Source organism: Engystomops pustulosus, chromosome 10 (genome assembly GCF_040894005.1).
Source record: "Engystomops pustulosus chromosome 10, aEngPut4.maternal, whole genome shotgun sequence".
Taxonomy (NCBI): Eukaryota; Metazoa; Chordata; class Amphibia; order Anura; family Leptodactylidae; genus Engystomops; species Engystomops pustulosus.
Window position 1 is genome coordinate 93,718,530 of NC_092420.1, and position 72,089 is coordinate 93,790,618.

Genomic DNA, 72,089 nt, shown 5'->3' on the forward strand with positions numbered 1-72,089 from the left:
CACTGCTGGAGACTAGATAGGCAGGATAACACTGCTGGAGACTAGATAGGCAGGATAACACTGCTGGAGACTAGATAGGCAGGATAACACTGCTAGAGACTAGATAGGCAGGATAACACTGCTGGAGACTAGATAGGCAGGATAACACTGCTGGAGGATAGATAGGCAGGATAACACTGCTGGAGACTAGATAGGCAGGATAACACTGCTGGAGGATAGATAGGCAGGATAACACTGCTGGAGACTAGATAGGCAGGATAACACTGCTGGAGGATAGATAGGCAGGATAACACTGCTAGAGACTAGATAGGCAGGATTACACTGCTGGAGGATAGAAAGGCAGGATAACACTGCTGGAGACTAGATAGGCAGGATAACACTGCTGGAGACTAGATAGGCAGGATAACACTGCTGGAGGATAGATAGGCAGGATAACACTGCTGGAGACTAGATAGGCAGGATAACACTGCTGGAGACTAGATAGGCAGGATAACACTGCTGGAGACTAGATAGGCAGGATAACACTGCTGGAGACTAGATAGGCAGGATAACACTGCTAGAGACTAGATAGGCAGGATAACACTGCTGGAGACTAGATAGGCAGGATAACACTGCTGGAGACTAGATAGGCAGGATAACACTGCTGGAGGATAGATAGGCAGGATAACACTGCTGGAGACTAGATAGGCAGGATAACACTGCTGGAGACTAGATAGGCAGGATAACACTGCTGGAGGATAGATAGGCAGGATAACACTGCTGGAGACTAGATAGGCAGGATAACACTGCTGGAGACTAGATAGGCAGGATAACACTGCTGGAGACTAGATAGGCAGGATAACACTGCTGGAGACTAGATAGGCAGGATAACACTGCTGGAGACTAGATAGGCAGGATAACACTGCTGGAGGATAGATAGGCAGGATAACACTGCTGGAGACTAGATAGGCAGGATAACACTGCTGGAGACTAGATAGGCAGGATTACACTGCTAGAGACTAGATAGGCAGGATAACACTGGCTGCAGTCTACAGATCCCTTTAACTTTCCTTCTCTCTGCTATGACTGTGATGTAGACATTTCGTTCCGGACTCTGGGTCTCTGTTCCTCGTGTCCGCGGACTGACTGGGGACACCAGACTTTGCTTTTTGTTTACTATGATGAGTTGGATATTTTCTTTGGAGCCGCGCGGACGTCGCCCTCCCCTCTAAGGCCGGAGGCTCCGGAGGGTCTGTGGCTCCATGATACCGGGGCTCACACACCCCGAACTCCTCATTACAATCCAAACCCGTCACACAGAGGGTCAGTCACAGCATTCAGGGTCTGTCGTTACAGTGTGTCCTTCCAGCAGAACAAGGACAATCCTCTCAGATAACTCAGCGCTGCTCCTTAAAGGGAATGTCCATTTTTAAAGACAATTGTTACAGTAGGGGAGATGAATCTTTATTTTTGCTAGTTAAATTGTCTCATTTTTGTGACTTTTCACTGCGTCTTTTGCTGTGGTTTTTCATCTTTTTGGTCCGCACCTTGTGCCTTATGTATCTTTATTTTTAAGATGTTCCGTGCCACTTTCTACTTATGTATCACTTGTTTCGATTATTTTTGGGACTTTTTGGGTCCAGAGCAGGTGCAAAGGAAGGATTTTTTTCATGGACCCTGTTTTAACATGTAAATTATAATTATTTCACATTAACCTGTTTTTTTTTTTCATAAAATTCTCAAATTTTTGCATTTCCACTTTTTTTTTTTTAATTTATTGGTTACTTCTAAGAGCACGGTCAGATGGTGCGTTTTGGTTGCGTTTTGAAACACATTACAACAGCCGAGAAGAGGGGATTTGCCTAATTACATTACTGTTAACATATCCGTTTACAAAATGCAATGTAAACACAATGTTAACGCATGCATTAACCCTGCATTAAAGCATGTGTAAAGAATGCGTTAATATGCAGTTTGTTATTGTCTGTGTTAACAAAATGTTTGTGTTAAAGCAATGTTAACCCCTTAACGCTCTGCGCCGTAGCTCTACGGCGCAGAGGTATAAGGGATGTATGAAGAGGGCTCGCGGGCTGAGTCCTCTTCATACAGAGGTGGGGGTTTTTGCATTTTGCACAAAACCCCCACCGCTAATAACCGCGGTCGGTGCTTGCACCGATCGCGGCTATTAACCCCCCCGCGACTTTGCCGGCGGCGTTTAAAAGACGGGCGCCGCCATCTTTTTTTCGATCGCCACGCCCCCGAACGTCATCGGGGGGCGGCGATCGGTTGCCATGGTAGCCTCGTGTCTTCTTTTGACACGAGGCTATCTGGCAGCTGCAGATTCGTTACAATGAGCCAGTGGCTCATTGTAATGAATGTGCTGCAAAAATGCCATATATTACAATACAGAAGTATTGCAGTATATGGTAGCAGCGATCTGACCATCTAGGGTTAATGTACCCTAGATGGTCTAAAAGATAGTGAAAAAAAAAAGAAAAAAAAAAGTTTAAAAAATAAAAAAAATTAATAAAATATTAAAAGTTCAAATCACCCCCCTTTCCCTAGAACGGATATAAAACATAACAAACAGTAAAAATCACAGACATATTAGGTATCGCCGCGTCCCAAAATGCCCGATCTATCAAAATATAAAAACGGTTACGGCCGGCGGTGACCTCCGAGGCGGAAAATGGCGCCCAAATGTCCGAAATGCGACTTTTACACCTTTTTACATAACATAAAAAATGAAATAAAAAATGATCAAAATGTCGAACAGACCTCAAAATGGTAGCAATGAAAACGTCCCCTCATTTCGCAAAAAATGACCCCTCACACATCTCCGTGCGCCAAAGTATGAAAAAGTTATTAGCGTCAGAAGATGGCGAAATTTTTTTTTTCTTTTTTGTACACATTCGTTTAATTTTTGAAAATGTATTAAAACACAATAAAACCTGTATAAATTTGGTATCACCGCAATCACACCGAACCAAAGAATAAAGTAGGCGTGTTATTTGGAGCGAAGAGTGAAAGTCGTAAAAACTGAGCCCACAAGAATGTGACGCACGTGCGGTTTTTTTTCAATTTTTCCACATTTGGAATTTTTTTTCAGCTTCGCAGTACACGGCATGTTAAAATAAATAACATTACGGGAAAGTAAAATTTGTTACGCACAAAATAAGCCCTCACACAGGTCTGTACACGGAAAAATGAAAAAGTTATGGATTTTTGAAGTTGGAGAGCGAGAAATGAGGCGAAAAACCCTCCGTCCTTAAGGGGTTAATGTCGTTAATGTCGCGTTTACGTTGCGTTTTGTAAGCGCAAATGTTAACAGTAATGTGATTCGACAAATATCCTCTCCTCAGTAATGTGTTTCAAAATGCTATAAACACACAATCAAAATGCGATATGTAACCGAACCCATAACACCACGTGTGACCGCAGCCTCATATGTCGTCATCTCCCTGGGGTGTGACTGCAGTTCTTAAAAATGTAGGAAACAGCCTCAAATCCTAAATTAACAGTAGTGTCCACTCCTGTATATTACCCCCTCACGTGGCTTATGTCCATGCAACACAAAGGGGGGGATTTACTAATTGTGCCGCAAGGACGACTGTCGGCATCGGAGATCAGTCTCCGTAAAGCACAGCCCGATGTATTAAAGTGGCGCCAGTAATGAAGTGTGCGTCGAAATCTTTCATGGACTGCACCTTAATTTTCCTGTCAGACCAATTTTTTCCTGGTCTATCGTGCGTCAAAAATTGCTCCTAAAAATGCCGACAAAATACACATAAATGAGGAGGATATTATGGAAAAGTTAGGCCACGCCCACTTGCGCCAAAAAAACCTGGAGGTGTCGGGATAGTCGGAAACATCTGTTCTTTCTGGCACAAACTCATTATAAATGATCCGCAACAGTTCTGTGCCAAAAAAATCATTAAAATACCGGCATTTTTTTTGACGCAGATGCGATAATACATGTGCCCCAAAGTCTCAAGAAGAAGCCAAAATTTTCGCCTGCCAGGACAGCAAAAAATGAACATGTATCACAAGTAGAAAGACAGGATCATACATAAGACGCCAAAAAGACTTAACAAATGTCTCAATTATACACCAAAGGAAAAAAACAAACAAAAAAAAGATACATGCCCCTTATGTGTCTAAAATGAAAACTTCTATAATATCTGTGGCTCTAACTCCGTGGTCTGATCTGTTTTATAGGTCAGCAGGAAGTGTAATACAGATCAGTGCAGGCGCTGTATACAATTTGCTGAATCTTTTGTTCTTGATACATTGTAGCAAAAATATGATGTCCCCTCCATTACTCCAGCTCCTGGTCCCCAGATCTTGTCTAGAAGTAGTGACCTAACATCATGGGGCACATTTACTAAAGCCCTTGCGCCAGTTTTCTTTCGGACTTTGCAGGTTCTTTTAGATGTAAACTCTTTGCACTTGTATATAAGAAGTGTCTGCGCTGCTATTGTGTCGCACGTGACCGTTTTGCGGAGCAGCTGCGTTAGCCTCCATGCGACACAAATTAGGGGGCGTTCCGGTGCTCAGTCGGACTGTGCGCCGCATTTAACATGCAAAGTCTGTTGTACGCCCGAGGGTAAAGGTGCACCACAAAAATATTGGTGAACTTTGTCGGGCCAGTGTGGGGAGGCGCCAGATTCAGGATTTCTGGCGCACAATCTTAATGAATCTGGCATCGAGCATTATACACGGACAGAGCAGTTTTAGTGCAGTTTACGGCTTTTTTAGTAAATGTGCCCCATATGTTTATGAAGTAGCAGAAAGCTCTAAATACAGGACATAGCAGAGCTGAGTTTGACTTTGTGCAACATAATGGGGCACATTTACTTACACGTCCGGAGGAGTTCCACGAAAGTGCATTGTCCATGTACAGTATAATGCCCTGTGCCGCGATTCACTAACATCGTGCACCCGATATCCTGCATGCGTCGTTTCCCCGCTCAGGTCCCTGGAGTTCACCTTCTTCTTCCTGGTGCATGTAAGTGCATTGTCCGCGTATAATGCGCTGTGCGGGGAGTCACTAAGATCCTGCGCCCGATATCCTGCATGTGTCGCTTCCCCGCTCAGGTCCCTGGAGTTCACCTTCTTCTTCCTGGTGCATGTAAGTGCATTGTCCGTGTATAATGCCCTGTGCGGCGATTCACTAAGGATCCTGCGCCCGATATCCTGCATGTGTCGCTTCCCCGCTCAGGTCCCTGGAGTTCACCTTCTTCTTCCTGGTGCATGTAAGTGCATTGTCCGTGTATAATGTGCTGTGCGGGGAGTCACTAAGATCCTGCGCCCGATATCCTGCATGTGTCGCTTCCCCGCTCAGGTCCCCGGAGTTCACCTTCTTCTTCCTGGTGCATGTAAGTGCATTGTCCGTGTATAATGCGCTGTGCGGGGAGACACTAACATCGTGCACCCGATATCCTGCAAGTGTCGCTTCCCCGCTCAGGTCCCTGGAGTTCACCTTCTTCTTCCTGGTGCATGTAAGTGTATTGTCCGTGTATAATGCGCTGTGCGGGGAGTCACTAACATCGTGCACCCGATATCCTGCAAGTGTCGCTTCCCCGCTCAGGTCCCTGGAGTTCATCTTCTTCTTCCTGGTGCATGTAAGTGTATTGTCCGTGTATAATGCGCTGTGCGGGGAGTCACTAAGATCGTGCGCCCGATATCCTGCATGTGTCGCTTCCCCGCTCAGGTCCCCGGAGTTCACCTTCTTCTTCCTGGTGCATGTAAGTGCATTGTCCGTGTATAATGCGCAGTGCAGAGAGTCACTAAGATCCTGCGCCCGATATCCTGCATGTGTCGCTTCCCCGCTCAGGTCCCCGGAGTTCACCTTCTTCTTCCTGGTGCATGTAAGTGCATTGTCCGTGTATAATGCGCTGTGCGGGGAGTCACTAAGATCGTGCGCCCGATATCCTGCATGTGTCGCTTCCCCGCTCAGGTCCCCGGAGTTCACCTTCTTCTTCCTGGTGCATGTAAGTGCATTGTCCATGTATAATGCGCTGTGCGGGGAGTCACTAAGATCCTGCACCCGATATCCTGCATGTGTCACTTCCCCGCTCAGGTCCCCGGAGTTCACCTTCTTCTTCCTGGTGCATGTAAGTGCATTGTTCCTGTATAATGCGCTGTGCAGGGAGTCACTAAGATCGTGCGCCCGATATCCTGCATGTGTCGTTTCCCCGCTCAGGTCCCCGGAGTTCACCTTCTTCTTCCTGGTGCATGTAAGTGCATTGTCCGTGTATAATGCGCTGTGCGGGGAGTCACTAAGATCGTGCGCCCGATATCCTGCATGTGTCGCTTCCCCGCTCAGGTCCCCGGAGTTCACCTTATTCTTCCTGGTGCATGTAAGTGCATTGTCCGTGTATAATGTGCTGTGCGGGGAGTCACTAAGATCGTGCCCCGATATCCTGCATGTGTCGCTTCCCTGCTCAGGTCCCCGGAGTTCACTTTCTTCTTCCTGGTGCATGTAAGTGCTTGGTCTTGCGACACAATTTGAATATTAAATCCCGCGCTCAGTCCGAATCAGTCGGATCGTCTGACGGGCCCCCCCCCTCAATTTCTGTCACATGAAAGCAGCGCAGCTGCGCCACCATCCGTTCGCGTGCGTCACAATCCCAGCGCAAATACCCGTCAAAGTAGCGCAATCCCCGAAAACCGTGAACAGTCCGACGAAAGTGCAATCCGTGACCCTTAGTAAATAAGCCCCAATAACTCAAAATAAAACTACTGCTGATCCATTGCAGTGACCTGTTGGCTGTGCAGAATGACCAACTCAGCTCTGCTACAGGGCAAGACTGAAATGAAACCTCTACATGTGAATATAGCAGTCACATTGGTTGTCACACAGCTTTCCCAGAAACAGATATAACTGGGACACTGAAGTGCATTATGGGAAATCTCCTATTGTGTCTATATCTGTATCTTGTGATTACGAGAATCCTTGAACTTATCAGCTGAGTCTGGGAGTAGTGCGACCTTGGCTGCAGAGGTTTTCGGCCGTCCCCATCCAGAGACAGATGAAATCCTGAGGCCAGACAGACTTATCGCCATGTGTGACCCTCTCCCAGATGTCAAGGGGCAAATACGGCTGCGATGATATAAACCGATATAAAGCAGGAGTCAGGACGTCACTCTGATAGATACTGTGCTCAGTGACGTCCTAGGGCATCCGTCGTGCCGCCATAATGACACCAGCGCACCCATCCCCTGCATCTGACGGCAAACTCCACTTTTTTAGCCAGTTAAGTTGTAATTTTAACATCTGCATATAGTTATTTATACCGCCATACAGTATCCTCATTATACTAACACACAGCATCTATATATCTCTGCTATAAGTACAGCACACAATACTGTCAGGCAATTAGAGTCTGAATAATACTGCAATACAACCCCGAAATAATACCACCATGAAGAGCCCAGATTAAGCTATTATGCATTACCGCCACATATACCACCGCAATATATTGTTATTATTGTTCCAATAATACTGTCATTTAATGTAGAAATAAAACTGACATTCAGTGTCCAAAGAAAACCTTCATACAAGACCCAAATATTACACATTTAGAAGCAAAATGATGGCTATTTATTGCACATAGAATAGTTCTAGCCCTGAAAGCTGTTGTTTACCTTCCAAATAAAACCGTCATATAATGCCTAAATAATGCTGCTATATAGAAGTCATGTTATACTGTAATATGGCACTATTCAAGTACTGCTCACAGAATACTGCACCTCAAAGGGAGGAATAACTTTTATTCTGGGTACAAATAATACTGCCATATAGAAACCAAATGACGCTGCTCTCGTACTGTACCACCGCTATACATTGCTATGAAATTTAAAAAACTACCACGTAGCGTCTAAATAATACCAGCATACAATGCCTAAATAATAATAATATACAGACACTATCGAGTATCCTCAAACCACTGCTATTTATGGCTCCCACAATGCTTAGCGAATAATAATACCGCCATATGATGCCTAAATAATACCACCCTACAGAGTCCTGATACAATACTAGCATATTCTCAAATTTTGCTCACATAATAGCTGCTTTCAATGGAAGAATAAAACTGCAGTTCCGGCTTCCAATGAATACAGTGTCCAAATAATAACATATTGGGGCAGATTTATCGAGCAGTCTGAAAGTCAGAATATTTCCAGCTGCCCATGGCAACCAATCACAGCTCAGCTTTCATTTCACCAGTGCTCATGAATATTTTAAAGGGGAGCTGTGATTGGTTGCCATGGGCAACTGGAAATATTCTGACTTTCAGACTGCTTGATAAATCTGCCCCATTGAAGACGTATAGGGAAAGGCGAAAATAATGTGGTTTCTGCAAAAAAAATTAAGAATCTATCAAGTCGGATTGAGATTTAGTTGAATGGCAGCGGCAGATAATGACAGTGTCAGTCTTCACTGCAGTCCTGGCATTGTATTCATCAACCAGGAAGCCCAGGATGAACTCAGAACAGATGGGATTTGTTTCTTTGCAATTTTACGAACCAAAAATATAGAATTCTGCAGAGATCTGTGGTCGGACTTTGTATCTGCATTTCATTTAGAATTGGGAAAGACTGAGCTCCAGGAGAGATTCCAGCCTGAAAAAAAGTCAAAAACATCTGAAGCCGAACATGTCGGAGCCGTCACTGGCAATAAGCAGCAGCACAACAAGGTCCCTGTGCCGGAGCGGCTGCGATGTGTGTGGGACCGCGCTGTCCTGCCGCCAAGTCACAGTCACCGGACCCGGACCCACAGGATATTACCCCGCTCCATAAACAAGTCTAACTCCGCCGCGTCCAGCAGGGATTACTGATCCTTAGAACTTTCCAAGGGGGCGACCCCGCACCTCCAATGGTTAAAGGGATCCTGATCCCATGAAAAATGACCTTATAATATATGGAAAAAGCTTAAAAGCTAAAACCACAACATAACCGAAAGTTCAGCCGAGGGACAGAAATCCTGCAACAAACTGGACTTCAGAAACATCACAGGGCATCCAAATTCATAAAGTTCTCCAATTCATCCAAAAGAAACCAAAAAAGTTTCCCAATTCATCTGAATTCCAAAAAGTTGCCCGATTCACTTAAAAATTCCGTTTCCCAATAAAAATAATTGCCCAATACGACCAAAATATGAAAGAGTCGGCCAAAAGTATTGAACTTCAAAAAGTCGCCTAATGCAACGAAAATCCAGAAAGTCCCAATTCTTCCCAAAAATTAAAAGGTCGTTCAGTTTATCCAAATTTAAATAAAGTTGCCCAGTTGTACAAAATCAATAATTCAAGCAGGACGGAAGCCAGGACTGTACACAGAAGAAAAAAAAGTCCTACTATAGGACAACTATTAGCCCTACTTAAGGACAACCGACTTACAGATGACCCCTAGTTACAGACGGACCCCTCTGCCCCCTGTGACCTCTCTGGATGTTATTATAGTCCCAGACTGCAATGATCAGCTGTAAAGTGTCTGTAATGAAGCTTGATTTATAATTCTTGGTCCCATTACAGCAAAAAAATTTGAAACTCCAATTGTCACCGGGGCAAAAAAATTTTCTGTCTGGTTCTACAATTATAAAGTATACAGTTTCGACTTACATACAAATTCAACTTAAGAACAAACCAATGGAACCTAGATATAGATTGAAGGTGGAGTGATCAAAAAACGGGGTGTGGCTGTGAGATCAACACGGGGCCTTGTGCTGGGGCCTACGACAATGTTTTTGGGTTGCACACTAACACCTGTTTGCTATTCGGAGACACTCAGTATCCAAGTGAGATTCTCTGTTATTGTGTTCCAGGACTTTCATCTATCTTAGGGTAGCTTAGGGTCCCTCCTAGGTATTGATCTTAGTTTCCATTGGCTTAGATAAGTATCAGTGATTAATATACATAACTCCTGTGATCAGGTTTGGGAAATTGAACAAGATTTCCCAAAAGGTTTGGCCGAACTCGAATAGGTCCACTCATCCCTTGTTATGATAGGTCCTAGTAGTGTTACCCGAATATTTCCGATTTGCGCCGATTGTACCTGAATTGCCCCGGGATTTTGGCGCACGCGATCGGATTGTGGCTCATCGGCGCCGCCATGCACGCGATGGAAATTGGGGGGCGTGGCCGAGCAAAAACCCGACGGATTCGGAAAAACCGCCGCATTTAAAAAAAAATTTCACTCACCTTCATCCTGGATAGGCCGGTGTATTTCGAGGCATTCCAGCGGACTTCAGCGCAGCAGCGCCACCTGGTGGACGGCGGAGGAACTGCCATCATAAATCCCGGCCGGACCCGAATCCAGCGCAGAGAACGCGCCGCTGGATCGCGAATGGACCGGGTAAGTAAATCTGCCCAATTTTGTCAGGATCTGTGATAAATATATGTCTTACATTTTTTAAAGGGTCTTAGCCAATCTTAGTCATGATGAGGTGTCGGTGAGATGTATTATGTGTATCTGCCCAAAAATTTCCAATTTTTTTGTTCCAAATTTTTGAAAACCATCAGTCTTAAAAAATAAATACTCCCCCCACCCCCAATCCCAGGATATAACAATAGACAAGACACAAAGGGGTTAGAATAATTATCCATTATGAGCTTTTATTTAAAAAGCATCTTTGTACAGCAATTTTTGCAAAACAAAAAAAAAAAAAAAGTTGTATTCTACAAAAACATTTGAATAATATTCTTTTTTTTGTCTCGTTTTTTTTTTTCATTTCTTTACAATATGAAAACATTACAAAAATACTGACAATTTCTTTCATATTACACAATTGCCACTAGTTATTGCTTCCATTTAATAGTGAAAATTTCTACCACAGATCTAAAAAATATTTTAGTTGACTATACAAAAAAAAAAAAAAAAAATTAAATTGTTGCTTTTTAAATTTTTTTTTTTAATAAGCAGCAAAATAATAACACAGGTCGAGACACCGTTAATGATCATAGTGGATATATCTAAAAAATTATTTTGTTTTTGTTTTGTTTTTTCTCTTTTTTAAACTTTTTCAAAAATAATATTTTACATAGTTAATTCTTTACGGTTTTATACATTATTTATATAATATATAATATAAAAACAACAAAAAAAAATCAGCTTGTTGGCTATTGTTGAAATGATAGGACGGATTTAGTTTTGAGTGTTTTAGGTCATGTTGTGGTCAATTCGAAATGATTCATATAAATCCCTTTTAAGGTGTAAAGGTCACATCATTGTATATATGTATATGCCATAAAATCCTTATTTTCGATGGCTCGAAACACTTCATATTTTAGGGTCGATGATTGTTGCGTGAAATGTTGTGACTCTATCACTGAACGTCATCGAGATTGGTCAGACGACAATTGTATACCGTCCAGCGGTACCCATTAAAAAACTGCTCTACGTTGTGCACTTTGGGTATCAAACCCAAAGTCTATAGTGCTTAGAGAGTCTCAAGCAAGACAGGCCACTAATGGTTTTCCACCTTTCTAAGAGTCTTCTTGCCACGAAACGCGTTGGGTTTGTGTTGAGTAGGTTCTTGCCGTTTTTCAAGAGAGATATGGGAAGGGTGTCAACTTTGATGTTCATAGTGGGAATGCCTGACTCGGGTTTGGTTGGGTCGATGATACATTTTCTATATAACTTTTTATATATATATATATATTTTTTTTTTGTGAAAGAAGGTCCATCTGACATGGTGAAAAATGGAGACACAGATCCATCTGGAATGGTCAACGATGGAGACACTAAAACATCTGGCCTGGTCAATGTTGGAGACACTGGATTATCTGGCATGGTCAACCATGGAGACACTTAAACATCTGGCCTGGTCAACGATGGAGACACTGGTCCATCTGAAATGGTCAACCACAGAAACATCAGTCCATCTCACATGATCTGCCATGGAGACACTAATCCATCTGGAATGGTCTACCATAGACAAACTAGTAAATCTGGCATAGTTAACTATGGAGACACAATCCATCTGGAATGTTCAACCATGGAGACACTAGTCCATCTGGCATGAACAGCCATAGAGACACTAGTCCATCTGGCATGGACAGCCATTGAGACACTAGTCCATCTGGCATGGACAGCCATAGAGACACTAGTCCATCTGGCATGGACAGCCATAGAGACACTAGTCCATCTGGCATGGACAGCCATAGAGACACTAGTCCATCTGGCATGGACAGCCATAGAGACACTAGTCCATCTGGAATGGTCAACCACAGAAACATCAGTCCATCTCACATGATCTGCCATGGAGACACTAATCCATCTGGAATGGTCTACCATAGACAAACTAGTAAATCTGGCATAGTTAACTATGGAGACACAATCCATCTGGAATGTTCAACCATGGAGACACTAGTCCATCTGGCATGAACAGCCATAGAGACACTAGTCCGTCTGGCATGGACAGCCATAGAGACACTAGTCCGTCTGGCATGGACAGCCATAGAGACACTAGTCCATCTGGCATGGACAGCCATAGAGACACTAGTCCATCTGGCATGGACAGCCATAAAGACACTAGTCCATCTGGAATGGTCCACTACAGATAAACTAGTAAATCTGGAATAGTTAACCATGGAGACACAATCCATCTGTAATTTTCAACCATGGAGACACTAGTCCATCTGGAATGGTCTACCATAGACAAACTAGTAAATCTGGCATAGTTAACTATGGAGACACAATCCATCTGGAATGTTCAACCATGGAGACACTAGTCCATCTGGCATGGTCAGCCATAGAGATACTAGTCCATCTGGCAATGTGACCCGTGGATACACTAGTCCATCTGGCAATGTGACCTGTGCATATATTAGTCCATCTGGCAATGTCAACCATAGATATACCATCCCCAGCCATGAGTCCTGGATGGTCTTTCTTTCTACATATGAGTGCTATTTCTTCTATAGATCTATATAGTGCTATCGTTAATAGTCAGCTTTACTACGAGCCAAGAATATCTACGGCCAAAGACGACTCCCTTTTTGTTAAGAAAAATAAAAAGTTTTAGAGTTCATAAATTTATGAACAGTTGGTTGTTCATTAAAACATGAACAAATAAAAAAAAACCAATTGTACATCTGGAATTTCCATCTCGGTGGTTCGTCATCGCTTGGCCATCCGTTAGTCTGAACTTCCCCCACGTTATACCACGTTGCAATCAAAAAGGCCTCATAGCAGAGAATTTTTTTTTTTTTTTCCTTTTTTGAGTCTCCGTTTGGTTGGGTCAAAGAGTCTTTCTCTACATTCTACTGTCTGATGAGATTGGAAAGCAGCAGGTCAATGAATTCATTGTCAGAAGTTCTTCTGCATTCGGCTTTGCGGTGGATTTTATACAATATTCCGGTCGATTATGTCCACAGGTGACAGAGAGTCTTTCTTTACGGGAGGAGGGGTGGTGGTGGGCTTCTTCGGTGTCTTGAAGAGGTCCGATACAAAAAAGACCTGAAAACGAAGCAAAAGCAGATGGTTAATTGACTTGTTTGTGAATGTTTTTTTAGATCATTCATGACTTGAGAATGTTTTTGGATCAATGTGCAACAAGAATTGCACAAAAAGTCTATGTTATCCCCTTTGAAGGGAAACCACTGCCCCCTATTATAAGCCAAGTCAGGTTGGGATGCATAGTTCTCCTATATGTTGGAATAGTGCCTCCACGAGCCTCAATCTTCCTCTCCCCGTTGACATCTAGGTCAAAACCAATGCAAGGAAGAGATATTTGGCCACGATTTCCTGAATACCCAATAGCGGAAGCTGCCTGCAGGATGTGAAATAGACGACATTTAACATATCAGGGTAGGGATACAGTCACAATGGAACATCGGGGTGTGTGCAGGGAAATCACCGGCCAGGTCCACCTAACTTCCTACAGTGTGAAGAGTCAGCTGGGGACAGCACACAATGCAGGCGGAAAAATGTGTAGAATAACAAGGACTCCCCCCTACTCCGGGGTCATCTGTGACTGGGGCTTTACTGCTCGCTTTTACAAGATGACCTGTATTTTATTAGAGCACAGTTTATTTTTCCTGTATGTAATTAGAGGCTGGAGAGGACCATTAGCTCATTGACTGATAAGTGTGGGATGGTTATCCTCTGTGTAATGGGCAGATAATTGCATAGACCTAATTCTACAGCCTGATATTGGAGCAGTCCACGGGGTCTCGACCTCCTGAAGTTTTAGAATTTGCATCATTGTATCAGTCCACATATTTGAAGATGATCTGATGTTCCAAAGATTGGACACACACTTTGGTAGAACCGGCCAAAATGTGGATGCTATTTCAGGAGGATCAGATGTTGGGTGAGCTATCTAATATGTATGGTCACTTGAAGGATGAACGTTTGTTACAGTGTGCACCAGCAAGACCTCTTTCTGCCAGTGGGATACAAATTGAAGGAGAAACAACAAACAATGGAAATAGAACAAACACATTTTAACTGGATCAGAACTTCTCCAAAATAGCAATGAAACAAGACTCTAATGGAGAGTAGAGTTTGTTATTGGATCCTAAAGTTCTCCACTTGAGTGTCTAGATGATGGTTGACTTTCATGGTCGATATCTGTCCACTTAAAATAGGCAGTGATATGGATTTTGGGCCAAATGGACATCCTCAGCTATTACGGAACATGTAAAGGAGTAGGACTTGGGGTATTAGCCAAAAATAGTCTCACAAAATGACCCATCTGTCTGGTTTTAGCTATTCACAACTGGATGAATGTTGCATGTTTAGATAGAAGGATGGTTGGTGGGATTGATAGATTGATAGATGGATGAATGAATGGGAAGATGGATGGATGGAAAGATAAATGGATCGTTCTGCTTCATGGAAAAACATGCATGAAGAAAGCAACGAGGAAAGTCTTTCCGTAGAAGAACATCCCCTCCCCCATTGATCTTTGAGCTCCACCGTGTCTTCTTCTGCAGATGATTGTGTTGTCAGTGCAGTAGTTATGGGCTGTTCAGTGATTTACTATAAAAGTAAAATCAGCCTTTAAAAATTCCTTTCAAGCTCTACCAGGTATTTGGGAGTGACAGGCCTGGAGTTGTTCGCTCACTAATACGTTGCACTTTGTCTTTTTTTCGGCAGCTGTCGACCATTTCCCAATGGCTGGAGGTTATATAAACAACTGGCAGCGCTCATGAAATCCAACCTCGGCAAATTCTCCTCTGCGGGTCACACAATAAAGGGCGGCGAGCACAGAGCCGAGAGAGGGAAGGGGGAACAGCTTCTTGCTTTGGGTTTGGTCCACTTCCTGCAAAGTGAAGTTCTCCACCCAAAAAATAAACTCCCCAGGTCTGCACCCGGAGAGGAATGTGCTTCATTCCTAGTTGATGGGTCAAATTGTACATTTTTTTGGACCTCTACTATTTTTGTACATTTTTGTGGAAACTAAGCATCTCTGGAAACGTTGGAGACAGCGGCTTCCAGGGGGAAATAGTCGACTTGTGCAGAATTTTTGGATTCTGGAGCCAGAAGTTCGTTCAAAAACAATGGCTTATTATTATTAATCCTCTTTTGTTGTATCCATTTTTTGGAAGGCTGGGTGAAGACTTGTTGAACTGTATATTTAGTTTTTTGTGGGGTGAGAGGGTACACTGTGCAATGTGCCTCATGACAATGGGTCTCTGTGCAGCCGGTGAGATGTTGTTTTTGGAACCATATGGGATATGATAAAGGTCATGATGCGCTCACATCCTGTGAAGATGACAGCGTACATTTCCTATAGAAATATGATGATTTCATGACAGCACAAAGTGCCGGCGTTGAGATCTCATCACGCCACCATTACCCACAATCAGGAAAGACTCAGCCCAACGTCCGGGAGGGATGACCTCAGCCTGTGCCCGGAATCTGCACTGACATTTGTGTTACCCGTCTACAGGCGGCATCCAGCACAATGACTTGTCAGTGCTCGCTCCAAGTGCAAAGACCATGAACAAGGCAATGACTTCATCTTTAACCAGGCTGAGTTGATTAAGACGATAATTCCCAAATCTGTGGAGTATTGTTCAACAAATTTGGCGCAGTCAGCGCCATTTTCTGTAACATGGCAGAACAAGTGACACTGATGGCTCAGGAATCTCAGATCCTTAGTGACAGACACTTCATCGGACAGGCATTGTGTAAGGGCACAATAGTTTACGACCCCCTCTAGGACCAGCTGTTTCCTACATGGTTGTCATACGTCAGTCTATAAAAACTGCTTTGTCCCTAAACATTTTACAACACTGGGACAATCAACATGGAAACGGGAGAAGAAACATGCAATGACATGTGTAGACGTCATCTCAGTGGGCAATAATGGCAAGAAACCGTAAAAACTAGGGAGAAAGATCAATAGACTCGATTCCCATGAAGAAACCAAGCAATGTATTCAGAAGAACCACCAACATAAAAGGTGCTTTTGGGTGCAAAACATGACACAAAGGTCCAAATATGCATTGAAGGGTCTGGGTCTTCTACATATTCTAGTCATAAAAGTCAATGGCAACTTCCAAAACTTGAATCTTGTCACTAGGCTTGGGCTACCAGCTAGATCATTGAGGCGACCATAGAAATCCCTATGTAGCTCATGGTGATCCTTAAAGGGAACCTACCACCACGATTCTACCTATAAAGGTAGATTGGGTGGTAGGTGGAGAAATGGGACGTGAGGATAGACCTTTTTTTGGCTAATCCTCATGTCCCGGCTATCTTTTAGAAAACTTTAATCCTGCGATATGTAAATTTTTTTAAGCGGCTACTGGGGCGTGGAGTAGCCGGACATAAGGCTACACGTCGCTGCTACTCCTTGCCCCAGTAGTCTCTTTTCTCTGCCTACTATTTACTCTTCGGAGCTGCGCGCCCTCATCTAAGTCCCCGGGGTCGGAGCTACTGCATATGCGCAGAACGCCGCAGATGCCGGGCGACTCTACGAGGAGCTGCGCGCTGAAGATTAAATGGTAGGCGGAGAAAAGAGGCTACTGTGGCGTGGAGTAGCCACGACGTGTAGCCTCATGTCCGGCTACTCCACGCCCCAGTAGCCACTTAAAAAAATTTACATATCCCAAGATTAAAGTTTTCTAGAAGATAGCCGGGAAGTGAGGATTAGCCCAAAAAAGGGCTATCCTCACGTCCCATTAATCCACCCACCACCCGATCTACCTTTATAGGTAGAATCGTGGTGGTAGGTTCCCTTTAAATGACCTGATTTCTAAGTAGCATGGACAAAAATCAAGAAAACCTGGAGGAACTGGTTCTAGGAACAGAGTCCAAGGACCTTAATGGACTTGATGTGACTTAGCAATGGGATTCTGAAGAACCATTGGTCTCTGATGTCTCTTTTGGAGCAAAACATGACCAGTGTATAACGACCCTGACTTCTGTATGACCTGGGACTATCATAAATGTGAATGGTAACTTCCATGTGTGAACTTACAACTAGACTAGGGTTACCTGCTGGAAAAGTGAAGCCAACAAAGAAATTCTTATGAACTTGCCAATCCTTACTTGTCTCCTAATAAGTGCATATATTAGGAGTGTCTATGGTAACTAAGTGGCTATTAACAACCAACGAGTTCCTCCAAATCTCTCCCAGTAGCTTCCAAACAACTTAATGAAAAACTGTATATCCCTTGTAATCCCTCCCTTTATTCAAGGCTGAGACCTACAACTGAGAAAATTGCAGCCTTTTTCAGAGCCGGCTGTGTAATCTCAAGCATTTTTTGCCTGTGTTTGTCGTTTGTTGACCCGGAGCCTCCATCTATGATACAGTTGCAGACACAACTTGATTACATGATCGCTTTTCCACTCTGCTCCTAAATTAAGTGGTAACACATGGCACATAAAAAGGAGACGGCGGCGGTGGCCGGGGCACTGCTTGTTGTGTAAACTGCCTGAGAACAAGCAATGTGGTGGCAAGCCGCAATCATGGTCACAAGGGTTTCCTCAAATCTACACAATCAGGAGAGTTTGTTAGCAAGGAAAACAAGCTGGCAGAAATTCCCAGGGAAGGCATGGGGGGCACATACTTTGTGTAAGAATTTCGCAATTCTCAGTAGGCCACAAACATGGGAAGCTGTACTTGTTGGTGAAGCCACCACTATTTTCTCTCGAGAGGGGGGAAGAACCATGTCTACAGGCTAGATGTTACTGGTTAGATTTGTCTCCCCTTGGTCGTGGTTGAATTTGATGGATGATTGGATGTGCTCTCCCATTGATGGTTGGTTGGATTTGGTCTTTCACTGATGGTGGCATTTGGACTACCATAGATGGATGGTGGGATTCGGTTTCCCATTGGTCAATGGTTGAATTTGTTCTCTTGTTGATAAAAGAATGGGGTTGGCTTTCCCTTTAATGGATGGTGGGATTTGGTCTCCCATCGAAGGATGGTTAGATTTGTCTTCCCTTGGTTGTGGTTGAATTTGATGGTTGATTGGGTTTGCTCTCCCATTGATGGATGGTTGGATTTGGTCTTTCACTAATGGTGGTATTTGGGCTATCATAGATGGATGGTTGGATTTGGTCTCCCATTGGTCAATGGTTGAATTTTGTTCTCTTATTGATAAAAGATTGGGTTTGCTCTCCCTTTAATGGATGGTGGGATTTGGTCTCCCATCGAAGGATTTTTAGATTTGGTTTCCCATTGATTGATGGTAGGATTTGAACTCCCACTGGATGGTTGGGTTTGCTCTCCTACTGATGGATGGTTGGATTTGATCTCCCATCGATGGATGGTTGGCTTTGTTCTCCCATCGATGGATGCTTGGCTTTGGTCTCCCATCGATGGATGGTTGGCTTTGGTCTCCCATCGATGGATGGTTGGCTTTGATCTCCCATCGATGGATGGTTGGCTTTGCTCTCCCATCGATGGATGGTTGGCTTTGCTCTCCCATCGATGGATGGTTGGCTTTGGTCTCCCATCGATGGATGGTTGGCTTTGGTCTCCCATCGATGGATGGTTGGCTTTGATCTCCCATCGATGGATGGTTGGCTTTGCTCTCCCATCGATGGATGGTTGGCTTTGATCTCCCATCGATGGATGGTTGGCTTTGATCTCCCATCGATGGATGGTTGGCTTTGGTCTCCCATTTGGGATTTGGTCTCTCATTGATGGATTGTTAGATTTGGCCAATATAATGCTGTTCTTCATAAATTTCCGAGGGAGCACTGCCACCTGGATCAGCATAAAGAGAACCAGCACCCCTACAAACTACAATAGTGGGGTCTTGGCAAGGTATGATAGATCATAGGCACAGCTCATTGTCTCCTCCATCTCCTAGACTTTGGGAAGGATTCTCAAATACAAAGAATTATTCTAACCAATTGTTCAATGTCTTCTACTTACTATGCAATAAGCCACCAACGCTCCCTGCACAAAACCAGCCAGCACGTCGGAGGGATGATGCTTGTGGTCTGAAACCCGGGACAACCCTGTGTAGAAGGCCATCATGAGGAGGGTGAACTGCAGCAGGGGGCGAAGCAGCCGAGCTCCTCTCCATGTAAATCTGGACTGAAGGTAAAACTGAAAAAGAAGAAAACATCCGTCATCATTTGTTACCAAAATCTACAGAAATATTAAAGTCATAATCTACTGCGGCCACTGGGGGCGCTGTCCTCTTGATACCAATCACATGTAAAAGTTACAGAATTAAAAACTTCACTTTGTATCTTTTTCCTTTAGATTATTTCTCCCCCTTCATCTCCTGGTAACTGAGCTCTGAATTTAGGTAAAATTACAATTACTGGCAAAAACAACAAGAAGAAGAAGAAGGGCAGAGGTGCGTCAAGGCCGCAAGATCTGTCACTATGAGGGACGCTGGCGGCTTGTAAATGTTTAATCCAAGGAAACTACTGAGCGAGGAGCGAACTTATTCCCAATCCATCCCGGCCTCCCACATCAGGGATCCGCAAATCACTGGTAAGCAAAATATTTGGGAATTTCAAAAAACTTTATCAACAAAAATGTCAAAGGATCAAATTTCTATAAACTGTCAAAAAGTTTCTAAAACTGTTTTCAAAAACAATTACTGGATAATTCCTTAAATTTAAAAAACTCATCCACATTATAAAGTTTTTTTTTTTTCCAAAAATTCTCCGGAGCCTATAAATATACATTTACACTTTATCAAAAATTTTCTGTCCAGTAGAATTTAGTTTTTTTTTAAATTTCAACAACTTATATATGAGAGTTAAAAATATGGATTAACAAAATTGTAAGGATCTCGGAGGTAGATGACACGGGACGGGCAATCAGCCTCCACACTATAGGAGACCACCCCTTTAAGACCCCACATTGGCCATGAAGTGTGTGTATACATTGAGGTCTATATATATGTTGTTGTTATTTCCCCTTGGACTCGGGCCCAGGACACTTGTTAGATTTCTGTGGGAACCTTCCGTAACAGAAGGGGAAGGGACGCAGTTGGACACTTTTGTTCCACAAATCAAAACCGACTGGACCCAACCAAGTTGTGATGACCCCATGGATGGACCCCTCCCTTCCTATAGGAAGGAAGCCGAGGGAATGGCGTGGACAGCGCGGCTGGAGGTTGTCAGGACGCAGCCGATCCCTGGAGAATATTACAATGTATCAGCGTGTTGTCACCCAGCAGAGGGAGACGCATTACCGCAGAGTTGTCCCCCAGATGAAATCTGACTTTTTTGGGGGTTTTGTTTTTGCATAATTTGCTACTTTTTGCAGGTTTCCTGCATCTGTTTATATCCTGAATTTCCGATTTTTCCTGCAAGGTCTGCAGCTTTCCCCTCCGGCCCCGGGACAGATGACGGATTTCACTTGTCTTGGGATGACGTCAGATGACGGTGGCTTTGGCTCCCCGATGCTGCCCTTTGACACAGGAACTGACGCTTCCTTTGTCAGGGTCTTAGTCAGCGCCCGGTCACCTCTGAGGGTCCACGGTGACTCACACGTGACGTGGGGGGAAAGTGGCTGCAGATCCATCAAGTATTGAACTTATTAATGATGTCCTGTAACTGAGATTTAAAGGGACGGTGCCCTAGTAGTGTGGTGTCTTTCCCATGGCATGCTGGGGCTTGTAGTTCCCCTGCATCTATCTGGATGAATAGACAGACGTCAGAGCAGTTGTGACCCCGATGACCCTAAAGTTTTTTTCAGTTAAACTTCCCCCTTAACGAAGGGTAAATGACTTCTGATGAATGCAGAGCCAGGTCCTCCGAGTCAATATGTAACCAATAACTGCTCCGTCTAATAACAAGAGAAAAGCACCTGGGGTATCAGCATTACCACTGCCACTCAGCTTTCCACGGCCCCCGAAAGACATATACATCAGTATTGCCATGAAAGAGTTACTGTTTACAGCTCTATTAGTGTCTTGTGTGTCAGTCTACACTGCAGTAACGGGATTCTGTTCATGCATCAGGATTGCAGACATGATGTGACAATGACCGTTCGGTGATGTTGGGAGTTGTAGTATTGCAGTAGTCTTGTGTGTCAGTCTATACTGCAGTATTAGGATTCTATTCCTACATCAGGAGGATTGCAGATATGTGACCATTAGGGAGATGGTGGGAGTTGTAGTTTTGCAGTAATATATCTGGCCCCGGGCCGCGCTCCCTGTCCCCTGTTTATATTAGATCCGCTGGAATTCCCATTGTTTGTAAATGAAGGAGTTTCAGTTTTCAGAGCAAATATTAAAGTGATAAGGAAACATTCGGATCATGAATGATACAATGTCATCACAGTCACCGGGCCGGGGGGGCTCCATGACCCCCACATTCACCTGTAAGGGGCACCTGGAGACTGCAGAGGAGGAGCAGGGATCAGTCCCTATTATCACTGGGACACACAATGGCCGCAGATAGGGATCACATGTGTGTGTTGTGACAGCAGATAATCCGATCTCCCGGATTCCAGTGATCGACCTGCAGATTATCTCACAATAGCCGGAGGCCTCGCTTATCTCTCACACAATGGCCGGAGAGCTGAGTCCTAGCCATGTCCCAAGATTTTACCTAATATTCTCAGACTCTCCCCCCTCCATGATTTACACTGCAGGACAGCACTGACTGATATACATAGACCATCTCACCAGTATCTAAGCCAACCCTGACTAGTATCTAAGCCAGCCCTGACTCGTATCTAATCCACCCCTGCCTGGTTATCCTGTGACCCATCACCTGCTGCAGTCTCTGTCCTCCATGCTTTACACTGCCCTCTCCTCCTGGTACACAGGGAGCTACAAGGTTGTGTAATATAATAGTTAATATTTGCATAAGGCAATAAACACGGATCACAATCCCCATCATTGCCGCCGCTGGATCTCAAGGCAAAATTTGGGGAAATGTATAAATGTCTGGTGGACTCTAATTACTAACCTGATGATACTAACACTTATCTCAGGGTTTTCAGCGAGGGAAGTACCTGGGGTTAACATATTTCATCCTGCTTTATGTTATATAGAATTCCAGAGAGATAGGAACCCTCACACTGCTGTGCTCTGGAGAGATGTGTAATCATACCTCACACTGCTGTGCTCTGGAGAGATGTGTAATCATACCTCACACTGCTGTGCTCTGGAGAGAAGTGTAATCATACCTCACACTGCTGTGCTCTGGAGAGAAGTGTAATCATACCTCACACTGCTGTGCTCTGGAGAGAAGTGTAATCATACCTCACACTGCTGTGCTCTGGAGAGAAGTGTAATCATACCTCACACTGCTGTGCTCTGGAGAGATGTGTAATCATACCTCACACTGCTGTGCTCTGGAGAGATGTGTAATCAGACCATTGTGTGTTGTTAGTAGCAGCAGGACTGTGATATGTGGATTTATATTCCAGGATTGTATCTTCTCCAAGTGCACTGGGGGGGGGGTGTCCTCACACTGCTGTGCTCTGTGCTTTCGGCAACCAGTGTTATACATTGTCACTGGAGAGATGTGTAATCAGACCTGTGTGTATGTTGTTAGTAGCAGCAGGACTGTGATATATGGATTTATATTCCAGGACTGTAGCTTCTCCAAGTTCACTGGGGGAGTGGGGAATGTGTCCTCACACTGCTGTGCTCTGTGCTCTCTGCAGCCAGTGTTAGCTATTGGCCCTAGAGAGAGGTGCGATCAGACCTCAGTGTATGTTGTTAGTAGCAGCAGGACTGTGAGATATGGATTTATATTCCAGGATTGTACTTTTTCTAAGCACGCTGGAGGCTTGTCCGCACACTTCAGTGCTCTGTGCTCTCTGCAGCCAGTTTTAGCTATTGGCCTTCGTGAGATGTGTAATGATTTCCCTCTGTATGTTGTTAGTAGCAGCAGGACTGTGATATCTGGATTTGTATTCCCGCATGGTCACACCTGCGGACAATCCCTTTAAGTTATCCTGTAGATATTGTTGATGGTGAATAAAGTGACGGGTGTCATTGACCTGTAATTCTGTATCTGGGGCCGGTGACTCATATTCTGACTCATGGTAATAAGGAAGTTCCGCGTCTCCGTGATGTTGCGTCTTCCACAACCACAGAACTCGTCTTATCTGGATGATACGCGGGCGCTAAACCCCAATATCCGCCATCGCCATCCGCTGCCAAGAGCCGTGATGTAACATCTGGCCGCACGGGTCCAGAAAGGGAAAACATGAAGCCAGGCCAAACTCACACGCTACCTGCCAACTGATCACTCCCAAGCCCGAGACATCCCAATTATGCTTTATACTCCACTCACATCCAGAGCTGCGGCCAGAATCCGCACAACAGAGAACGAGGAATGGGGCAACAACAGGGGGCAACGTCAATAAGGGGGGCACGAGGGTGGAATAGTACATTGGCCACTATAGAGGCCAGAAGATAAAATAGGGGAAGGGAGGATTATTAGGGGGGATTACAAAGGGGGAGGAGTTAAAAGTGGGGGGCAGTTCTTTACATAGGGTCCTGAGCAAAGGGGCATTATAGTAGGAGGGGGTAAATAGAGAGGAGACATTGTATCATGTGGGGGCCATTATATTATGTGGGGGCATCTAAGGGGGGCATTATATTATGTGGGGGCACCTAAAGGGGCCTTATATTATGTGGGGGCACCAAAGGGGGGCATTATATTATGTGGGGGCACCTAAAGGGGGGCATTATATTATGTGGGGGCACCTAAGGGGGGCATTATATTATGTGGGGGCACCTAAGGGGGGCATTATATTATGTGGGGGCACCTAAAGGGGGGCATTATATTATGTGGGGGCACCTATGGGGGGGGGCATTATATTATGTGGGGGCACCTAAAGGGGGGCATTATATCATGTAGGAGCCACTAATGTGGGGGAAGATCCTGTGGGTGCCATTAAGGGGGCATTATATCACATAGGGGTCACTAAGGGGGCATTATATCACATAGGGGTCACTAAGGGGGCATTATATCACATAGGGGTCACTAAGGGGGGAATTATATCACATAGGGGCCACTAAGGGGAACATTATATCACATAGGGGCCACTAAGGGGGGCATTACATCACATAGGGGCCACTAAGGGGGGCATCATATTGCATAGGCACCTTCTTCAGAATATTTTAGGGCACTTGGCAGAATTTTGAGTGCAGCTCTGGATGCGACTGGAGAAAAACAAAATCTCAAGTTTGCAGCTTCCCCTTGACTTCAATGTCAGGCATCACCCTTGTCCCGAGGCCTCAGGATGATTTAGGTGTCACCCGTCCGCGGACCCCCCCTCCCTCCCTGTAAATCTGCAGTAATCGCGCCTAAGCCGTCCATCTGACACCAGATTGTATATTTTTGTTGTAATTAAATATAGAAAAACGTTTCTATAAATAGAAGTCACTGTTCAATCTTTGGGACACCTCCGAAAATGGAAGTCAGGGGGGGGGCAAAACAAAACTTTCATTCAGCAAAAGAAATAGGTCAACTTCTGTTTTAATAAAAGTTGCAGGGGGGTTGGGGGTCTTACAAAAACAGCGCGGGATAAAAGTGACGGCCGCTATAGAGGGGCTTAGCTGACTAAATGTTTTCACAGGATCCGAGCTGGGATGGGGGTGGGACGGCTCACAGACACTGGCATGGGGGAGGCCGGGAGGAAACTCTGCACCACCTTTCCCCTCTCACACCTGCAGCAGGTAATATTTTACGGCTCGGCAGCGGGTCGGGGTCTCAAATCATTTTCCAGACATTAAGCAAAATAAATACCATAAAAAAAACTGAAAGAAAGAATCTCTACTGGGAAACAACATCCCTATTAAGACGTCGAGGGTCTGCTAATGAATGATTGAACTGTTTGCGCCCTCATGCAACTTTTTCCAAAAGCATAAAGATAGTAAATAACATCACAGATGATTATATATTTGTGCTATCAGTATGACTCCTATATGCCTTAGGGGAGACTTTGATAGTCGAGAAGTTATAATCTACGTCTATCATCGGCAGAACCCATGACTTCAAGGGAGGGGCGGGGTGATAGCGAGGGGGGGGTTGTGATAGCGAATGGGCTGAGAACTAAATAGAATTTGTGTAGAAGTGAAGTTTACCTCTACCAAATCCCATACTCATTGTGGCCATAAAGAGCCCCGCCCCTTCACGTAAAACCTAGTAGGTGGGGCTTCTTTTTAGACCACGCCTCCCATACATTGTACAGCACACAGAATAGGTATGAGCCGAGGTCCTTGTTAAAAGTTATTTAGTAACATGTTATACCCTGATGTCAATGTATATAACTTACCACCAAGTACAGCATGGTATACATGGAGAACGAGGCGTGGCCGGAGAAAAACGACTTTCTGGAAAAGATAAGAATAAGAACATGAGGGTGATGGACTTTAACCAAAAAGACAAGAAATTGAGAAAGACCTGACTCATAGTCTTATCAAGCTGCACCTCAGTCTCCAGAACATGTACATCTATAAGAAGAATGTCACACAATGTTTACTGGGAGATAATCATCAGTCACATCCCCGACGTGATCAATCATGACACACGGTGTCACAGGTCTGATCGGTGGAGAAGGATTATGGTCATGTAAGGTGAGAGCATAAGAAAAAAATAGTCATAATTTGGATTAAAAGAATGAGTTTAGCAGAACATAGCTCAACCCTCAGTTACTTGTAACAAAGATCCCACCCCTGAGGAGCTGAGCCCCGCCCCTGAGGAGTAATCAGGGTTGAGAATCACCTCTTACACGTTGATATGTTTGAGGGCCACACCTGAGGAGTTACTTAGAGATAAGGACCACACTTGAGGGGTTATTTGGACTAAGGGCTTCCTCGGAAGTATTATTTGGATTGTAGGCCAAGCCTGAGGAGTAATTTGGGTTGGGGACCACCTCTGATAAGTCGAGGGGTTGAGGATTGCCTCTAAAAGAGTTACATGTGTTGAGGGCTGCTTCTGAAGACCACTCCTCAGAGTTACTTAGATTAAAGGGAACCTGTCACCAGGAGACCCATTTTTAGCACTCCCCCAGTCCCCACAGAGCATAGTACATACACTGCCAAAGTGTTTTTGTATAAAAAATAGATTTTACAGAAAAAAAAGATATGTTATATTGTACCTTTCATTAGCATCTGCTGTGTGACTAGGCAGTTGCCTTTTGGGAGGAGCTGGAAAGGAGCAGTTCCCCCCCACCCTTGGGAAACAGCTCCTCCATGTGACCTTTTCAAATATATGAAAACACCCATCACTGGGCTTAGCAACGCCCCCTGCTCCTCTACAGCCAATCCCGAGTGTGGGGAGTTATTTATATATTTGAAAAGGTCACATGTTTCCCAAGGGTGGGGGGGGGGACTGCTCCTTTCCAGCTCCTCCCAAAAGGCAACTGCCTAGTCACACAGCAGATGCTAATGAAAGGTACAATATAACAGATCTTTTTTTCTGTAAAACCTATTTTTTATACAAAAACACTTTGGCAGTGCATGTACTATGCTCTGTGGGGACTGGGGGAGTGCTAAAAATGGCTCTCCTGGTGACAGGTTCCCTTTAAGGACTGCCCCTGAGTTACTTGTGTTAGGTAAAACCTATGAGGACTTCCCTTTCTCCAAGAAGAGATGGTCAAGAGGAAGAGAATGTGCACCAAGTTCTGATTTCATATGGACACTTGTGTCTATGCCCACCACTCGTCCCACCGGACCACCATCTGGTATATCACGTACCTTGCTTCAGTGACTTTACTCTCCACTCCTCTGCACTTATAATCCTGGATGTATCCCAGAGAGCAATTAATCTGTGTGAAATCGGGATCACACACTTCTATGAAGTGGGGGCGCAGACGTCCAATGGAAACCTTTGCAATGTCCGTAAAAGACTGACTTATTGCACAGCCGAAGATGAAGCACCCGACCTGCTTGTACAAGGCGGAGACGTAGGGATTCTGGATGAAGGAGTAAGAACGTTCCTTCAGGTAGTATATCCTAAAGAACTCACCCACGATGATCTGGAAAGACAAGAATACATTGTAAGTCTGGTGCAAGATGTTCAGAAGAAGAACAAGACCCATCACCAAGTATAGTAGAAGAAGAGTAGAAGACCAGAAGATCTTTGGATCTTTGACCAGAAGAAACCCAACCTTGCAGATGAAGCACAAGTGAAGAATTATCTCATATTGGACACCATGAGAAGACTCGGCTCATTGGAGAGGGAGCGATACTTGACAGAATTGGGGGGCGATGGTAAAACCAAGACTGGAGACCCAAACTTGACAAAGGACCTTCTGGAGAAAGTCTCTTGGTCACTAGGCTAGACTGAATGAATGGAATTTGTAGAGCAAATGTGTAGACCGAAAGTGTAGACCGAAACTTGAATAGATTTGCCACCCAAAACCAAAAATATCTTCTACAAACCCAAGAAATCCTAACTGGCGCCTCCTGCACAAACTGCATGTGCCCCAATGAACCCATCACCTCCAACACCATCACGAGCAAAGACTAAATAAAGCCCCCGGATTATCTGAAGATACAAGTGTCTATGAGGAGCTTATACAACCCGTAGCAAATCCATCCTCATTGAGAGTGTCCACCCAACCATGAACCCCAATGGCCCCCGTGGGCCCCGCTCTGGAGAGCGATGATACAATGATGAAGAATTGACATTTCTGGACCCAAGAAGAACTAAGATATCAGAAATGTGACTATAATAGAGTGGGGGCTCCCTCCCGGAGCCTTTCAGAGGATCCCATCCATAAAGTCCTATTTGCACATGAATGGGGGATATCGTGATAAGTCGGACACTTTCCCACAATGTTATTTTAATTTTAGGTCTTTATGCACAACCGAAAAGAGTCGATGTTGGAGATGAACGGGCAAAGTCTGTGCATGGTATGTAGTATATGTATGTGTGTAGTATATGTTCATGTACGTGTGTAGTATATGTTCATGTACGTGTGTAGTATATGTTCATGTATGTGTGTAGTATATGTCCATGTATGTGTGTAGTATATGTCCATGTATGTGTGTAGTATATGTCCATGTATGTGTGTAGTATATGTCCATGTATGTGTGTAGTATATGTCCATGTATGTGTGTAGTATATGTTCATGTATGTGTGTAGTATATGTTCATGTATGTGTGTAGTATATGTTCATGTATGTGTGTAGTATATGTTCATGTATGTGTGTAGTATATGTTCATGTACGTGTGTAGTATATGTTCATGTACGTGTGTAGTATATGTTCATGTATGTGTGTAGTATATGTCCATGTATGTGTGTAGTATATGTCCATGTATGTGTGTAGTATATGTCCATGTATGTGTGTAGTATATGTTCATGTATGTGTGTAGTATATGTTCATGTATGTGTGTAGTATATGTTCATGTATGTGTGTAGTATATGTTCATGTATGTGTGTAGTAAATATTCATACACTTTGTGTATTGTATGTTTCTACAATGAGGTATAGTTCTGTCTATGCACTTTTTGTAGTATATAGAGCCTATGTACATGCATGGTATATACAGCACTGTTCACACTCTCCAGTCCACGCGCTGCCTGCAGTCTGTGTCCTACATGTGAATCCAGCTGTTCCTGGTCTATATTCCCCGTCTGGTCATTGTACAGATTATATTAAACATGAATAATGGTTTTCCTGCCCTACGAGAGGGGAACAATTGCTCGACCCATTTGTCTGCTCCAGAAGCTGGACTGTAAATTCTGCGATCATGGACTCCACAACACACAACGAAGTCTCTTGGATGTGACAAAGAGGCAATAAATCCGAGTTATGACCTGGAGAGGCTCCGCTCCTCTGACGGGGCGTAAAATTAAAATCAGACTGTGAGGTCAGGACCAACTCTCTCACCTCTGTAGAGAGGCCTCTATACTGCAGGCCATGCAGCCCCCCTATACTGCAGTACATGCAGCCCCCCTATACTGCAGGCCATGCAGCCCCCCATATACTACAGGCCATGCCAGCCCCCTATACTGCAGGCTATGTCACCCCCCCCCCCCCAAATACTGCAGCACATACAGCCCCCTTATGCTGCAGGCCATGCAGCCCCCCATATACTACAGGCCATGTCACCCCCCCAATACTGCAGCACATGCAGCCCCCTTATGCTGCAGGCCATGCAGCCCCCCATATACTGCAGGCCATGCAGCCCCCCATATACTGCAGGCCATGCAGCCCCCCATATACTACAGGCCATGTCATACCCCCAATACTGCAGCACATGCAGCCCCCTTATGCTGCAGGCCATGCCGCCCCCCCCCCCCTATACTGCAGGTCATGCCACCCCCCCACCTATACTGCAGGTCATGCCAGCCCCCCTATACTGCAGGCCATGCAGCCCCCCATATACTACAGGCCATGCTAGCCCCCCTATACTGCAGGCCATGCAGCCCCTCTATACTGCAGGCCATGCAGCCCCTCTATACTGCAGGCCAAGCACCCCCCCTATACTGCAGGCCAAGCACCCCCCCCCCTATACTGCAGGCCAAGCACCCCCCCTATACTGCAGGCCATTGAGCCTCCATAGCACTGGACTATCTATGGGGGGGGGCAGGGTAAAAAACCTCAGAAAAAGCCAAAAATGGGATGATTTGGGACTAATTAGGGGAATAATGGGCTCATTGTAAAAAACAACAAGAACCCGGCTCCTCCGTGTATAAATCTTTATACGTCCTGTAAACTCTGGCGCAAAGAATTTATATCAGTATCTGTGCCCGGGGCAGGAGAAGGGGGACTAATGAGCCGCGGCCCCCATTATTACATGGGGCTGACAGACCGCAGGCTCCTATAGGCCCGGACGCCATTCCTAGTATCACTGAATTGTTGTGGTCACATTCTCGCAGTCCTGATCCCTCCAGGTCCCCGGAGACCCCCGGTATCTAGATTTATTTTCCTATCGGCCCCCTCCCCCGGTGACACTCCTGGTGGTCTTCTCCACAAGCTGTAAATAATTAATTGGAGAGTTAACGGAGTGTCCAGAGTTTTTATTTTTCTTTTCTCTATTTTTGTAGGAAAACAGAAGACACAGAACAGACGTCTATTCTGCGGTGGCCATCGGGGCAAGGAAAGGTCCTGACTCCTCGCAGATGGAGCAGGGGCTGGGGGGCTCTCAGGGGGCAAATCGTGTCTAATTACCAATTATCACATTATTATTACTACCAGGGGTGATTGGGGATTAGGGCAGTCACTGGGGGGTCTGTGGACCCATTACTATGATAAGTGCTTGGTGAGGGGTGCACGACCTGTGGGGACCCCCGGAGTACAATAGTCTCCCCTTCTTGGCCCATCCAGGTATCACATATCTATATCTATAATGGCCCCAACCCTTCACCAGGTTTACTTATTAATCTCCGGTACCAGGAGCCGGTCATGGAGCGGATATTTTAGGGAAGAAGTTGTTGGTGAAATACCGCCTGCATTGCTCCCCCTACTGTTACCCCCTGCATATTGTTACATTGTTGCCCTTTGTATCATTACAATGTAACCCCCTGTATACCTCTATGGTTACCGCCTGGCCTGTTACATTGTAACCCCCCCATCTATTGTTACCCCCGGCCTGTTATCACTGCATTGCTACATTGTAACCCCGGCACTGATACCACCTTTATTGTAGACAGAACTGCTACATTGTAACGCCCTACACTGTCGTCCCGTCTACTGTTACCCCCTGGGCTGTTACACTGTTATCACTGCACTGCTACAATGTTCCCCCTTCACTATTGTCCCGTCTGTTGTAACCCCCTGCACTGTTACCCCCTGCACTGTAACTCCTGGTCTATCGTTACCCCCTGCACTGTTACCCCCTGCACTGTAACTCCTGGTCTATCGTTACCCCCTGCACTGTTACCCCCTGCACTGTTACCCCCTGCACTGTAACTCCTGGTCTATCGTTACCCCTTGCACTGGTACATTGCAACCCATTACTGTGCTATTACATTGATGAACCCTGCACTGTTACCCCCTCCATTGGTACATAGTTGCCCCTTGCACTGTAAGATTGTTGCCCCTTGCACTGTTACTCCTCCATTGTTACATTGTTGCCCCTTGCACTGTTAACCCTCCATTGTTACATTGTTGCCCCTTGCACTGTAACATTGTTGCCCCTTAAACTATTACCCCTCCATTGTTACATTGTTTCCCCTTGCACTGTTACCCCCTCAATTGTTACATTGTTGCCCCTTTCACTGTTACCCCCTCCATTGTTACATTGTTTCCCTTGCACTGTTACCCCCTCCATTGTTACGTTGTTGCCCCTTTCACTCTTACCCCCTCTATTGTCACCCTCTCCATTGTTACATTGTTGCCCTTGCACTGTTACCCCCTCTATTGTCACCCTCTCCATTGTTACATTGTTGCCCCTTGCACTGTTACCCCCTCTATTGTCACCCCCTCCATTGTTACATTGTTGCCCTTGCACTGTTACCCCCTCTATTGTCACCCCCTCCATTGTTACATTGTTGCCCCTTGCACTAATACCCTCTCCACTGTTACATTGTTGCCCGTTGCACTGTTAACCCCTTAATTGTTACATTGTTGCCCCTTGCACTTATACCCCCTCCATTGTTACATTGTTGCCCCTTGCACTGTCACCCCCTCCATTGTTACATTGTTGCCCCTTGCACTGTCACCCCCTGCATTGTTATATTGTTGCAGGCAGATTAGGGGCAGGAGACGCTGCTGTCAGTAATTTCTCGCCTTGTCACTCGTCTTCTTATTACATAATGAGAATCTTTCACTTAATGACTTAATGACATAATTACCTGAATAACCTCGTCCACCAATCACTGCGCATTGTGATCCCGGTGTCAGGGCTGGTGGCATCACAGGGGTCACGGTACATACACAGGGTGTCACCTCTGCATGGTCTCATCAAGGACCCCATCTATAAGGTCCGATTACTGCAGCCGGAAATTCCCCAGAATGCATTGCAGCAGCCGGCAGTGCACTATAGAAGAATGGTGCAGCTCTGGTTGGGATTGGAGTATATGACGAGGGGTCACTTCAGGGCAGTGTGAACCATGTAAAATGTGGTATTAGAGATGAACATTTGCAGAGGATTAACCCTTTCTATTACCTGACTCCCGGATACATAAACTGCTCTACTAAACAAAAACAGGAGGACATCTAGACCACCCTCACCCCCACCCCCACCCCCACCCCAGGCGACTGTAACATATGGAAGTAAAGCAAAAGCAGAGATAACGTGGAATAAATCAGAAGTAATTAAAACCAGATCCACATAAACTCAGATAACAGTAATTGCTTCAAGAAAAACCAGAAAAAAAAATTATCTTGAACTCCAAAATATAATGACTGCTTCATGACACATTCTGGGGTCCTCAGAGCTATGATCTTCTGATACAGAGCTCCAAACCCTCTGCAGAGAGGGGAAATACAATATTCTGCTCACCACTAGGGGGAGGTGTATACGGTATTACTATTGAGCTGAATGTATGCATTGAGCTCCGGAGCTCCTCCCGGTGGTGACTGCAGACAGATTATTCTTCTATAATTATACACAGGGTTTAGAGATTTGTATCAGCTCGGACAATTTATATTAAATGCACAGAAATTATATAGAACATTAATCTGAAGAGTTCTTAACCTTTTTGCTCGGGAGGCCATGACTTAGCTGTGATGTCCAGAGGGACTACCATGTTATAGAGATCAGGATGAAAGTCAAGGAGTCAAAGCTCCTCCCCCTGTTTAAAATTCTTTAATTTTGTAACAATGTATCTATAATTAAAGGGCAATATCATCAACTCTAAAAAAGAGTGGCCCAAAGGTTAAGAACTCTACTCAGCATTGATAAAAAAGAGGATAAAACCAGGAGATTGCAAAGTTACAGAACTGTTTTTGCCCGATACATTGCTCCAAACCCCCTGCGGAAAGTAAGCAGAGAAGACTCCACCCACCACCAGCGAGAGCAGCATACTGTGTTACCATTCAGGTCAGTGAATGCAGTAAGCTCCCTCTAGTGGTGACTGAGGACATCAAATACTTTATCATTTTCACACTAGTTCTACACTGGAGGTTTGGAACTTTGTATCAGGAAAACATCTCCGTCAACTTGATCTTCACGTCAGATAATCAATTATCAGAACATTATGCTGAAGAGTTCTTAACCTTCTTATGGGGTCAGGATGTGAATACTATATATGGTGATATTAAAGGGGAACTCTATCAGAACCCCCTTAATGTCATGTCTGAGATCCACATGATCCGCCCTTGTATTAGGGGGAGTGTCACAAGTTGTCAGAGCTCCTCCCCTTCTTTATTGTTATTCCCTTTTGTAACAATGTATCTATAATTAAAGGGGCAACAACACCCAAATTGAACCTGGATATATTAGGGAAATCTAAGGGTCAAAGGTTAGGAACTCTTATCAGCAGAAATAAAAAAAGAGGATTTTGGTGATTGACAGTTTGCGGACTTACAGCAAGGATGGAAATGAGAATGCCAGCAGCAGAGAGCACAGCGTCATTAATAGTCTCGCCCGGTTTGATGGGGTAGCGGATACTCTCATCCTTACAGTAGAACCCCCGATGATACGGTTGGATTCTGTTGGTTTCAATTATCAGGAAAGGGAGGGCGGCTAGCCACAGAGCGAGAGAGGAAACACAAAAAAATAGAGGAAATGCGTCAATTCACAAAATGATACACAGGAAGTCAATGCACGGGCCGGCCCACGCGGAGCACTGCAAGACCAATCATTACAATAAGAGGGGGCGTGGCTCCGCAGGGGCGGCTCCTGTGCAGCATGTCACTTACAGAAACCATGGCCACCAGTACTCCCAGTGCAAGCAGCAGCGGCACTGATATGGTGCTTTTCTTAAACTCATGTCTGATGCCTTGGTCGCTGCAGAAAAAGCCCCTGTGGTAGGGTAAGATGGCAGAGGTGCAGTTGGTCACGACTGCCGGGGCAAGAGCTGTGAGGACAAACGGTGAAATGTCACAAGTTACAATGGTGGTAAGTAGCCATTGTCATGACTAACATCACAGTACTATTTTCTTATACTCCAATCACATCCAAAGCTGCACTCAAAACATTAACAAACGCTTTACTGTTATTTAAATTGGTCACAGAGTACGAAACTAATGAAACGTCTCGCAACATGTTCTATCATTATTGTTATTTTGTTTATAATTTACGATATGTTATTGATAAGCACATCATAAAGGTGACTGCAGATTCGGATGTGACTGGAGTAGAAAACACGAGGCTAAAAAAGGCTAAACAACGAGAGAAATCTGCAAACCTTTTTTGATAATGTGAAGCAATTGCAGCATAAAACTTGATAGCAGGGATCTGTCACCAGGTGTAAACCCAAAGACTGCAGCCTGTCCCTGCAGAGATGTGTAGATTTATGTAGCAGCAGGACTGTGAAATATACATTTATATTCCAGGATTGTAGCTTCTCCAAGTGCACTAGGGTTCCTGTCCTCACACTGCTGTGCTCTCTGCAGGAGGTGTTAGGTATTGTCCCTGGAGAAATGTGTAATCAAACCTTTGTGTATGTTGTTAGTAGCAGCAGGACTGTGGTATATAGATTTATATTCCAGTACTGGAGCTTCTCCAAGTGCACTGGGGGTGTGTCCTCACACTGTTGTGCTCTCTGCAGGTGTTAGGTATTGTCCCTGAAGAAATGTGTAATCAAACCTTTGTGTATGTTGTTAGTAGCAGCAGGACTGTGATATATGGATTTATATTGTATTATATATTACAGCAGTCAGGCAGAGCAGAGGGAAATGTGGAGCCTGCAGAACAGCAGCGCGAGGAGAAGCTTCAATCCTGGAATCCTGAAAGCCGTAGTCACAGTCCTGGATACATCTTTATGGTCACACCTGCTGACAGGATCCCTTTAAGTGGAGGTACGTCATAATAAATGATGGTTCCTGGAGAAGAATCATATAAAGTACATGAGTAGCTGAGGCTGACACACTGTAACATCATAACATGTAACCAGCATAACATAACAAGAAGGTGACACTTTGTAGTTTAAAGGGGTTGAATAGAATGTAAAAAAAACATGACATCGCCCCCTCTGTGCGCAGGTTGAGTCTGGTATTGCAGTTCAGCTTAATTTACCTAAATTGTAATGAGATGCAATACACAATACAACCTGAGGACAGGTGTGGCGCTGTTTTAGGAAGCAAGCAGCCGTGTTTTTGCCCCTTTAAGAATGGCATTACTCCTCTGACACATTGCGCAGTAGAGGGAGGCGAGCGGCGGAGCACAGAGAGGTCTTTCTCCTGGAGACAGAGGAGCGTTCAGCACCTGGGAGGAAGGCAGCGAAGCATCTCACATAAACCCGGCTCATCTCTATTTCACTACCTAAACATTCTAGGCCCCGGCCAAGTTGGCGAAGCTCGCGGTCCCATGTGCCAGGGGTCCGCACAATACACTGAGGCTGCACAGTCTCCGCAGCCAGAGGTTTTACGGAGAAGCGTCAGCGCAGATCACATCCAACCAATCAGATTGCATGAAGATCCAACCAATCAGATTGCATGAGGACGCCAGATCTGTGGGGCGTCATCTCTATCAGTTTACACGCAGCTTCTTCTGTAAATGGCTCACACATGACAGATCTGTAAAACACATGTTACTCCGGGATTGGGGGGGGACGTTAACCGCTTAATCCCTGGAAGACGCCGGCACGTGACAATCCTCGCAGATGTTGTGTTATTCCGGGGGAAGCCGTTTAATCCTTTTGTTTCTGGAAGGGATGAGGCCTGAAGAGGTTAAGTGTTTTCAGATGCCGAGGGCCAAGAAGATGTTTACAAGACACAGTCCTCACCTTAAACCTTACAGCTGAGGGTTTGTTACAATGTTATCCAGTCTAGACAAATCTTTGTAAAGTTAAGGTATCAGAAGCACAAATCGCTTTCCTCTTGAGATAATTTGCTACATTTGAACTGAATTGAAACAACGTATCATTGTGATATTTGAATACACTTGTAACAAACCCTCAGCTATGAGATGCCCTAGGTCAAAGGGTAACATCCCTCTACCCCCTGTTAGGTTATGGTCTTATATTCCCTCATTTCGAGATACAAGACCCTTTACTTGCTTATTTTATGATGTACTTGTTCCTTGGGGGCAGGAACTGGCTGCAGTTAGCTCCACCCCTGAGTAGCATTGACACACCCTCTCTTGACACACCCTCTACAAGTCTCAGTCATTATGATCTGACCCACAATTCACCTGCAGATGCATAACCTAAGGGGTGCAGAGGGTCACAGAGATTTTTGGGGACCCTTTCAGAAGACCCCGACTATAAATTATATTATATCATAGTTGGGGACCCTGGTCCAAATTCTACCTGGGGGTCTGTGTCTCCCACTGTTTAGCAATGCATCATGTACTATGAATTTTTTCATAAATATTTGGCCTTTTTAGGGGCAACTTTGAGCTTTTGAAGCCCGATGCCAGATTTGTAACAGGGTCCAGGACCAGTGTTCCCCTAGAGATGCCAGGACGGGGTGTGACTGCTACCTCTACGCTCCCCTAACTACACGCCCGAATATCCAGACCCTCTGTACATGCATCCAATGTAACAAGGGGCCATTTATTAGCGTCTGGAGGGGGGGACAAGGCTAATCTGCACATGACAAGGCTCGCCGGCCGATGACGGAGCTTGGAAACTTCTCTTTAATATTTGGTAGCTCTTTCATTTTGGGAATGGGGCCAATGACTGGAAAGGAAAGCGAGAAACCCACCCGGTCAGGTCTGAGCGGCGGGCGGGCGCGGGCCATGTGATAGCAGAGGTGCTCACATTATAAATATTATGATTGCACGCTGGTGACTTGGGTGCTATTTTAAGCATTTCAGGGCTACTGGAGCTGAGAGGGGGTCGTGGGGGGGGGGGGCGGAGGGGGCTGCAAACCTCATTTGGGTTGTAATAGACGCTCAAATTATTGAAATTGGCTCCCGGCCAAAGTGGCTGAAGGGGAACGTCTTATGTTCTGCCGGAGAACTTTGAAGAACGTTTATGGAGAAATAATGTCTATGTACACAGCTCCATGGATGCTACTGTGCCGCCACCTCAGCTCTGCTACAGCCTCATAGAGCACATGGAAAGTAATATGGGGGTCATTACCTACAGGGGATCATCTTCATCTTCAATCTCTCTCTCAGTGTGCATAGACCCATCATAATCTTTCTAATAAGCTAATAATATAATAAAATGTAATACATAATATTATATAACCCCCCCATCCCCTCCCGTTCTCTGATCTTTATGACGTCTCCGCAGTCATCGCTATTTTTACGATCGGAGATGATTCTTCTTTCTAAATTCCCTGGGAAAATAGCAGCTGGGGAATGATCTGATATCTGGTATCTGAGGCTTCCTGGAACATTCCGGCGTCATGAGAACAGGACGGACTGGGGGGTCCACAACTGACCCGGACACTATAACATGGGAGATACAAAGGGGGTCAGTTATCTTCTCCTTCTGTTGGTGTTTTTGCGCCTGTTTGCTGCATAACGGCTGTTTTGCGCCTATTTTGCACTTTTTTTGGAATGTTACGCCTCATTTTGCCGTGTGTCTTTGCGCCCTATTTGTCATTACATTGCGCCTCATTACAGATGTTTGCGCCCAATTTATTATACTATTGGGCCTATATGGGCACAAATAATTGCGCACTAACACACCAGCCCTGACCGTGCTAAGGAAAGGAAACTGTATGATTTGCGCAACAAATTGCAACTTTTTTTTTACATTTGCACCTAATATGGCGCAAAAAACCTGCATTTGACAAAGAGCCAAAACAACAAAAACAAGTGAGGTGCAAAAAATAGACTCAAACAGGCACAAAAATAGCGCAGAGAAGGGGGGAATAAGATAAATGACCCCCAAAGTGTTACAATGTATCAGAAGAGGGAAAAATAACAATGTATATAATAAATAATCACAATAATATAAGAAGACTCTATGTATCTTTCCGTGCAGGGCCCCTCCCCACCCTCTACAGCTACAACCACCTGCACCCCCTGCCCATGGCATTGCCTCCCATCTCACTAGAAGTATAGATAAAGCAGGAGATATTGGGGCTCATTTACTAAGAGTTCGTGAACCGCACTATCGTCTATCGATTTCCGATGTGCACCGCATTTAGAAGGGCTTTTTTGTCGCATGCAATCGGATTTTGGCCCATCGGCGCCGGCTTTCACCCAACATAAATCGGGGGGCTGGCCATCAGACGATGCAACGGATTCAGACAATCCGCGGGATTCAAAATTGTGTCGCAAGCCCCGGTATGAAGAAGGTGAATTCTGGCGGAGCTGGGGAAGCGACACATGCAGGAAATTGGACGTGCGATCTTGGTAAATCACGGGGGCTCCGAATCTTCGTCGGACAGCGCACCCCGGGGATCGTGATGGGACAGGTAAGTAAATGTGCCCCAATGTCCTTAAATTGGATGTTTTACAGTCACACTGGTCATCTCCCAGCTTTCCTAGAAGCAGACGGATTTTCATGACTCTGCGCCACTTTAAGGCAACACATTGGAGAGTCATTAGAGGTTACGTCCCGGGGCTTTAGCGGCTATTTCAAGGACAGTACAGGATTGTGCGCGGCGACTTTAATGGGTGCAGTAACGACATTTGGGAATCTCGTAAAAGCCGGTAGTAGTGGAGGCGGTTCCTGCAGTCGCCGTCCTTTGGTGAATGGCGGCTTAATGTAATATCCGATTGAGCGCAGTCCCAGGATACGGCCATAAAGCAGCAGATTTCTGTAAGTCGTCCGCCCCCAGCGCCATCAATGTATCTATTGTGGATCTGGAAATCTCTCTTCAGTGTCGACAGCTGCCACCTGCACAAACAGCTCAGCTCCGGGCCCGCGGAAATATTAAGAGACCCTCCTAACATCAACCAATCACTTTCTCTTTAATGGGTCGGGGTCCTTTAAGGTATTTCCTCAGTTTATGTATTCGGAGTATTAGACGCTCCATCACTTCTGTGGCTGCGCAAAAAATTCTCTATATAGATAATTTCATAACAAAAACGTACAGCAAGGAGAGCGCAGAATAATACCGCCAGACAGGACGCAAAACCATGTCATGTGCACAGGGCATGGACTGATTGTGAACATGCCTGATCTGGTGGGTGGATGGATGGATAGATATGAGATAGATAGAAAGATAGATAGATAGATAGATAGATAGATAGGAGATAGATAGATATGAGATAGATAGATAGATAGATAGATAGATATGAGATAGATAGATAGATAGATAGATAGATAGATAGATAGATAGATAGATAGATAGATATGAGATAGACAGATAGATAGATAGATAGATAGATAGATAGATAGATAGATAGATAGATAGATAGATAGATATGAGAGAGAAAGAGAGAGAGAGAGAGAGAGAGATAGATAGATAGATAGATAGATAGATAGATAGATAGATAGATAGATAGATAGGAGATAGGTAGATAGATAGATAGGAGATGGATAGATAGATAAGACATAGATACTATAGATATAGGGCCACATTTATCCCTTTTGTGCACCTAAGTGTAGTAGTTGCGCCTAAATTCTGGCGCACTGTTTTGCCAGAATTATCACAAGCTACAACCAACTGTGATAAGTATATTTTCTGCCTCTTATTAATCACTTTACTTTAACACAGTTTAGGCGCAGTTTAGGCGCAATGTTAGATTCAGGCACTTACATGTGATCCTGCTACAAGCTCCTCTCTGCTTCTCCCACAGCCCAGAATGAAGATAACACTCACAGCAGCACCCAGGTGTGTGACACCCTGCACCCAGTGACCTCCTCAGCAGCACCCAGGTGTGTGACACCCTGCACCCAGTGACCTCCTCAGCAGGGACTTCTCCTGGAGGGGATCCCCCAGTGCTGGTCTCCTGCTGCACCCCTGTAATTCTGGCCAGTATTCCCCTCAGACACTGTGCAGAATTACATGGGGGACACTTGTTTGTAGTATCTGCAACCTTCTGCAAACTTGTGCAAACTTCTCTTCTCTCTTGCTGTGAGCTCAGGTTTTGCAGAATATTTTGTAAATAGAAGGTGATAAACTGTAAATAGAGTCTGCAGCTCCTGTCTGTAATGTATCTAATGTATCTATTATATGTTCTAGTGTCTGCAGTGTATCTAATGTATCTATTATATGTTCTAGTGTCTGCAGTGTATCTAATGTATCTATTATATGTTCCAGTGTCTGCAGAGTATCTAATGTATCTATTATATGTTCCAGTGTCTGCAGTGTATGTAATGTATCTATTATATGTTCCAGTGTCTGTAATGTATCTATTATATGTTCCAGTGTCTGTAATGTATCTAATGTATCTATTATATGTACTAGTGTCTGCAGTGTATCTAATGTATCTATTATATGTTCCAGTGTCTGTAATGTATCTATTATATGTTCCAGTGTCTGTAATGTATCTATTATATGTTCCAGTGTCTGTAATGTATCTAATGTATCTATTATATGTTCTAGTGTCTGCAGTGTATCTAATGTATCTATTATATGTTCCAGTGTCTGTAATGTATCTAATGTATCTATTATATGTTCCAGTGTCTGTAATGTATCTAATGTATCTATTATATGTTCCAGTGTCTGTAATGTATCTAATGTATCTATTATATGTTCTAGTGTCTGCAGTGTATCTAATGTATCTATTATATGTTCTAGTGTCTGTAATGTATCTAATGTATCTATTATATGTTCCAGTGTCTGCAGTGTATCTAATGTATCTATTATATGTTCTAGTGTCTGGCTGAGCTCTGCTGCTAGAAATGAGCTCTTCTGCAAAGGGGCTCAGTGCTTTCTTCTCAGTTAACGTCACCTTCGGGCTGGAGTGTTTTTGCGCCCGTTTTTGCGCCTAAATGCAAAAGTCGCACGTGATGAATATCATTAGGCGCAGCAAAACATCTGGAATTGAACGATAGATGAGGGAAAGGTGGTTATTTTTGCTGCGCGGCTAATTTGACGTTTAATCGCAAAAATGGCACAAAAACGGTGCGCCTAAACGAAAAGGCGCAAAAACAACAGAAAAAACAAGTGATAAATGTGGCCCATAGTTTTTTTTACTAAAAAGTTCAAAATTACAAGAAAATCTCCAGATCTCGGCCTCACGCTGTGTTTGTGGTGTTGGGGCGACACTTTACGTGCGGTGCCTGTAGATTTTGGGGGCTGGCGCTTGTATTGAGGCCGGGGCGGATTCTGCTTACATTTGCTCAATCACCTGCCTGAATAGGAATTGTGTGGCGCTAAATCCCTGGCATTGTGCTGTGGCACGCAGGTCTGGCCCGGCACATGGGGACAGGCCCGGCCTTTCTATTCCCACGGGAGGGATTCTGCTGCGATGCTGGCGAAACGCTGACCCCCATTCACCGCTGTCCCACTCCCAGAGAGACAAAGGCCCCGCTATGAAGGAGGCATTGTCTGCCCCTCCGAGCCGCCCGCCTAATGCCCACCAGCAGGGAACGGGTTAAGCTCAACGCCCAATGAGATAGAAAAAATCTGTCATTCACCGCGTCCTGGGACAATATCCGCACTGTCCTGGAAGAGAAAAGCTGCTGGATCCGATGAATGTGGCCCTACAGAGTGGGACGCAGAGCGAGGCGGAAGAACGCACATGTGGAGGAGTTGTTGGAGAAATCTACAGATGTAGATAGATAGGAGATAGATAGATAGGAAATAGATAGATAGATAGATAAGGTTTAGGAAGAGGCAGCACTCCAAAAGGTAGTTTCAAAAAAGTGGGGTGTCTTTATTCCATGAGCGACGTTTCAGCTCCTTACGAGCCTTTTTCAAGCATGCTTTTTCATGCTTGAAAAAGGCTCGTAAGGAGCTGAAACGTCGCTCATGGAATAAAGACACCCCACTTTTTTGAAACTACCTTTTGGAGTGCTGCCTCTTCCTAAACCTTATATTGCAGTCCCCCTGCCTGGGGACTTACGGACTTGCACCCACCGGAGTTGCTGTGCTGCTCTAAACTTTCCTTTTTCTTCTAGATAGATAGATAGATAGATAGGAGATAGATAGATAGATAATATGAGATAGATAGATAGATAGATAGATAGATAGATAGATAGGAGATAGATAGATAGATAGATAGATAGATAGATAGATAGATAGATAGATAGATAGATAGATAGGAGATAGATAGATAGATAGATAGATAGATAGATAGATAGGAGATAGATAGATAGATAGATAGATAGATAGATAAATGATAGATAGATAGATAGATAGATAGATAGATAGGAGATAGATAGATAGATAGATAGATAGATAGGAGATAGATAGATAGATAGATAATATGAGATAGATAGATAGATAGATAGATAGATAGATAGATAGATAGGAGATAGATAGATAGATAGATAGATAGATAGATAGGAGATAGATAGATAGATAGATAGATAGATAGGAGATAGATAGATAGATAGATAATATGAGATAGATAGATAGATAGATAGATAGATAGATAGGAGATAGATAGATAGATAGATAGATAGATAGGAGATAGATAGATGGATGGATAGATAGGAGATAGATAGATAGATAGGAGATAGATAGATAGATAATATGAGATAGATAGATAGATAGATAGATAGATAGATAGATAGGAGATAGATAGATAGATAGATAGGAGATAGATAGATGGATGGATAGATAGGAGATAGATAGATAGATAGATGGATGGATAGATAGGAGATAGATAGATAGATAGATAGATAATATCAGATAGATAGATAGATAGATAGATAGATAGATAGATAGATAGATAGGTAGATAGATAGATAGGAGATAGATATGAGATAGATAGATGGATAGATAGATAGATGGATAGATAGATAGATGGATAGATAGATGATAGTTGCTGGAGGGAGGACGAGAATAATATACATATGATGGATATTTCTGTGTTGGATGTTCCTCCCATACATGCGCAGCAGGTGCATGGACTTCTCAGGACACTGATGTGGAAACTTAGTTACAATGTTACAGGATGATTCCAAGTAACTGTATCCGTACAATCACGGGTCGCACCTGCCAGACAGACGTTCCGGGGCCACGTGTGACCGCTCCGGGGCTAATCAGACACGGCGAGGGATTAGTCACCACAACACTGAGCGCCCCAATGACTTCACTGACGCAGGATGTGAGGGTCTTCTATACGACAACTTCTCAAGACCCCAAAGACTAAAAGATTTCAGCCCCCAATATAGAGAGAAGGATCAACTGACAGTGTCCAAGAGCGAGATCCAGGAGATGGACCCGAGAGAGGGGGAAGGGGAGTAATCAGGAGAGCGAGTAATTGTCTGATGACTATGTAATTACCAGCCTGCAACCCGACTGTGACTGCCGCTTATACCTACATCACATAGGAAGCTTGTGAGCCGCTGCTCTCTAGTGATAGATAGGCTGTATTCTCAGTGATGACACCGCTGCTCTCTAGTGATGGATAGGCTGTATTCTCAGTGATGGCACCGCTGCTCTCTAGTGATGGATAGGCTGTATTCTCAGTGATGTCACTGCTGCTCTCTAGTGATGGATAGGCTGTATTCTCAGTGATGACACCGCTGCTCTCTAGTGATGGATAGGCTGTATTCTCAGTGATGGCACCGCTGCTCTCTAGTGATGGATAGGCTGTATTCTCAGTGATGTCACCGCTGCTCTCTAGTGATGGATAGGCTGTAATCTCAGTGATGGCACCGCTGCTCTCTAGTGATGGATAGGCTGTATTCTCAGTGATGTCACTGCTGCTCTCTAGTGATGGATAGGCTGTATTCTCAGTGATGGCACCGCTGCTCTCTGGTGATGGATAGGCTGTATTCTCAGTGATGGCACCGCTGCTCTCTAGTGATGGATAGGCTGTATTCTCAGTGATGTCACCGCTGCTCTATAGTGATGGATAGGATGTATTCTCAGTGATGGCACCACTGCTCTCTAGTGATGGATAGGCTGTATTCTCAGTGATGACTCCACTGCTCTCTAGTGATGGATATGCTGTATTCTCAGTGATGGCACCGCTGCTCTCTAGTGATGGATAGGCTGCATTCTCAGTGATGGCACCGCTGCTCTCTAGTGATGGATAGGCTGTATTCTCAGTGATGACACCGCTGCTCTCTAGTGATGGATAGGCTGTATTCTCAGTGATGACACCGCTGCTCTCTAGTGATGGATAGGCTGTATTCTCAGTGATGACACCGCTGCTCTCTAGTGATGGACAGGCTGTATTCTCAGTGATGGCACCGCTGCTCTCTAGTGATGGATAGGCTGTATTCTCAGTGATGGCACCGCTGCTCTCTAGTGATGTATAGGCTGTATTCTCAGTGATGGCACAGCTGCTCTATAGTGATGGATAGGATGTATTCTCAGTGATGGCACCGCTGCTCTCTTGTGATGGATAGGCTGTATTCTCAGTGATGGCACCACTGCTCTCTAGTGATGGATATGCTGTATTCTCAGTGATGGCACCGCTGCTCTCTAGTGATGGATAGGCTGCATTCTCAGTGATGGCACCGCTGCTCTCTAGTGATGGATAGGCTGTATTCTCAGTGATGACACCGCTGCTCTCTAGTGATGGATAGGCTGTATTCTCAGTGATGACACCGCTGCTCTCTAGTGATGGACAGGCTGTATTCTCAGTGATGGCACCGCTGCTCTCTAGTGATGGATAGGCTGTATTCTCAGTGATGGCACCGCTGCTCTCTAGTAATGGATAGGCTGTATTCTCGTGATGGCACCACTGCTCTCTAGTGATGGATAGGCTGTATTCTCGTGATGGCACCACTGCTCTCTAGTGATGCATAGGCTGTACTCTCAGTGATGACACCGCTGCTCTCTAGTGATGGACAGGCTGTATTCTCAGTGATGGCGCCGATGCTCTCTTGTGATGGATAGGCTGTATTCTCAGTGATGACACTGCTGCTCTCTAGTGATGGATAGGCTGTATTCTCAGTGATGGCACCACTGCTCTCTAGTGATGGATAGGCTGTATTCTCAGTGATGGCACCGCTGCTCTCTAGTGATGGATAGGCTGTATCCTCAGTGATGGCACCGCTGCTCTCTAGTGATGGATAGGCTGTATTCTCAGTGATGGCACCGCTGCTCTCTAGTGATGGATAGGTGTATTCTCAGTGATGGCACCGCTGCTCTCTAGTGATGGATAGGCTGTATTCTCAGTGATGTCACTGCTGCTCTCTAGTGATGGATAGGCTGTATTCTCAGTGATGGCACCACTGCTCTCTAGTGATGGATAGGCTGTATTCTCAGTGATGGCACCGCTGCTCTCTAGTGATGGATAGGCTGTATGCTCAGTGATGACACTCCTGCTCTCTAGTGATGGATAGATAGTATTCTCAGTGATGGCACCACTGCTCTCTAGTGATGGATAGGCTGTATTCTCAGTGATGGCACCGCTGCTCTCTAGTGATGGATAGGCTGTATTCTCAGTGATATCACCGCTGCTCTCTAGTGATGGATAGGCTGTATTCTCAGTGATGGCACCGCTGCTCTCTAGTGGATGGATAGGCTGTATTCTCAGTGACGGCACCGCTGCTCTCTAGTGATGGATAGGCTGTATTATCAGTGATGGCACCGCTGCTCTCTAGTGAGGGATAGGTTGTATTCTCAGTGATGGCACCGCTGCTCTCTAGTGATGGATAGGCTGTATTCTCAGTGATGGCACCGCTGCTCTCTAGTGATGGATAGACTGTAATCTCAGTGATGTCACCGCTGCTCTCTAGTGATGGATAGGCTGTATTCTCAGTGATGACACCGCTGCTCTCTAGTGATGGATAGGCTATATTCTCATCGATGGCACTGCGGCTCTCTAGTGATGGATAGGCTGTATTCTCAGTGATGACACCGCTGCTCTCTAGTGATGGATAGGCTGTATTCTCAGTGATGGCACTGCTGCTCTCTAGTGATGGATAGGCTGTATTCTCAGTGATGTCACCGCTGCTCCCTAGTGATGGATAGGCTGTATTCTCAGTGATGGCACCGCTGCTCTCTAGTGATGGATAGGCTGTATTCTCAGTGATGGCACCGCTGCTCTCTAGTGAGGGATAGTTTGTATTCTTAGTGATGTCACCGCTGCTCTCTAGTGATGGATAGGCTGTATTCTCAGTGATGGCACCGCTGCTCTCTAGTGATGGATAGGCTGTATTCTCAGTGATGGCACCGCTGCTCTCTAGTGATGGATAGGCTGTATTCTCAGTGATGGCACCGCTGCTCTCTAGTGATGGATAGGCTGTATTCTCAGTGATGGCACTGCTGCTCTCTAGTGATGGATAGGCTGTATTCTCAGTGATGGCACCGCTGCTCTCTAGTGATGGATAGGCTGTATTCTAAGTTATGGATTTATAACATATTACACTCCTCCATAGTCCCCGGGGTTCTGTACTGTTCCCCTCCTCTAGATGAGGCACATTCTTCCCCCTGTTCGCTCTCGCACCCATCATCTTGACTTGGCACCATCTAATCTCTGCCGCCTGAGAGCCTCTACACAGCGCCCCCCTGCTATCTGCTGTGTAAGCGCGGTTTGCAGATAAGCGGCTGCTGACAGATGTCTCTCCATTGTCTTTGGGGACAACCAGAGTGGGAAATCTCATGCAGTGCGGCAGAAAAGCTATGGCCGGGGTTCGGGGGGGTCGGAAACCATAATAATGTGATGATGATGTGACAGCGGAGAGGAGAGAGCGCTCCGGAGGAGGCCATTATCTCTAGAACACCAGTGCGAGTGCGTGCTGGGAACAGGCTCCCAAGAGCTTGCAATCTATAGAGATAAGGAATCAATGGGTACAGGGTGATCCCATTGATCCCACAATTCCTCTCTATGTCGTCTTACACCCAAGATTAGAAAGTTACAAAGTTTCCATTGTTCCAAACCTTCCAATTCTCAATAACTTCCTGCAAGTTTGTATAATAAGTTAATGTTTAACCCCCGAGGTTCAGGTAACTGTAAACTCCTGGTGAAAGGGAAACTGTTACCAATGTTGGGTATTGTCCCTAGAGATATGTGTAATCATATTGCTGTGTATGTTGTTAGTAGCAGCAGGACTGTGATATATGGATTTATATTCCAGGATTGCAGCTTCTCCAAGTGCACTGGGGGTGTGTCCTCACACTGCTGTGCTCTGTGCTCTCTGCAGCCAGTTTTATGTATTGTCCTTGGAGTGATGTGTGATCAGACCTTTGTGTATGTTGTTAGTAGCAGCAGGACTGTGATGTATGGATTTATATTCCAGGATTTTAGCTACTCCATGTGCCCTGGGGTGTCCACAAACTGCTGTGCTCTTTGCTCTCTGCAAGCAGTAGTAGGTACCGGTAAATCAGACCTTTATGTACGTTGTTAGTAGCAGCAGGACTGTGATATATGGATTTATATTTCAGGATCATAGCTTTTCCAATTTTACTGCAGGCGTATCCTTACACTGCTACGTTCTGTGCTCTCTGCACTTAGTTGCTTAAAAGTCCCTCTCATGTGTTGTTAAACGGCCAACAATTCACAGAGCACAGAAGTGTGAGGTCACGCCATGGTAGACTTGGAGAAGCTGTAATCCTGAAATATAAATCCATAAATCACATCTCTGCTAATACTAACAACACAATCCAGGGACAATATATAAAACTTGTTGCAGAGAGCACAGAGCACAGCAGTGTGAGGTCTGATTACACATCTCTCCAGGGACAATGCATAACACTGGCTGCAGAGAGCACAGGGCACAGCAGTGTGAGGTCTGATTACACATCTCTCCAGGGACAATACATAACACTGGCTGCAGAGAGCACAGAGCACAGCAGTGTGAGGTCTGATTACACATCTCTCCAGGGACAAAACATAACACTGGCTGCAGAGAGCACAGAGCACAGCAGTGTGAGGTCTGATTACACATCTCTCCAGGGACAATACATAACACTGGCTGCAGAGAGCACAGAGCACAGCAGTGTGAGGTCTGATTACACATCTCACCAGGGACAGTACATAACACTGGCTGCAGAGAGCACAGAGCACAGCAGTGTGAGGTCTGATTACACATCTCTCCAGGGACAGTACCAACACTGGGTGCAGAGAGCACGGAGCACAGCAGTGTGAGGACACGCACCCAAAGTTCTATGAGAGCCTACAATTCACAAATATAAATGTATATTTCACAGTCCTGCTGCTACTAACAACATGCACAAAAGTATTTTATCTTTGCAGATACCTTTAGTATCTGAATGTATTGCACTATAAATATGATTTTAGACAAAAATAAGACAAAATGTAACATTTTTTATTCAAAAAAATCCTTGCAGAAGTTTAACAGACCCAGAATCTGGGAGGGAAGGAAAAAGTGTAATCCGATTTAGATGGCTGTAAGTGAAGGCTCCTCCAGCCCCGAGATGTCACTTCCCTTCACATGAAACAAGACGGATCAATTCCCGGCCATTCAGGACGCGTCCCCACCCCTTAGACAAACACAAAAACTTCTGAAGACTTTTTTTTCCCCCTCTTTTTTCCTAATGATTTTCCCACTAAAGAAAATCCAAGCAGAATCTAGCGCAGCCGTGGTGCGCGGGTGCTGGGACGCTTCGCCCTGTTCCCGTCCTCTCTACGCCGCGCTCCTCCTGAAAAGCCTCATTGTCTTTACCCCCGCAGCGCTCAGATGCTCCGTATCCTGAACTTGAACCCCCAAAGATCTGAACTGCTGAAATGTTTGAGAAGAAACCAAGCTCTGCCAGCGGCTCCGGGCCTCATAATGGGCCACGAAATCTTAGAGCGCAGACCCTTCCAAGGAAACCTTTTCATGGGAAGGAAATAAAAGCCATTTCTTAAAAGAAAAACAAAGCGGGATTAAGAGCGAGCAGCGGGTTCAAAGCGAGTCCTGTCACTGCGCCCCATGATAGAGTCACGGCGGACGCCTGCCAGGCCCCTCCTGCTTCACAGCTGATGCTGAACATTAACCTCACAAACTCCAGCGTTTTGTGGTTTTGGCTACTTTTTAGCTAAAGTAACTAAACCTTGGGAAAAGGGCAAGGACATGGTCAACTGAATGCGAAGAAATCCGGACAATTCTATGACCCTCTATATGTAGAATACTACAACCCCCAATATGTCTTAACACTGAGCATGACCATAATACAATCCTATTATGTACAATACACCAAAGTGTCCCAAAAAGACCCATCACCCAGATATGACCATAGTACTAGTATCTTTTACTGTTTACATAGAGCACTACAACTCCCAACATGACCGACCACTGGACATGATCATAATACTCTTTTGTTATACTCTATACTTAGAGCACTACAACACCCAACATGTCCTGACCATTGGACATGATAATAATACTCTTCTGTTAATCTCTATACATAGAGAACTACAACCCCCAACATGCCGACTGTTGGACATGATCATAATCTAATGGTTTTCTGTTCTATACATGGAGCACTACAACCCCCAACATGCCCTGACCACTGGACATGATCATAATACTCTTCTGTTATACTCTAAACAAAGAGCACTACAACTCCAAACATGTCCTGACCACTGGACATTATCATAATACTCTTCTGTTATACTCTATACAAAGAGCACTACAACTCCCAACATGCCAGACCACTGGACATGATCATAATCTAATGGTTTTATGTTCTATACATGGAGCACTACTACTCCCAACATGTCCTGACCACTGGACATGATCATAATACTCTTCTGTTATACTCTATACAAAGAGCACTACAACTCCCAACATGCCAGACCACTGGACATGATCATAATCTAATGGTTTTATGTTCTATACATGGAGCACTACTACTCCCAACATGTCCTGACCACTGGACATGATCATAATACTCTTCTGTTATACTCTATACAAAGAGCACTACAACTCCCAACATGCCAGACCACTGGACATGATCATAATCTAATGGTTTTATGTTCTATACATGGAGCACTACTACTCCCAAAATGTCCTAACTACAGGACATGATCATAATCTAATGGTTGTATGTTCTATACATGGAGCACTACAACCCCCAACATGTCCTGAACCCTGGACATAATAATCTATACATGGAGCACTGGGAGTAGCTGCACGCTGGGCGCTGCTGATCCATGTGAATAGGGCCCTGACAATGGGCCGGGACGCGCTGAACCCGCTGCACAAAGCTCCGTCCTTTCACTGCTTTCACGCTCCTATTAGTGAGAGCTCATAAACGACGCGGCCGTCCCCACACAAGTCTGAGCACAACACGAATTACCAAAGTAGCAATTAATATTCCTGCCCGACCCTGAGAAGGTGTCAGGAGCCGCCTGAAGACTCTACAAATTGTTACTTTTTGATACCAGAGAAATTTGGTGAAAGTTTTTGTATTATTTGGAGGCTAGAGGTGGATCATTTATGGGGGGGTCATATAACAGACGAGGACGGATTACTCAGACGGAGATGTACGAGTGGGCATCAATGGCGGTCGCCATGGAGACGGCCCTGAGACAATGTCCATTGTGCAAAGTTTTCAATAGAATTGGTGGGAAAAAAAATACCGTCCATTTGGCTCTCGGGGAGTTATGTGCGGCATGAATCGCCATTCACTGGGACATTTCTATGGACGGATAAAGCGCCCAGTACAAGGCTGTATTCACTTTTCAAAGATACTAAATTAGATCAGGCGGGTGAAAGGGGCATTGTTCTTGCACCCCCCCCCCCCCCCCCCGCCCCAACTTCTTCGCTCTTCTTGATTTCCTAATCAAACGACTGGCGGGAGAGAAGGTAGATGGCGACACAAGACAACGGAGTCACAGTGGATGAACACGGACAGAGGACGCATGGACACTGCAACATTGTTACAGAAGGTGCTACAAGAGCACAATCTACAGGTGTCCAAGACTTGAAGGGTCTGGAGATTGACTTTAGTTAGTTGGATGGTAAATTCCAGGGATCACTGTTGGGTGTGACTACATCTGGAGGCCACTGGGGGAATGCAGATGCCAAAAAAATTGAGCTCTACTCGTGGTTGACTCCAACTGGGAATGAAGAATGGTAGTAGAGTCCTTAACCTGAGATAACCCCTCATCCCATGTCTCATAAAACCCAAACAAGTCAACCTCCAAAGAACAGGACGACTTTCTTAGATCTATGACTAGTTGACCCCAGCAGGTTGGCCAACTTTCGCCTTTTTCTCAGATGGGTGATAAATTCCAATAGTTTAGAAGGTGGGTAAATATCACTTATGGGTGTGAGTACATCTGGTTGTCCATTGGGTAGATGCACATGCCAATATCTTTCCATGTTCACTAAAGACTGATCTTGAAGACCACTAAAGACTCGTAACTGTTGGATGACTCCTACTAATGGTGATATCATGATGGCAGAACCATGAACCAAAAACCTCAGGCTCAACATGATCGATGATGTGATCCTCATCGTCTGTATATGGTTGACCCTAGCAGACCAACCCCAAAGAAGGTCACATTTGTCTGTCATATAACCAGTTCTGATGTGTGAGGTCTAGAGAATGACTTTGGATTTTCTGCTCTCATCACTAGGGTGGTACATACCAGAAGAGTAGGGGCTGGTAGGGATCACCATTAGTTTTGAGCATCAGATTTTCCAAATAATTTGACGTACAGTAACTCCTGGGGCAAAATGGTCTACCTACAAAGTGCGGCACCGTACCTTACCGCACCGTACCGCTCCGTAGCCCGGGCAAAGATAGTACATGTCCTATCTTTTCCCGTATTACGGCGCCGTGGCCCATATTTTCCTATGGAGAGGGGCGGGGGTGAGTGGCGCTCACCTCCTCCTCCTCTCCCCGCGCTGCCGTGTGGCCGCCGTGCTACGGTGCGGCGGGCCACGGCAATGTGCATGTAGCCTAAATCTGATTGGGATTCCTGACCACCAACCCAAATGCTGGCGCCAGATGTCCAACCTTCCCTATAAACATGGGTTGAATAGTATTCTAGTGGGATATGGATGGAAAGCCTCAAAAGATCTCCAAATATGTGGCCCCATCCATGTCCCAACCAACTACACAGGGAAAAAGATGAGAAGTAGCAGGACGCTGTACAATGTCCAGCTCTTTCCCGTCAGCTGTTCCCACAAAATCCGCAGATGTAATAATATCCAGAAATCCTTGGGTTGAGGCCAGAAGCTCTTCTGAAGAAGAAGAAGAAGAGAAGTCATCTTTCTGTTCCCCAGAAAAATTCCGGAAGAAAACACAGAACTTAATTAAATTCTAAGTGACCAGATGTCCCGGAGCCTCCTATCACTATGGAGAATGAGGGCACTATGTGACTTGGAGGAAAGCTGGGGAAAACCATGGAAGGTGAATTCTGCTGAGGGACCCTCCTGACCTCCACACTCCTCTCTACAGGCTCTGAGAAGACTTTGACCCCAGTCCACAACTCGATCCTCTGACTTTCATTCTCAGGGAATATCTTAAGTTAATTTGTAACTGACCTCGAAGTTTAGAATCAGGATCCTAACACCAATATTAGTATTTCCACTTAAAATCGATAGATCCCCAGGGAATATCTGACCTTGAATGGTCCTTTACTATTTTCATCTGGGTTTGGGAAAGCTGAGTGACAACAAATGTAACCATTACAACTCATGACAAGAATTCTCACCCAGAATTTCAACAATGTTAACATTTGGATTGGGTAATAGCCGCCATACTGGTTCCGTTCCAAGCCTCCTGCCTAATGCACTTATAATATGAGACACTCTCCATTATGTAGCCGTCAAGTGATTTCATAATTGGATAACGTCCTATGGCTCGCCTATACTTAGTAACCCTTTTAGCGCAGCATTTACTGGAATCAGAATTTGCAGGACGTCAGCCGCCCAAACTCCAGACTTCACCCATACAGGGAGCATTGCCTTAAGCTAAACGTAAAGAAACGTAAAGAAAACCAGGAAATAAAAATGTTTTTCAGAAGAAATAACCACTAGGTGGCGCTGGAAAGCAAAACTCTAATAATTAGTGCGTAGATTCAGTATGAATCATGAAATTCCGTATAATCCGCCTCCTCGGATGACTGGGGGCAGCAGGTGTATGCAAATCTATATGTCCCCATGTTCCAGCGCCGCTACATATCCAGCTACATAACTGTCCCTATGAGGAATCATATGACCGGCACAAGGTCACCTCCAAAGCTACAAATCTGATTCCATCTAAGGCTTCTCCTATTACAAGGCTCAGATCAAAGACTGCAGACTCAGCGCTACAGGATTAGATGTTTTTTTGATTTTTTTCCAAAAATCAAGCAGCAGAGGCCTTCTGGAGAAAGTAAAAATGGTAACAGACACAAATATATCACTGGACTGCCAGTTTCCAGACCCGTCTATGGAGCACCGAGTCCCCCTCCCCTCACTTCTCCTTTAAAAGACCAAAAGGGAGATCTAGTTTCCAGGAAAAAAAAAAAAAAAAAAACGAAACTAATTAAAAAAAAATGAGTCAAAAGTAACTAAGTTTCCCTTGAAAATTCCGACCACAAAAGAAGGATGGCGCGTTACCTGCTGCTTCATGAGAAGTTTCCTGGAAAAGTTTATGTTTCCCATTTGCCGTGTTCCCACATGTTCAAGGTTATAGACTTTGCAGACTGCGGGTCCCTAAATGGCCCTAGTGGGGCCACAAGGAGGCAGACGGGGTGAAGGAAAAATCAAAAGTCAATCATCTGCTGCTGGTGATGCCATGAAGGGTTAAATAACCCCCCCCCCCTTCCTTCTGCATCTCGAAAGTTATTCCAGATGGTCCCGAGACCTCTTCCACTGGAGAAACACAGGAATAAGAAACTTTTCTGTAAATATTATTAACTGGGTGGATGAAATTACTCCAATCTGTTGTCCGGCATTGGTGAAATACTTGGGATTTTCCTACCACCATCCCGATACCATCTAAGACCATGGAAAAACGCAGGATGAAGAGAGTCCTCTTGTAAATCCTCCCAGTGCGTTACTAAGGAAAGTGTTTGCACCTGTCAATCACTCATTAAGAAAACTTCTGGCTCTAGCGCTTCGTGGTGCGCCTCAAAGGAATCATTCTAGACAGTGGTGGAGAGGTAGGCGCACCAAGGTGCTGTCTGCATGGACTGTGGAGAGTCGTACCAGTCTACGTAACCTCAAGTTCACCTTACGACATCCAGATGCAACTTCTATACAATGCATTATGATCTGCATTAGGCGTTGAGTGGAAGCCCTGGGGCTTGTCTAAGTTCTCTTCTAGCAACTATGTTTCTCATCAACTCAACTCTCTGAGCAAAGTTTTAAGAATTTGGAAACTTTGAGAAAAAAAAAAAAAGTCAAGGTATATTTACTCAATCTGTAATCTGTCAATCTGGAAAATGATCAGAGAAGTAGAAACCTGACAGATGGAGGAGTTGGATGACCAAGGTGCTTATCACCACTGACTGTGTACAGACGGTACCAGTCTCCAGATCTTCTCACAATGACCAGATGGTGGGTTCTGCCCACAGTTTGCAGTCATTTGTGTTCAAGGTAATGCATATCAGTTTGTCCAGGAATGTTGGTGTTGAGTGGAAGCCCTGGTTCTTATCTGAGATGCCTTCCAGCATGTCCTAGCAATGTCTACTCTCCAAAGACTGCTATGTCTTGCTTATGCAACGCTTCGCTGGGCTGGACTGGATTGTTCTAAAAGTTTCCATGCTTTGATAAAAGTGAAGATCTCCAACATCTATGGTGGCCTTCAACTTACAATCATCATGAAACTCCACCACGACCATCTATTATGGGTGATACTACTAGACAGTCAAGCAATTTGTGATGTAAATGAGGCCAATGTTTTGCTTCTTGTAGGTTCTTTAAGATGCAGAGGAGTCTTTATTGAAGCCTATTGTCAAGACGTTCCCTGAGTGACAGGGCATCAGATGAAATAGTATAATGATAATAATTGGAGGCAGCAGCAGAAGTAATTACCCAAAAAGGGACAAATTGACTATTTTCGGTGGTTTACAGTAAACGCTGAGGTATATTGAATGGTGAATTTCTACTCCATCCCCTGGAGCAGGGTGCAATGCAAAAACATTGAAAATGGGTGGACAAGATCGATGACTCCCACCGGGTCAGTCTGAGGAATTTTGCAATAAGAGGACAGAAGTCACTAATGAAACGTTTGCCTCCCCCTGACAAAGCAAACATCTTGTTGACAGTCAATGTCTACGCTGTCTAATTTATAGACTTGGACATCTGAATCATAACACAGAAGCCTTCAGTGACCCAGAAACCTGTAGTCAGGACACAGCTCAAGTATATTACTAGGTTCCCTACCTAGAAGAGCAGGTCCCTAAAGAAGGTCCTCATTGTAGTAAGATTACATCTCCTAACATCAACATGAGGTTTGTATGTTCTTCACGTTGTATCTTGGGTTCTCCCCATGCTCTACAACAGGTTTGCCTTCCTGAATCAGGTTCCTAAAAGATGAGGAGATACATTGTAAGGTCTAAAGATCTAGGACAGTGGTGGCGAACCTATGGCACTAGTGCCAGAGGCGGCACTTGGAGCCCTCTCTGTGGGCACCCAGACCATCACCCCAGCATGAAGTTCACCAGACAGGACTCAAAGAATCTTCCTACAATGATAGGCAAATTTGCCTACTGCGTTGGTGTCTTTAGGAGGCTGAACGATTGAAAGTTATCAAAGAACAAGGAGAAAATAAATTACTGCTTGAGTTGCTGCGCTGGCACTTTGCAATAAATAAGTGGCTTTTGGTTGAAGTTTGGGCACTCAGACTCCAAAAGGTTCGCAATCGCTGATCTAGGATGTCAACTGATGTAGACATTGCGAAGACTCCAGTTTGCAACATTGTATTTATTCTGGACCAGTTCTGCAACAAAGTTATTTCTCAATCTCTGTTACATTATAGTTTTCACCCAATAAATCCCACCAGACACCAGGACCTACAAGATCTTCGATCTTATCCCAATAAATAGTCAACCTCAGCATTGTCACAGGGAGGCGTCTGCACAGTGTCACACGATAGCTTCTCCGTGTAGAAGGCACCAGGACATCAAATTACATAGCTGCCAGCCATAAAGTGAACATAGGGAGAGTCCTGTGACACTTAAGTGTCCTCAGAGGAGTAACTAATACTCAACTGTATGTAATACTGAGGATCCCTACTCAACTGTATGTAATACACAGGATCTCTACTCAACTGTATGTAATACACAGGATCTCTACTCAACTGTATGTAATACACAGGATCTCTACTCAACTGTATGTAATACACAGGATCTCTACTCAACTGTATGTAATACACAGGATCTCTACTCAACTGTATGTAATACACAGGATCTCTCGTAGAATATCTCCTTCCCCTATGTGTACAGAAGAATAACTAAAATCAAAGGACAAAACCATAAAATAAAACAGATCTGGCAATGATCTGAGGATTACGGTCAGAGATTATCTGAGGATTAGTTCCTATATTTGGAAAGTTTACAGTGCAAACGTCAAGTTAACCCGCCAAGTCTTATCTCCTGTGTGGGTTCTTTTATCTGGGATCTGCGCCTTTTATCTGGACAGACAATGCACTGATGCTGGTGATACCTGTGCACCGGACTATGCGGTCAATGGAGAAGCCACACGGGTCACGGACTGTATCCTAGGAGGGCTCCTGCCTTCTACTACTAATGGTTGTAACACAAGTCTCCTCAATCATTCGACAGCCGACCCCAGCAATGACAAGGGGGGGAGAACCAGGTCTCCACTCTACTGCATGGACCCAAGCCAACACAGACTGTATATCAAGGGGACCTAATTCTATCCAATCCCTAAAAGTTCTCAGTTACATGGGATACAATGCAAACCAGATGTCAATTATATAATGATTTATGGATTCGGCTCAGCTTTAGAGACCCTTTAAGTCAACTTTAAACATCTCCCATTGACCGGCTACTTACTACATTGTTGACATGAAGCTTAGCCGTGGAGACAAGTCATTGCAATATGCGCTTGATATGCGTGGGCCTCCATGACATGACCTTTGGAAAGAAGTCACTGCGGCCGCTCTTGTGGTCACGCTAAGTGGGACATTTGTCACTACTGGGGGCGCACTTAAAGGGGCAGCATATGGATGATAATGTAATGATGAGATATCGGCTGCAGTAAGTGACTGTAAACCCGGCGCCTCTCCTTACTCCTAGTGATCAGGTTACAGCCCACAGTAAGCTGCAGATTTTACACTGGAAGGAGGGGGCCTGGGGGGGCGTCTAATTGTGGTTTTGGAAAATCATTTCATAAGTGTTGTACAGCTGAGTGGAGGAGAAGTCATACATCAGTGATTGCAGAATGCAATGTGGAGAATTCAGACCAAGGCACAAGGGATTTTGCTTTGAAGATATGGAAAGGTTTTTTGCTGGATCTGATAAGATGGAACCAGTCTTGCTCTTCCATAACAGCCAGACAGCGACTCCCATCATCCAGGCACCAGGGGCCTTTACACTACGGTGCCTCTCCCATATACAATCTATAGGGACCCCAGGACCACACAGAGCTGTATACCACTTCTCCTCTATGGTTTATATAGCAGAAGCTACAATCTAAACACATACACTCCCAGCAGATGAGTGAGTGTAATGAGGACCATATCCAGCAGTATTGTGCAACCTGCTGAGAGTTGTAGTTCCGCCTTATAGTTGCCCGCAGGGTGCATAAGGCAGGAACCCATAATTCCACACCGCATCCATGTCATTAACACTCACTGTGGAATTCTCTACCCAAATGCATTACAATCATGAAATAAAACCAGTAGATCAGGATTCGCGAGGTGATTTGCACATATTCATCGCACACTTTCCCTTCTAACGTGACCATTTACACCACAAGTGAAACTCAACACTACCCAGGCACCAGGGATATGAAGTCAGGGAAAGCTGGAGACAGGATACAATGTTACACATCACTTTTTCCTAACAAAAATATTTCCTGAAAATATGAAGTGCAATGAAAATATTGTGTAAAAAGTAAAGCGCTGGGGGGGGGGACCGGCACCAGCTGGGCATGAGACAGCTCTATAAACCAGGGGTTGTACTGCTGGGAGGGGCTGTAATGTCACTAGAGAAAATACAAAAAATACTAAGCATCATGTAATGCAAAATGTCATGAAGAAACTGAAAACTGTGCAAAATATACAACAATATTGTGCAAATATTGTGTAATATAATGCAAAGGGGGAAAAGTGCAACCTATTATACAGCGCAACATATAGTGCACTGTAAGCATAATATAATGCAAGTGTTAAAAAGTGCAACATATAATACAATGCAAACATAATGTAATGCAAGTATTAAAAGTGCAATATTTAATACAGAGCAACATATATAATACAATGCAAACATAATATAATACAAGTATTAAAAAGTGCAACATATAATATAATGCAAACATAATATAATGCAAGTATTAAAAAGTGCAATATTTAATACAGCACAACATATAGTGCACTGTAAGCATAATATAATGCAAGTGTTAAAAAGTGCAACATATAATACAATGCAAACATAATGTAATGCAAGTATTAAAAGTGCAACATATAATGCAATGCAAACATAATGTAATGCAAGTATTAAAAGTGCAATATTTAATACAGCGCAACATATATAATACAATGCAAACATAATATAATGCAAGTATTAAAAAGTGCAACATATAATGCAATGCAAACATAATGTAATGCAAGTATTAAAAGTGCAATATTTAATACAGCACAACATATAGTGCACTGTAAGCATAATATAATGCAAGTATTAAAAAGTGCAAAATAAAATACAATGCAAACATACTATAAAGTAAATAGTAGAAAGTGCAACATATAATACAATGCAAACATAATATAAATCAAATATTAAAAAGTACAACATGTAATACAAATCAAAAAGGAAAGTAATGCAAATGTATTGTAGCCCAGCAAATAATATAATGCAAATACAATGAGATGAATAATGAAGTGGAAACACAATAATAAGTGCAATGAGTTAGTGTCAGAGGAGTAAATGCCAGAGGGAACACTGTGACAGCCCCGCAGCTCTGAGCAGGAACACAGGGACACATAATTGTGGACTCACCGACTATCAGGCAGAAGAGATCCAGGAAGATGAGCAGGACCCTCTTGCAGTTGCCAGGTCCATTGTTGTTGTTGAGGGGGGTGCTGCCCCCATTCCTGCTCTCGGGCACCATTGCCTTGTCATACTTGTAGTTCTGCATGCTGGAGACTATTTTCTTGAGATCCAGGCTGCCCAGCTTTGCCCTCAGTCAGTGACAGCACAGAAAGCTGGTGACTTTGTCCTCGGCTGACAATCCCAGGGAGCAAAGTCCTTCCTGATCAGATCCCCAGATCGCACCTAGGAAAAGTTCTTGGAAAGTTGCTGAAGTTTTGTCCTGACAGGGGGGGTACAATCCAGGGCTGCAGGGATGCTGGGGGGCTGGGGGTCCCTGCACACGGCTCGGAGTTTTGCTGATCCACAAGTTGCTGCAGTCTCTGCTCCTCCTGCACTTTTATTCCAGAGCTCAGTTTCCAGCCCCCTAAAAAGTTACTGCCTGCTCTTGGCTCTGATGGGATTCGGCTTGTTCAGCCCCTTCCTGAAACTCACTTATACATATGATAATTAAGAGCACATTTTCTTTCCTAACCTGAAGGGCAGCAGCATGGGAGGGGCGCCCCTGGTGGCCACTGCTCGCACTACACACAAATAACTTGGTGTAAACTCTGTGGCTCCTCCTGCAAAGTGACAGCTCGTCCTCCTGTGGCTGCAGGGTGCGGGGCTGCTCTCCATTCACACGATGCCAGGCGTGTACGGACCTGCACGGAGCTGGCATGTCAGGAGCCTCTTAACCCTATGCTTGCCTGAGCTGTCTACAGAATTCTCCCATAGGTGACAGGGCTGGCTGGGACTTATAGTTCATTATTTGTCCTATATGCTATAACAGCACACTAAGGATTTTGCTGGATTTTGTTACCCCAACACGATGGGTATAATGTACTGCATTGTTAGGTAATACTGGGTGTTGTAGTCCAGCAGCAGGTATCTTGTATATCTAAAGAAGGATCATATGACACTACAAGTCCCAGCAACCCGGAGGTAGAAGACAACAAGAGACTTTGCTGCACTTGTAGTGTGACAATAGCTGGAAGGTTGTTACTAAGTGTCTTGTGGTCACTAGTGTCACACCTCAGACAGGTGTCCCAGGACTACTCACCTCCTGGTCACAAGGGGGTTAAGACCCACCCATGGCCTCAGGTAATCTGCTGTTTTATACTCATTAACTATAGAATTACAATACAACAGGTTTACAACCTTCTGTACAGTGTGTTTACCTAAGGTTAAGACGCCTACCTGCTCCACTACTGGAGACCTCACCAGGCCGCATAGCTGTATGTATCTATGTATATACAGCAGAATAGTGAGTGCAGCTCCGAAGTATAATACAGGATGTAACTCAAGATCAGTACAGGATAAGTAATGTCATGTATGTACACAGTGACTGCACCAGCAGCAGAATAGTGAGTGCAGCTCTGGAGTATAATACAGGATGTAACTCAGGATCAGTACAGGATAAGTAATGTCATGTATGTACACAGTGACTGCACCAGCAGCAGAATAGTGAGTGCAGCTCTGGGCTATAATACAGGATGTAACTCAGGATCAGTACAGGATAAGTAATGTCATGTATGTACACAGTGACTGCACCAGCAGAATAGTGAGTGCAGCTCTGGAGTATAATACAGGATGTAACTCAGGATCAGTACAGGATAAGTAATGTCATGTATGTACACAGTGACTGCACCAGCAGCAGAATAGTGAGTGCAGCTCTGGAGTATAATACAGGATGTAACTCAGGATCAGTACAGGATAAGTAATGTCATGTATGTACACAGTGACTGCACCAGCAGCAGAATAGTGAGTGCAGCTCTGGGGTATAATACAGGATGTAACTCAGGATCAGTACAGGATAAGTAATGTCATGTATGTACACAGTGACTGCACCAGCAGCAGAATAGTGAGAGCAGCTCTGGGGTATAATACAGGATGTAACTCAGGATCAGTACAGGATAAGTAATGTCATGTATGTACACAGTGACTGCACCAGCAGCAGAATACTGAGTGCAGCTCTGGAGTATAATACAGGATGTAACTCAGGATCAGTACAGGATAAGTAATGTCATGTATGTACACAGTGACTGCACCAGCAGCAGAATAGTGAGTGCAGCTCTGGAGTATAATACAGGATGTAACTCAGGATCAGTACAGGATAAGTAATGTCATGTATGTACACAGTGACTGCACCAGCAGCAGAATAGTGAGTGCAGCTCTGGGGTATAATACAGGATGTAACTCAGGATCAGTACAGGATAAGTAATGTCATGTATGTACACAGTGACTGCACCAGCAGCAGAATAGTGAGCGCAGCTCTGGGGTATAATACAGGATGTAACTCAGGATCAGTACAGGATAAGTAATGTCATGTATGTACACAGTGACTGCACCAGCAGCAGAATAGTGAGTGCAGCTCTGGAGTATAATACAGGATGTAACTCAGGATCAGTACAGGATAAGTAATGTCATGTATGTACACAGTGACTGCACCAGCAGCAGAATAGTGAGTACAGCTCTGGAGTATAATACAGGATGTAACTCAGGATCAGTACAGGATAAGTAATGTCATGTATGTACACAGTGACTGCACCAGCAGCAGAATAGTGAGTGCAGCTCTGGGGTATAATACAGGATGTAACTCAGGATCAGTACAGGATAAGTAATGTCATGTATGTACACAGTGACTGCACCAGCAGCAGAATAGTGAGTGCAGCTCTGGAGTATAATACAGGATGTAACTCCGGATCAGTACAGGATAAGTAATGTCATGTATGTACAGTATCTGCACCAGAAGCAGAATAGTGAGTGCAGCTGTGGAGTATAATACAGGATGTAACTCAGGATCAGTACAGGATAAGTAATGTCATGTATGTACACAGTGACTGCACCAGCAGCAGAATAGTGAGTGCAGCTCTGGAGTATAATACAGGATGTAACTCAGGATCAGTACAGGATAAGTAATGTCATGTATGTACACAGTGACTGCACCAGCAGCAGAATAGTGAGTGCAGCTCTGGAGTATGATACAGAATGAATCTTCTATGTATCTACAACAAAATTCAGTTATAAGGTGAGTATATTTTTATATGAAATGTATTAGTATTAGTTTATTAGAGTTTATGTTTTATACTAGATATTACAGTTTCACATTTCTTTTTCTCAGTGACCGGTGAATGACTTTTGTTGAGCCGTCAGTGGTGTCTACACCTTCATGTTATCCTTGCAGAGTGGAGGCGGTGGTGCACAGGTAGGTAGCAGGAACCTGCTGGGAGAAGCCTCCATGAATGGAGATGTGATATCAGATACCTGGGAGTGACGTCCATTAGAAGGTGCCATAGGACGCTCTCTGTGTGGTGCTGTCTAGACTGCTGAGGAGCTCTGACATGTGATAGAGATCTGGCTCCATCTCACCATCCATGAGATCCTGAGCCGCAGTCTGTAATCCTAGATCCAGGAATGAAGTATGCTCCTCCGCATCACCTCTCACTGCGAGGATGGTGCCCAACGCCACCTGTCCCTGCCAACTGGACCCGGTCTATAAGGTCTACAATGAGCCAAACATCCTGGACTCCAGACTGATACATTGGGGGTCATTTACTAAGGGCCCGATTCGTGTTTTCCCGACGTGTTACCTGAATATTTCCGATTTGCGCCGATTGTACCTGAATTGCCCCGGGATTGTGGCGCATCGGCGCCGACATGCGCTCAACGGAAATCGGGCGCATGGGAGAACAAAAACCCGACGGATTTGGAAAAACCGACGCATTTAAAAAACCGAAAGTGTCGCGAAAATTGCGCTTACCTTCATCCAGGATAGGCCGGTGTATTTGAGTGCGTTCCGATGCTCTTCCGCGCAGCAGCGCCACCTGGTGGACATCGGAGGAACTGCCTTGATGAATCCCGGCCGGACCCGAATCCACCGCAGAGAACGTGCCGCTGGATCGCGAACGGACCGGGTAAGTAAATCTGCCCCAACGTAACAAACGATTAGCACAGGATAGAGGTCTGTGCTACGTCACTGGGCATTACAGCTCACTCCATACCTGATCCATAACTTCCTCCAGAGATAAATGGGCATTAGAGGTAATCGGCAGCTACTAATCTAAATAATAAAATAATTATAAATATAATCATTGAAATAATTAATTAAATTCAAAATAAAACAAAACAAAAAAATAACATAATAAAAGAAAGAATAAAAATACTAATCTATATAAAAAAAAAATCACAAATATAAAATAAATAATTTCTGGGTCGTTGGATGTCTCCAGGGTCAGTCTTATTCTTAGTTCCCCTCTCACAAGTGCATATAAGGAATCTCTTCTGAAGGTCTTGGTTCCTCCTTGGTCAGTTGTTTCTGGAACTGGTCCGGTTTGGGTGGGATGAGTCATCTCCCCACAAGGCTACAGGTGTTACAGAGCGGCAAAAACCAACAGAACCAGGAGCAGTCATGTAAATGTACAAACAATGTATTTCACCCCAGAGATAAGTGGCACCAAATTCTTCTGAGAACCTAATTCCCTATAGAAGTAACATGGGGTTAGTTGTCGATTGGACTTGCATCTTATGGGGCTCAATGGTCCTTCAACAACCCAAGAGATTGGTATCGTACATTGTGTATGGAAAGTATTCAGCCCCCGTGATGAGTAGAAGCTTTGGAGCTTCTTGAGGGATCATCTTGAGAAGATGCTACAAGTTTCCCTGGATTTGGGGATCCTCTGCTTCCTGGCAGATCCAGGTCCCTCTGGTTGGATGGTGAATGTTGGTGGTGACATTTTCCAGTCTCTCCAGAGATGCTCCATTGGGTTTAGGTCCAGGCTCTGGTTGGATCACAGAGATGTTCTGAAGCCTCTACTGTGTTATTAGCCATGTACTTAGGGTCATTGTCTTGTTGGAAGGTTCGGCCCAGTCTGAGGTCCAGAGCATCTGGAAGAGGTTCTCATCCAGGATATCTCTGTACTTGGCCGCATTCATCTCTCCTGCCATTACACCCAGTGGTCCTGTCCCCCCCCCCCCCCATAGCCTGATGCTGCCCCCCATGTGTCACTGCTGGGATTGTATTCGGCAGGTGATGAGCGGCTCCTGGTTTTCTCCACCGCTTAGAATTAACTACAAAAAGTCCAATCTTCATCTAATCAGAACAGAGAATCTTATTCCTCATATTCCGGATTCTTCACGTGTGTTGTACTGGAGGCTGCAGTGATAGGTGACTCCCATCTCCCTCCTGCACCTTGGGAGCTCAGCCACAGGGATCTTGGGGACCTCTCTCACCAAGGCTCTTCTCCCACGATTGCTTCGTTTTGCTGGACGGCCTGGTTGCGGAAGACAGCCTTCATCCATATAAGGATTATGGAGGCCACTGTGCTCTTAGGAGCCTTGAGAATTACAGAAATCCATTTGCAGCCTCGGTCAGATCTCTGGCTTTCCACAATTATGTCTCTGAGCTCCTTGGGCAGTTCCTTAGACCTCATGATTCTCATGTGCTCTGACATGCACTGTGAGCTGTGAGGTCTTATATAGACAGGTGTGAGCCTTTCCTAATCAAGTCCAATTAGTTTAATTGAACACATCTCGACTCCAATGAAGGGGTAGAACGGTGGAGTGACCATTTTAAATGGATCTGAATACTTTCCGCACCCACTGTACATGACATGGGATGGTTTGGGGTTCCTTAGTCCAATGAATTACATGACTTTGGATTCGAGGACCAGAACTTCAGGTACAATGAGGGTCATGCGGTGACTTCCCAGAATCCTCCCACCATACTAGCCACTTATGTTTTTCAGGAGCCCGGACTGGGAAGCCTAGACCTGCTACAACTACTGGGACTGGTGGCCATCTTCTCAGAGTGGTCCCATTGAATGTACCATAACAGTGGATATAGGAAGTCACCTGTCTGCCTTTCATGGCCCTTGTCTGGTTCCAGTTGTAGCAGGTCTTCCTTTGGGTCCAATATTTCCTGGCCCATGCTGATTCATGCAACGCAAACTCCAAAATATGAATATTTGTGCTAAATAATTCTTTCATTGCTACCCCAGACCCCCGTCCTATACTCTCTGGCCCCCCTGAGATTGTTACATTGTATCTTCCGCTCTCACATTGGTTATTATTGTATCATCATATAAATTAGCTTTTTTTCTTCTCAGAAATCCATCCCGCGTCCGATGACTTGTAGCCGCTTGTCTGAAATGTCTCTGGAATTTCACCAAAAACTTCCCAGAACTTATCTCCCCCCACGATCAATAACACTAAAACAATTAGCTGAATCCTGCAAAGGCAGAAAAGGAAATCTGCTAAAATATCAATGGTCCTGCAGGATTCCTGCCGCTCCGACACCCCACAGATAAAGGAACTCATTATATCCTACATCGTGCCCCGTTAACCCCTTCCTGGCTGCAGCCTCCTACCACAAACAGGATCAAAGATGTCACTGATCTGAGGGCAAAAGGACAACAACTGGAGATGCCAGGGGGAGATAGCATGCAGATCAGCAACAAGTGAGATAGCCTGCAGGGCGGCCTCAGACGCATCCATAATTGGAAGGTCCAACCAAAAACAACAAGGTGGAGGATTAGCTGACATCTCTGCCAATCATTCCCGACCAATGGAAGCCCAGAGAGATACATGATAAAATCCTGGCTGCCTGCAGAACCACAAGGGGGAGCTCCAAAGTTTACTGCAGACAGACTTATTACTGTGAAATTCCAACCTAAAAATTCTGACTGTGATCCATTCCCTTATAACATACATATAAGAAGCTGAGATACACAGGTAGAGACCCTCCCCTGTGACCCCACAGTAGGCAGAATACACTCAGCTCTGATGTCCGGGTGCTACACATATCCAAGAGTTTTGGACCTCTGTGGGTCCAGTAAAAGGCGAAACTTGTGTAATTGCAGTCTCACTTGAACTTTCTGAGCTTATGTGTTTTTGGTGGAGCTCCCCTTTAAGAGGCTCCTTATAGATAACGTTGGGCACAATGACTCGATACATCATATGAGGTGACGCCTGTCCCCGAAATCTCTCGTGACGTCTCATGGCCCCATAGCTCACAGTGATCCAGGGATGGAGCATGTTCCGGACATTGGGGCTCATTTACTAAGGGCTCTGCGGCCGCACTTTCGTCGGGTTTCCCGCCTTTTTTCGTTTTGCGTCGAATTGCCCTAGAATTTTGTCGCACACGATCGGATTTTGGTGCATTGGCGCCGGCTTGCACGCGACAGAAATCAGGGGGCGTGGCCGTCGGACAACCCGAAGGATTCTGACAAACCGCGGAATTTAAAAAAGGTTGATTTGTGTCACAAGGCAATGCACTTACATGCACCAGGAAGAAGAAGGTGAACCCCGGGGACCTGAGCGGGGAAGCGACACATGCAGGAACTCGGACGCACGATCTTGGTGAATCGCGCTGGACCCGAATCCTTGACGAACAACGCACCGCGGGACCGGGTAAGTAAATCTGGCCCATTATCTGCGCTGGTGATCCCTACTATTCCTGTCCCTATGAGCAGATCCCTTTCATCTCTTGATGTTGTAGGGCAATAGGGGAGGGGTTGGGGACCTCCAAGGGGCAGATTACCAGATAATATAAGGGAACCTCAGGTCAGATTTAGTATATAGGAACCAGAGTGAATAAAGAATAAGACATTTTAATAAACTGATAATGGTTGACACCCAACTTTCCCAGGAACAGAAGTCACTAAGTTCAAGCAGAGTGAACCTTAATGAGTGGTTTCATGGGGGGAGCCCTGGACTCCTGCTCCTATGACTCTGCTGCTATTTATACCTTAGAACCAAACCTGCGAGCGAGACCGCCCGAGCACGAGACCCCCTGTATACACACAACCTGCAGCTTTAATCAGAGCAGCGCTGACATCACTGCCGCAAGAAGACATCAGAACGAACACCAACACTTCACTCAGCAGCTTCATTTACTCTCTACTTAAATGGAGTTTGATGGTTTGTTTTCCCCAGTAATTATCCCTCGTCACATCCAAGAGGAATTATCTGCATGGCCAGAAGTGCCGAGCCCAGAGGAGACAGGACCGCCCGTCCATCAGCGCCCACTTACCTGCAACACCCCGACTATGACTTCACAGCGCAAGATCAGTCACAACTGAGGAAAGTCAAATTACTACAGCAACAAGCAATTACTATAATACCAACACCTGCAAGAATGTAACTAATACTACACTACAGATCACGCTGTGCGATAAAACACATTATTTTTTTTTACTGCTGTAAATGTTCCTTGCAACTTATTATAATACTGCCCCCTATGTACAAGAATATAACTACTATAATACTGCCCCCTATGTACAAGAATATAACTACTATAATACTGCCCCCTATGTACAAGAATATAACTACTATAATACTGCCCCCTATGTACAAGAATATAACTACTATAATACTGCCCCCTATGTACAGGAATATAACTACTATAATACTGCCCCTATATACAAGAATATAACTACTATAATACTGCCCCTATATACAAGAATATAACTACTATAATACTGCCCCTATGTACAAGAATATAACTACTATAATACTGCCCCTATGTACAGGAATATAACTACTATAATACTGCCCCCTATGTACAAGAATATAACTAGTATAATACTGCCCCCTATGTACAGGAATATAACTACTATAATACTGCCCCCTATGTACAAGAATATAACTACTATAATACTGCCCCCTATGTACAAGAATATAACTACTATAATACTGCCCTCCATGTACAAGAATATAACTACTATAATACTGCCCTCTATGTACAAGAATATACCTACTATAATACTGCCCCCTATGTACAGGAATATAACTACTATAATACTGCTCCTGTGTACAGGAATATAACTACTATAATACTGCCCCCTATGTACAAGAATATAACTACTATAATACTGCCCCCTATGTACAAGAATATAACTACTATAATACTACCCCCTATGTACAAGAATATAACTACTATAATACTGCCCCCTATGTACAAGAATATAACTACTATAATACTGCCCCTATCTACAAGAATATAACTACTATAATACTGCTCCTATGTACAACAATATAACTACTATAATACTGCCCCCTATGTACAAGAATATAACTACTATAATACTGCCCCCTATGTACAAGAATATAACTACTATAATACTGCCCCCTATGTACAGGAATATAACTACTATAATACTGCCCCCTATGTACAGGAATATAACTACTATAATACTGCCCCCTATGTACAGGAATATAACTACTATAATACTGCCCCCTATGTACAAGAATATAACTACTATAATACTGCTCCTATGTACAAGAATATAACTACTATAATACTGCTCCTATGTACAACAATATAACTACTATAATACTGCCCCCTATGTACAAGAATATAACTACTATAATACTGCGCCCTATGTACAAGAATATAACTACTATAATACTGCCCCCTATGTACAGGAATATAACTACTATAATACTGCCCCCTATGTACAGGAATATAACTACTATAATACTGCCCCCTATGTACAGGAATATAACTACTATAATACTGCCCCCTATGTACAAGAATATAACTACTATAATACTGCTCCTATGTACAAGAATATAACTACTATAATACTGCCACCTATGTAAAAGAATATAACTACTATAATACTGCCACCTATGTACAAGAATATAACTACTATAATACTGCTCCTATGTACAGGAATATAACTACTATAATACTGCCCCCTATGTACAAGAATATAACTACTATAATACTGCTCCTATGTACAAGAATATAACTACTATAATACTGCCACCTATGTAAAAGAATATAACTACTATAATACTGCCACCTATGTACAAGAATATAACTACTATAATACTGCCCCCTATGTACAGGAATATAACTACTATAATACTGCCCCCTATGTACAAGAATATAACTACTATAATACTGCTCCTATGTACAAGAATATAACTACTATAATACTGCCACCTATGTACAAGAATATAACTACTATAATACTGCCACCTATGTACAAGAATATAACTACTATAATACTGCCCCCTATGTACAGGAATATAACTACTATAATACTGCCCCCTATGTACAAGAATATAACTACTATAATACTGCCCCCTATGTACAAGAATATAACTACTATAATACTGCTCCTATGTACAAGAATATAACTACTATAATACTGCCACCTATGTAAAAGAATATAACTACTATAATACTGCCACCTATGTACAAGAATATAACTACTATAATACTGCTCCTATGTACAAGAATATAACTACTATAATACTGCCACCTATGTACAAGAATATAACTACTATAATACTGCCCCCTATGTACAGGAATATAACTACTATAATACTGCCCCCTATGTACAAGAATATAACTACTATAATACTGCCCCCTATGTATAAGAATATAACTACTATAATACTGCCCCCAATGTACAAGAATATAACTACTATAATACTGCTCCCTATGTACAAGAATATAACTACTATAATACTGCCCCCTATGTACAAGAATATAACTACTATAATACTGCCCCCTTTGTACAAGAATATAACTACTATAATACTGCCCCCTATGTACAAGAATATAACTACTATAATACTGCCCCCTATGTACAAGAATATAACTACTATAATACTGCCCCCTATGTACAAGAATATAACTACTATAATACTGCCCTCTATGTACAAGAATATAACTACTATAATACTGCCCCCTATGTACAGGAATATAACTACTATAATACTGCTCTAATGTTAATCTCGTTCAAACTATAATTGTAAAATAATTATAAAGAACTAATAACATGGAGGGAAGATATGAAAACAAAGAATTTAAAGTGTCCTGTGCAGCACAAGATCTTTAAAAACTTTTTTTCAAAGATTGGGTAATTCCGCCATCTAGTGCTGATCAAAAAGAAGACAATAATTATAAGATGGAGATGAATTGACTCAAAACCAGACCGCCAGATAAAACTCAAATTCACACAAAAAAAAACAAAACAAAAAAATCCCCTATGGCCTTTAACAATAAGTAGCGCCCCCTCTGGCTCCTCCGCGCTGTAGTAACACTATGGAACTACTGCTGCATGAATTACCATAACAATAGTCAGGAGGTCAGCGCCGGCACAATGACAGTTTCGGGGTCACACAATGACCTCTTCGGGATAAAGACCCTGGATGCACATTACTCCAGAGTTTCACTTTCTGGTGCAACCATGAGACTGCAGTCAGTGCTATGTATTGTCCCTGGAGAGATGTGTAATCAGACCTCACACTGCTGTGCTCTGTGCTCTCTGCAGCCAGTGTATTGTCCCTGGAGAGATGTGTAATCAGACCTCACACTGCTGTGCTCTGTGCTCTCTGCAGCCAGTGTTATGTATTGTCCCTGGAGAGATGTGTAATCATACCTCACACTGCTGTGCTCTGTGCTCTCTGCAGCCAGTGTTATGCATTGTCCCTGGAGAGATGTGTAATCAGACCTCACACTGCTGTGCTCTGTGCTCTCTGCAGCCAGTGTTATGTATTGTCCCTGGAGGGATGTGTAATCAGACCTCACACTGCTGTGCTCTGTGCTCTCTGCAGCCAGTGTTATGTATTGTCCCTGGAGAGATGTGTAATCAGACCTCACACTGCTGTGCTCTGTGCTCTCTGCAGCCAGTGTTATGTATTGTCCCTGGAGAGATGTGTAATCAGACCTCACACTGCTGTGCTCTGTGCTCTCTGCAGCCAGTGTTATGTATTGTCCCTGGAGAGATGTGTAATCAGACCTCACACTGCTGTGCTCTGTGCTCTCTGCAGCCAGTGTTATGTATTGTCCCTGGAGAGATGTGTAATCAGACCTCACACTGCTGTGCTCTGTGCTCTCTGCAGCCAGTGTTATGTATTGTCCCTGGAGAGATGTGTAATCATACCTCACACTGCTGTGCTCTGTGCTCTCTGCAGCCAGTGTTATGTATTGTCCCTGGAGAGATGTGTAATCAGACCTCACACTGCTGTGCTCTGTGCTCTCTGCAGCCAGTGTTATGTACTGTCCCTGGAGAGATGTGTAATCAGACCTCACACTGCTGTGCTCTCTGCAGCCAGTGTTATGTATTGTCCCTGGAGAGATGTGTAATCAGACCTCACACTGCTGTGCTCTGTGCTCTCTGCAGCCAGTGTTATGTATTGTCCCTGGAGAGATGTGTAATCAGACCTCACACTGCTGTGCTCTGTGCTCTATGCAGTCAGTGTTATATATTGTCCCTGGAGAGATGTGTAATCAGACCTTTGTGTGTGTTGTTAGTAGCAGCAGGACTGTGATATATGGATTTATATTCCAGGATTAAAGTTTTTCCAAGTGCATTTGGGGCGTGTCCTATCACTGCTGTGCTCTGTGCTCCCTAATACCACTGTTAGGTCTTTCCCCTTGAGAGCTGTGTAATCAGTCCTCACACTGCTGTGCTCTGATCACGTAGGAAAACAGTCACTGCCTGGTATAGACGCAGCACAATCCGCTACTGAAATAATGGCCGATCATATCTCAGAAAAAGTGACCCATCTTCATGAAACCAGTCATCTTCATGTAGGTGGATAGTTCACTGCCTTCCACAAG

At 44.4% G+C, this 72,089-nt stretch overlaps 1 protein-coding gene across 2 annotated transcripts; it reads right to left on the reverse strand.

Moving 5' to 3' along the window:
- Positions 1-13,140: 13,140 nt before the first annotated feature.
- PLPP3 (phospholipid phosphatase 3) lies at positions 13,141-59,942 on the reverse strand. 2 transcript variants are annotated; one of them, XM_072128651.1, is made up of 6 exons: positions 59,438-59,942; positions 34,144-34,301; positions 27,084-27,364; positions 25,661-25,718; positions 19,325-19,501; positions 13,141-13,440 (listed from the first exon to the last, which is right to left on the reverse strand). In XM_072128651.1, exons 1-6 carry the CDS (start codon positions 59,574-59,576, stop codon positions 13,327-13,329), a joined length of 927 nt encoding a protein of 308 aa, XP_071984752.1. In that variant the 5' UTR covers positions 59,577-59,942; the 3' UTR covers positions 13,141-13,326. The 2 variants fall into 2 exon arrangements, with proteins under 2 accessions (XP_071984752.1, XP_071984751.1); XM_072128650.1 differs by lacking the exon at positions 34,144-34,301 and adding an exon at positions 33,810-33,967 and having other exon boundaries at positions 59,438-59,932.
- Positions 59,943-72,089: the final 12,147 nt, after the last annotated feature.

Excerpts from the sequence above, each read along its gene's own strand:
- PLPP3 (XM_072128651.1), bottom strand. The coding sequence starts at position 59,576 with ATGCAGAACTACAAGTATGACAAGGCAATGGTGCCCGAGAGCAGGAAT. Across the intron at positions 27,365-34,143 it reads TACTGGTGGCCATGGTTTCT|ATCATCGTGGGTGAGTTCTT; the intron begins GTAAGTGACATG and ends TTGTCTTTCCAG. Across the intron at positions 13,441-19,324 it reads CGTTGGTGGCTTATTGCATA|GTCTTTTTTGTATCGGACCT; the intron begins GTAAGTAGAAGA and ends CTTCGTTTTCAG.